The sequence below is a fragment of the Camellia sinensis genome, chromosome 8 (assembly GCF_055761805.1).
Source record: "Camellia sinensis isolate YWXY chromosome 8, ASM5576180v1, whole genome shotgun sequence".
NCBI lineage: Eukaryota > Viridiplantae > Streptophyta > Magnoliopsida > Ericales > Theaceae > Camellia > Camellia sinensis.
This window is the reverse complement of record NC_138968.1, coordinates 131,747,970-131,820,058: the sequence shown is the minus strand read 5'-3', so window position 1 is coordinate 131,820,058 and position 72,089 is coordinate 131,747,970. Positions and strand designations below refer to the sequence as shown.

The 72,089-nt window shown below is 41.3% G+C and overlaps 3 protein-coding genes and 1 pseudogene across 4 annotated transcripts in view; 1 reads left to right on the top strand and 3 right to left on the bottom strand.

Annotated features, from left to right (window-relative positions):
• Positions 1-29,094: 29,094 nt before the first annotated feature.
• Positions 29,095-32,315, bottom strand: LOC145798053 (uncharacterized). The gene is made up of 6 exons (XM_082885509.1): positions 32,070-32,315; positions 31,822-31,976; positions 31,163-31,273; positions 30,862-30,919; positions 30,328-30,594; positions 29,095-29,718 (listed from the first exon to the last, which is right to left on the bottom strand). The coding sequence occupies exons 1-6, from the start codon at positions 32,313-32,315 to the stop codon at positions 29,095-29,097; spliced, it is 1,461 nt and encodes a 486-aa protein (XP_082741635.1).
• A 1,860-nt stretch (positions 32,316-34,175) lies between these two features.
• LOC114287141 (rust resistance kinase Lr10 pseudogene) lies at positions 34,176-36,623 on the bottom strand (annotated as a pseudogene). Its single transcript, XR_014338220.1, has 3 exons — positions 36,519-36,623; positions 36,132-36,158; positions 34,176-36,054 (listed from the first exon to the last, which is right to left on the bottom strand). The product of XR_014338220.1 is annotated as a rust resistance kinase Lr10 pseudogene (transcript).
• Positions 36,624-43,146: 6,523 nt separating this feature from the next.
• On the top strand, positions 43,147-49,557 carry LOC114287131 (LEAF RUST 10 DISEASE-RESISTANCE LOCUS RECEPTOR-LIKE PROTEIN KINASE-like 2.2). Its single transcript, XM_082883494.1, has 4 exons — positions 43,147-44,077; positions 47,949-47,972; positions 48,055-48,084; positions 48,401-49,557. The coding sequence occupies exons 1-4, from the start codon at positions 43,228-43,230 to the stop codon at positions 49,462-49,464; spliced, it is 1,968 nt and encodes a 655-aa protein (XP_082739620.1). The 5' UTR covers positions 43,147-43,227; the 3' UTR covers positions 49,465-49,557.
• Positions 49,558-68,928: 19,371 nt separating this feature from the next.
• The window catches only part of LOC114287143 (LEAF RUST 10 DISEASE-RESISTANCE LOCUS RECEPTOR-LIKE PROTEIN KINASE-like 2.4), a 5,123-nt gene continuing 1,962 nt past the window's right edge, over positions 68,929-72,089 (bottom strand). Inside the window, exon 2 of the mRNA XM_082885508.1 lies at positions 68,929-69,117. Within this exon, the coding sequence (XP_082741634.1) occupies positions 68,929-69,117 (189 nt within the window). The remainder of the gene's footprint in view (positions 69,118-72,089) is intronic.

Sequence of the window (72,089 nt, the reverse complement as noted above, 5' to 3'; positions counted from 1 at the left end):
CTATCTTCTTCTCCAACTTGGCTTCTCCCCTCTTCTCCTCTTTTCTTCAACTTCAAACCCCCTAAACAAAGTGTTTTGAAGGATTTTCCTCTCTCCTTGCTGAAGAAACTGAACATTTGCCCTGCACACCTCTCAACACCGAGCAAACCATCAGTAGTGCCCAAGTCTTAAGGGCGGTCAAAAATGGGGTGTCTACAGTTGCCCCTCTTTGACAGAACTTGAAAGTCATAACAATGACGGGAGTGAATGTCAAAGCCCAAAGACGACCCATTTTTGACAAGGTCGAAGACTTGGACAAACAAACGAAATACAAATGAATGAATGGTTGTGCCCGCAGGCTGCCTACGTATCCCTTTGCAAGGAATCAAACCAGCGTAGTTCAGGGGCAGGATGCAAATGATATGCAGGAAGACTTTGATAATTGGACTTACATGCTACGCAAAGCCGGTTTTGAAAGTTGGACTTATACGCTACGCGAAGCCGGTTTTGAAAGTTGGACTTATACGCTACGCGAGGCCGATTATCAGTCATGATCATGTAAAGAGAGCTGTAATGAAGCAATTATGTGAAATAAATGTAACATTTTAAGCGAATGCTATGCCAACAAGTAGACATGAACCAAACTACATCTCATGCAGAAAGGATGTAAGAGAATTATGCAATTCTCACGAACATGTGCGTTAGATACACAAAAGTGAACGAAGTGTGATAGATACACTAAGTGGACAAACATGCGTGATAGATACACATAGTGAAGAGAGTGTGATGGACATGCTTACACGAATAAAGTGTGATTGATACACTAAGCAAAGCAAAGTGTGATAGATACACAAAGCGAAACAAGTGTGATGGATACACTGAGCAAATATGTGATAGATACATTAAGCAACCATGTATGGTGGATGCACAAAGGGAGCGTGTGATGGATACACAAAGTGAACGTGTGATAGATACACAAAGTGAGAGTGTGTGATTGATACACAAAGCGAACGTGTGTGATTGATACACAAAGCGAACGTGTGTGATTGATACACAAAGCGAGCATGTGATAGATACACTATATGAAGCAACATGTGATACATACAGTAGTTGAGCGTGTGATAGATACACTAATAGGTGAACACGAAGTGTGATAGATGCACTCAGTGAACAAGAGTGATAGATACACAAAGTGAGAGTGTGTGATTGATACACAAAGCGAACGTGTGTGATTGATACACAAAGCGAGCATGTGATAGATACACTATATGAAGCAACATGTGATACATACAGTAGTTGAGCGTGTGATAGATACACTAAGCGAGTATGGTGAGCATAGTGTGATAGATACACAAAGGGTGAACACAAAGTGTGATAGATGCACTAAGTGAATAAGGTGTGATAGATATACTAAAGGTGAACACAAAGTGTGATAGATGCACTAAGTGAACAAAGTATGATAGATATACTGAGAGCGAACACGAAGTGTGATAGATGCACTTAGTGAGCAAGTATGATAGATATACTGAAAGCGGACACGAAGTGTGATAGATGCACTTAGTGAGCAAGTATGATAGATATACTAAAAGGGAACACAAAGTGTGATAGATGCACTATGTGAGCAAAGTATGATTGATATACTGAAAATGAACACAAAGTGTGATAGATGCACAATGTGAGCAAAGTATGATTGATATACTGAAAATGAACACAAAGTGTGATAGATGCACAATGTGAGCAAAGTATGATTGATATACTGAAAGTGAACACAAAGTGTGATAGATGCACAATGTGAGCAAAGTATGATTGATATACTGAAAGTGAACACAAAGTGTGATAGATGCACAATGTGAGCAAAGTATGATTGATATACTAAATGTGAACACGAAGTGTGATAGATGCACTGTGTGAACAGAGTGTGATTGATACACTAAAAGCGAACACAAAGTGTGATAGATGCACTATGTGAACAAGTATGATTGATATACTAAATCAATGAAGCGTGATTGATACACTGAAAGTGAACACAAAGTGTGATAGATGCACTATGTGAACAAGTATGATTGATATACTAAATCAATGAAGTGTGATCGATACACTGAAAGTGTGATACAGAAAACGAGAATGTGTGTGATAGATACACAAAATGAAAGAAATGTGATTGATACACTAAGTGAAGAGAGTGTGATTGATACAAAAGCGAATATGTGCGTGATAGATACACAAAGCGAGTGAAGTGTGATTGAAGTGTGATTGATACACTAAGGCAAATGAAGTGTGATTGATACACTATATGAATGAGAGCGTAACTGAAGCGTGATTGATACACTAAGCGAATGAAGTGTGATTGATACACTAAAGTGAGTGTGTGTGATTGATACACAAAAGTGAATGACCTTAAAATGGAACTTCTTTGAATGAACCGTGCATACAATATCGTGCATGACTGAGGAATAAACTTGGTAGGTATAATGCATTACAATGCAAGTGAAGTGGATGCATAACAATGTAAGTGGAAGAGTGCATAACCTCGAAGCAGGATTGATCTTGCGCCTGAGGTAGAGGTACACTCATATTTCGGAGCATTGACAAGGCCCTGAAGAGGTATGTCCGGAGTACAATCACGGAATTTTCTGAAGTTGACACAAACTCAGATACCACGATTTTCGCTCTTTTGTCTTTGCTTTGCAGTCTGGAACCATCATAGCTTCAGATAGGTCCTGGTTTCACCGTTCACACTTATCGGGGGTGGACCCTGCAATTTTATGGAAAAAAGAATCTTGTTTTGCACAAACGTGAAGGATGGCACAGCACTCTGAGCACAAAACGATTGATTTTTGAAATTGAGAGATGAGTTTTCGACCAGGTATTGAGCCTACGACTGAACACAGCGAGAAAGACTCAACAACGGAAAACAAAAGGTAAACAACCTAAACACGTCGAGACACGCTCGGAACGACTCAAAGCAAGAATCGAGACAAATAAAACAAAAGACACGACACACAGACGTGCACAGGGAGCCTGTTTCACCGGGTATTATTCCCACCCTTTCTTATTTGTGATTCTCACATCACTCGGCTCTCAAGCTCAGTTTTTCTCTCAAAACCCTTTTCTCGCTTTTTCTCTCAGCGCACATCTCTCTATTCTTCAATCTCTCATTTTCCAATCCCTCCCCTGGGTGGTTGATGGATAAGCTGGAAATTGTGGGCTCTTGCCGTTGGTATTCTACCAGATTCTTGTTCACAACAGTAAGTTTCTCCCATAGAGGGGTTATGCTACAACTGGGTGTGTAGCAAATCTGCAGCTAACATTGGTTGATGATGCCCCTGCTGGGAAGTTCGGACATGATCAGATCTATCCAGATGAGGGAATGGAATATCTCGCCCCATTCCAGTTCGTGCTTCGCACTTGTCTTGATACCTCGTTGCTTGGAGGATGAGAGAGCTTTCAGCCCTTTGTTGTTGACTTCAGTTGTGCCCTTTCTGGCAAGTAGAGTGCCCTTTCTGGCAAATGCATTGACAACAGGGAAAAGACAGGAAGCCTGACTCAACTGTGCCCCTAGTTCATTATTTTGACCATTTTTTGTTTTGGTTTTCTACTAAAACAATTTTGACCAACATGAGAGTTAGATTAACACACTTGTTCGATTTTTGATTTGAAATCATGCAAGTCAGGCTATGAGCACTGAAAATTTTCCTTTTTTGGGTCCAAGAAATGGTCCAGTTTTTGGAAAAGATGGAACAATTTTCGAGACAATTAGTCAACCTCAGTAAAAATTCTCAAAAACTATTTTTGCAAACGGCCGATGCTTAACAAGCGCGGAACCCACTCTTGAGACGCACAACCTCGGATTTGGAGGAAAATTGCCCCCTTGCTCGAAGAGAGCTACATGGCAACGGAAAGTTGCCCCTTGTTTGCACGGCACCGCAGCGCATTGAATGGCAACGGAAAGTTGCCCCTTGTCTGAATGGCACCGTAGTGTATTGTAATCAGTCCTCAGAGCGACGATTGCAACCGAACTCCCGGATACAGAAAAGACAAAGATGACTAGAACCATCGCATGGACACAGTTGAATTTGAAGTGTTTCAGGGCTGGACTTCAGAATGAAGTTGCCTACGTATCCCAAAGATGGGAATCAAGCCTTACGTAGTTCAGGGTTAAGGTACACTCGGGTATTTAACCTCTCCTTTTTAGGCTCTAACTTTTGCCAAGGCGCCCGATGCGGGTTTTCGACCTTGCGAGCTTTGTTCTTCTTTTCTTTTCAAATTTTTTCATTTCTTTTCATTTCATTTCTTTTCATTTCATTTCCTTTTTTTTTATTTTCTTTCTTTTGTCCTTTTCTTTGCATTTTTTCTTTTTTGTATTTTTCTTTTGCTCTAACTTTTGCCTGGGTCGCCCTTCCGAGTTTTCGGCCCAGCGAGCCTCTCAAAGGGTAAAAGCGTAGTTTGGTCCATGCCAGATGGTTGTAGGATTTTGAAGCCATCCGTATCCAGGAGAGTGGCTGTTGATTTGCAAGAGGACTCATCTTCGGCTCTTCGAGCACGTCTGACATCTTTGCCCCTAGTTTGAGGGGGGGCTTCTGATCTAGCTTTACAAGCTTCCTTTGATCTGATCTTCTTGATCTGACTTTGGTGCCTCTTGTCCGAGGGCTGCTTCGAATCTGGCCACACAGGCCTCATATGGCGGTTGACCATTGAACATTCTGAATTTAAGTCCGAGGTTTGAAAACAAATGGACAGAATCTTGAGGCTGAGAGTGATCCTCGGCTGCACAATCTCAAGAGCGATTCCACACAAGTCTTCACAGGACTGCGCAAAACATTTTTCGAAAGTTTTTAAGAAAGCGACAAATCGCTCGCGCTGAAGACAGTGTGGGACCAATCTGGATCAAGCCAGGATCCTTCTCAGTACTCACATTAACAAGCATGATCTCAATCATTAAGGGCTTAGCATGCCTCTCTATCTCTCAAATGATCAAAATTTTGCAAATCCTGAGGAATTCCTTCCTCTTCGTTTTCACCGCGGTGTTCAAAAAAAGTTTTAAAAAAAACTTAGGTCGATACAATGATTTCAAGGCACAGAAAAGGCAGGCGAAGAGCACTGTCATCTCATTCAAACTTCTGGCACAACTGGCACACGGCAAAAGCAAACACAAGAGTGTGAAAATCACTGCTGTTCATTCAAATCTGTTGGCACAACTGGCTCCCTGGCAGAAACAGACTCAAAAGGACAAACACAAAGCAAAATAGTGGTATCCGAAGTAACACCCCCGGAATCACCCGACTTCTGTACAATAGGACTGACTCGATACAATGAGACAGACCCTTAATCAAAAAGACTGACTCAAAACAAAGAGACAGGCTCAAGACAAAACCACAAAACTGACTCAACACCTAAGTCAGAAGCTACAAAAACCAGCATTCGCAAATGCTCAAAACAGTGCGTGCCACACGCCACATCTGGAGTAAACTGAGTGCCGCCCACAGGTGGTTCATCCCCTGATCACATATTCGTACTATCCCCCGACTTCACTGATCCAGTGGTGATAGACTTTACTGAGCTGGTGCGGCAATGACCTTGTTGTCAAACAAATCCTGTACATCATGGCGCAGGCGAAAGCAGCTATCGGTCTCATGACCGGTTTGTTGGTGGTACGCACAGTACTTAGTCTGGTCATGCTTTGCAGGGATAGGATCGGGTAGGGGCCGTTGTTCCAACGGTTTCAGATGTCCTTTCCGGAGTAAGACCTCCAGAGCCTTTGACAAAGGCATATGGAGTGGGGTGAAAATCCTCTTGACTCGAGGTGGATATTTGGTTTTTTGTGAGCTACTTCCAGACGCATCGGTGAATGGGGTGGCTGTTTTTGATGCAGTGGTGGTGACCATGCCCACTTCAGAAGACCTTGCAGCTGCGTCACCGCTGGTGGTCGCATTCGAATTGCGGGAAAATGCCCTCCTGGGCTGCTCCTTATCCTGGTCAAACAGACCTTGCCTCATTGCATCTTCGATTTGTACCCCCATATCGTGTAAATCTGAGAAAGTGGGAAAGGGGATTACAATCATTCTCTGCATTAGCTTAGGCTGGAGATTGCGCACAATCATCCGTATTTGATCCTTATCTGTTGGCCTAATGGTCATCATTGAGGCCTTGGCTCTCCAGCGGGCCACGAATTCTGAGAAGCTCTCCTTAGGCTCCTGCCTCGTCGTCTCAAGATCACGGGTCGTAATCTCGATTTGTGTATTGTATGAATATTGTGCGACGAAGGCCTCAGCCATCTCATCCCAACTTCTCTTGACGCCATCCTCCAATTTGGCATACCATGCGGCCGCTACACCCGACAGGGTCTGGCCAAATAAAGATAGTTTCTGCAGTCTAGTGAGGCCCATTGGCCTTAGGACGTCTGAAAATAGTCGTAGGTGCACCATGGGATCCCCAGACCCGTCAAAACGATCAATTTGTGGCATCTTAAACCGATCTGGCAGCGTCACGGCTGTGTCAGTGTATCCGTCTCCAATGTCCGGAATGGACTTCACACCTTGAGATTTCTTGAACAGCTTTTCAAGCTTGTGCATTTTTAATGCCACGGGCTCCACCTCGGGCTCGAAGGGAGAATCTGATTGGTTGATAGGAGTGGGTGCCTTGGAGAGTTGAGGCAGAATCGGGGGTGGAGCTGGCCCGACTGGAATGTCCGTATCATCCTGGACATGGGTTGCCTCCCCGAGTATGGGAACTCTTGGTGGGGGAGGAGCCTGGTGCGAAGTAGATACTCCAGTTTGCTGCTCCAATCTGGCAATTGTCTCTGCCTGTTGGGTTATGGCCACAGCCTGTTGTTTGGCGAATTCCGCTTGACGGACAGCGTCTTGCTGCATGGCTTTCATACTATCCTGGAGTTGGCGCACCATCTCTTCCAGACTTGACATACTGTTCTAATCTAACTGAGCGACCGGTATATCTGTGTCGGCGATAGGTTCGGAAATCTCAGCCTGACTACTCAAAGATCACTGATCTGGTAGCTGTTGTACTGGTGGTCTGTGCCTGACTAGCCTTCTCTAGCCCTGATTACCCTTGAACTGAATCTCTGACCTGACAAAGTCTATCAGCACAAGTCCGATGAACCTTGGGGGATATTGGAGCCTTCTGAAGCTATGGTTCCAGGACTACCTTGCAAAAGGGAAAACAGACAGCATCTCAGCTCGGATATGATCATAGTGGAATGACTGTGCTCAACACTGATCACTGTTCCCCAAATATCTGTCCCAAAATTGATACCCTCAGGTAAAACTGATTCCCCAAATACTGATGCCCACAGGCCTGATGCCCAAACTTGCAAACTGATATATGCATTCCTATAGAGATACACTCTAAAAGCACATAGCAAGTAAGGAGAGCCAAAACACCCCTATGTTGGGGTAGGGTTTTCCTGTCCTATTTTGTCAGGAGCTAGGGTTTCACTATGTACACAGCGGCTTTCAAACAACCTAACATCGGGTAAGCAGCCTGTCCTAGCTTGGAATGGTCACTATGGATTCCGAATATGCACTAGGTCGAATGGTCAAAAAGGGTGCCCCGGTAAAACCGGGGTTTGTGTTCCCATGCTGTCAGAGCCCATAACCGATCAGCCTTATGGTCATGCCTTGACAAGACAAGCCTCCGGCAAACCGTTCAGGAATGGCAGATGGCAAACACGGTGTCCTAGGCGCACCAATGCACATGCAATGCAAAGAAACACATAAGTGAAATCAAAACAGGATATCACGAGTTCGAGTCAAGCTCTCTAAACTCCCCAGCAGAGTCGCCAGAAACTGTAGACGCGCCCGCGGTGGGCCTCGTGCTACTACAGTTCGGACTCGCGATTTTTGTTGTCGCGGTTCCTAATCTGAACCAAAGAGTCCAAATCCGGCAAATCGTTTTGAGAAACAGATTTTTTGAAAAGAAGTGCCAAACATGGACTGCTTTGCCAGATACAGAGTCGCCACCTAAATATTTTAAAATGGGGAAATTTAGGAAACCCTGACTCGGTGCCGAAGGCCACAAGTCTGTCATCACCGGAGTTGTCTCGGCTCGGGAGCTTGGGTACGATCGGGGAAGGTTAGCTATGAGCACCCCCTTTCGCCCGGTCCGAGGACCGGCCTCTACTAACCGTGATATCCAATTTTGAAAACGTTATGTGTTCTTAATCCGGTTATTAGTCTAGAATTACTATGTTATGCGCACAGCAAACAAGTATAGACCAAATCGCCTAAATTGGAACAAAACATTTCATGTTTGTTTTGAAAATGGTTTGCTACTCGCAAGTAGGCTAAAATGCAGATTTTGCCACCCTCAAGTGGGCTTTTAGAAAAGATGATTTTGCCACTATCTAGTGGGCTTAAAACTCACAGTTTTAATGCATTATTCCAATTTAAGTAATTCAACCTCCATCCACAGGCATTCAAACAATTTATAACACATAAGCATCTAGCCACATGTTAAGCATACTGTCATGGCAACACTCACACGCATGCGGGATGCTAAAGCATAAACACTTACATCGTACTCCGTGCCAAAATAATAAGCTAGTTAGCAAACATGCATGTCCTAGTTCATGTTAGATTGACTAATGCAACACATGCGGGATGCAATTGAAGTAGGCTCGGCTAACCTAAGCATGGCATGTGAGATGCAATCAATTGATGCACGTATTCAATTTTGAAATTAAAGTACAAATGCAGTTAGCATGATGTGTCGAGCCTGATGCATGTCAACAAATGCATGAATGCACACATGCATAGCATAAGGTATGCTAAAATAAATGTGCCCTAATCTACCATCATAAGCAGGTAAATAAAAGGGAAGAAAGAAATGGGGATTGGAAAACATACACACCACCCACACACACTTATTACAGATTTGCCCTCACTCGGAGGGACCAAATAAATATTACAAATTAATTAACTACGCAAGCTAATTAAATATTACAAATTAATTAATTAATTAACAAATTAACTAATCTAGGAAAACAGGTAAACCGCCTCGGGAAATGCGCCGCCATGCATAGGCTGCCTTTGTTTTCTTTCCTCTGCTCCTCTGAAGGCTACCAAAACCTCAGGACTGCCTCCTTGGACACTGAGGAGTGCCACCGGCTGAGTAGAATTGCCACCGGCAGTGTGGTGTAGTCACCGGCACAAGATGAATCCATCGGCTGCTTGTTTACTGCCGGTCGGCAATATATACTGCCGGTCGGCAAGGAATGTCTGCAGAACTTGCAATTGACAGCAACAGAGTGCAAAGCAAAGCATGGCAGCACAATTCAAGGCATATATGCACCATTCATGTCCCTTATCATGGTAATGACTCAAAGGGGCATGTGCCTCGATTCTCGGACCACCAATCGCGCATTTCCATGCATGATGGCCCAAGGAATCAAGTATGCAACTTTCATGTCAAATGAAATGCAAACCAATCAAACAAACTAAAGCCCAACCTCTATCACATGATCAAGAGGCAAGGCAGGCATGCCAATGCAATGCAACCTAGGTATGCAAACAAGAATACAAGCATGCTATGCAACTACATGGCATACACAATGCTAACAACATAACATGCGCAACGCTTTGAAACATGGCATACACAATGCAAGGTGGACTTACACCAATGTGAGTGGACCTCAGCCGCACCCACATCAGTGGCCATAAGATGAAAATGAAGTGCCTCGAAATGCGTGCACATAGGCACGCAATCCGAGGCAATGGCATATGCAATGCAATGGCTAAAATGGCATCTAGAATGCAACATGGACTTATACTAACATGAGAGAGCCTCAGCCACACTCACATAAGAGGCCGATGGATGAAAATGAAGTGCCTCGAAATGCGTGCACACGGGCACGCAAACCGAGGCAATGGCATATGCAATGCAATGGCACGGAAAATGATATGAAAACATGCCAATGGGATTTCAGCACTGAAATGTGGGGGGAAACAGCCCCGAAATGAGGCGAAAACACACCCGATGCACGGAATAGTCCCGAAACATGGACTTTTGGCACCCGAAATGGCTTACAGCTATACAAAGCATGCACAATATGGACATGGAGCATGAAGACAGAAGCAAAACAGCTTCAAAATAAGCATTTTTCTAGTACAAGTCATGGCCAAACAACAAGCAAAGATAGGGCAACAATGGCATGCAAAAATGGCTCCGCAAGGGAGGTAATGAAGCAAGTGGTAGATGAAAAACCCAAACAGAAAAATACCCTTCTACAACACTGAATAGGGACCAAAAATATGATGTTTTTCAGTAGATGACAAGGCTCGAAAACAGATACAAGCATGGCAAACAATTTATGCAAGATTAAGGCCACAAGAGGGCTATAACATGAAGTACACAAAATATTCATCAAAAAGCCAAAGACCCTTTATGAAACATGACAAGGGGGTCAAAATATGGCTGTTTTTAGTTCGGACCAAAGTCCAAAAACAGCAACATCTGGGGCTTCCAAGGCATGCAAAAATGGGACCCAAAAGAGAATATAAAGGCAAGTGTAGCATGGAGGTCCCAAACAGGGTTGAGCCCTTCTTCAATGTTGAAGAAGGGCTCAAAATAAGCCTATTTTCAGTTTACATCAGGCTCTAAAACAGATCACACATGGGCCAAAAATACTATGCAAAAATGATGGCATACAAAGGTGTAAAGAGGCAAGTGCAAGCTACTGTCCTCAAACAGCAAGAGGTCCTCAATAAAACATGAAGAGGACCTCAAAATATGATGATTTACAGTTTGGGTCGGAGCCCAAAGATGCAAGCAACTATGGCTTAGATATGATGCAAGAATAGGCTAGAAAAAGGAAGAAGAGGACTCACCTTTGTAGACCAATGAACCAGCACCTCTTGGACCAAGTTTAGGTGCTCCTAAGCTCTGGAGAACAGCCTCAAGCTGCTGGAATGGGCGTTGGATGCCTTTTGCTATGAGTTGATGAAGAAATGGCCCAAGAACAAGGGTGTTTGATCACTCTAACACACCCAAATGTAGAGAGAGAGGGAGATATATATGTTATATGTATGTATTAGGTCTGGTTTTTTCTGAACCAAAACAATGGAGGAGGATGGCTTCCTTATATAGGCAATCCTAAGCTTCTAAGACAAGCTTCAAAGGGTCAAAGGGGTTTAAAGGGGAGGTCAAGGCTTATTGGAGAAGCTTGGACAGCTGGTTGGCTTCTTGAGGAAGCCAAGATAAGGGGTCAAGGCTTCCTCAAGAAGCCTTGAGAAAAGGGTGCAAGAAAAGGGGCCAAAGGGTGTGCAAAGGTTCAAAATAGTAACATATATGCACGGGGGAGTGTGCTGGTGCATTCCAACTGGCACAGCTGGGATGCACCAGGCTTGCACGGGGGAGTGTGCTGGTTCATTCCAACTAGCATCGCCAGTGGGTATGAAAATTGAAGCCCCGGAAGTTAGCTTTCCAATGGCGCAAACCTTGCATCAAAATTCCTCCTGTGCAAAAAGTTATGCCCTTTTTCGTGAAGCCGCGCAGATTCGATCCAACCGGGATGATGCCCGACTTCAACTGATCATATCTCCCCCACCCGGACTTGGCTCTAGGAGATTCTTGAGTGCAAAATGAAGCCTCGGAAGTAAGATTTCCGATGGTGGTGGCCCCATAGCTAAACTCCAAGTGTACAGACAGATAAGCCCGATTCAGCGAGGGCTGCTCGACTCGCTTCTAGCAATTCTTGCCTATCTTCTTCTCCAACTTGGCTTCTCCCCTCTTCTCCTCTTTTCTTCAACTTCAAACCCCCTAAACAAAGTGTTTTGAAGGATTTGCCTCTCTCCTTGCCGAAGAAACTGAACATTTGCCCTGCACACCTCTCAACACCGAGCAAACCATCAGTAGTGCCCAAGTCTTAAGGGCGGTCAAAAATGGGGTGTCTACAAGTATGATGCGCCGAGCCCGGTGCATGCAAAACAGATGAATGAATGCAAACATGCTATCATACTGTATGCTAATTGAAATATGCCCTAATCTTACCATCATAAGCTGGTAAATAAAAGGGAGAAAGACGGGGGGTTGGAAGACATACATCACACTCACGCACACTTATTACAACATTGCCCTCGCGCAGAGGGTCCGAATAAATAATATACTGTCCCAAATAAATAATTACAAAATCTTAATTAATTAGCACATTAATCTAGGAAAGCAGTAGACTAGCATGCAAGCTAGGGACTGCCTTGACTCCGCTCCGGATGATGAATGATGCGTGCTCGGGTTGCCTTGCGCGGAAAAAAAAGGGGGGGAAATGGAATTCAAATTTCTTCCCAAAAGTTGGCCTCCCCGGATACAAAATCTGGGGGGAAACAGAGGGCATTTTTGTAAAGTACATGGAGAGAGGATCTTGGCCGGCCGGTTTCCTAGGGTTTAGGTGGCCGTTCGGCCTTCCCCATGGCCGGTCGGCCAAGGGTCAAAAGGGTCAATGAAGATTAATGGCCGGCCATGCCAAAAAGAGGGCCTCTCATGTGTGCACAACACAACCATGTGGTCAAAAACTGGAGAGAATGAACCAGGAAAGAGAAAAGGCCACTTTTAGGAGGGGTTCAAAAGGGTCACACACAATTACTGGCCGGCCATATGATATTTGTGGCCTCCCAGGTGTTTACAACACAAATATGTGGTTTGGGGCAAGAAAAAGTGGCCTTAGGGTGGTCAACATTGGCTTTCAAGTGAGAAAAACGGGCAACGGGGGGCGATGGAGGAATAAAACTGGTTGTCAAAACAATTACTAGCCTCTCACCCTTCTACGACCTTTCTAACAATGAAATAGAGGTCCCTTCCAAAAATGAACTCAAACCGATGCAAAATGAAGATTCGAGGGCCAAAACATGCAGCCCGAGGCCCCGAAAACTAACTGTTAGGTACCGGAAGTGGCGTATGACCACGAAGTCGGTGTCTCGAGCCTCAGTGTCCCTCAAAAGGGAGTAAATAAGATGCATGCCAAAAATCGGAGCAAACGGAGGTGGTTAAGTGGTCCCGAACCGAGGCACACGACCAACAGCTCCGAAAACCGAGAACCGGGCTCCAATCGGGAAACATGGCCTACGACCACGAAACGTAGCCTACGGCCACTGAGAGATGATCTACGAGACCTCTCTCTCCCTTCTGGAAGAGAAAACGGAGAAAACGGGACCTTATTTGTAAACCGAGGCAAAGCACAAAAGTGTCCGGAAGTCCGGAGACAAGGCTTGCAGCCGGGACTCTGAAACTTCTGAACGAGCACAATATGCAATATCACCGAGCGCTCAATCGGTGACATCTGAGTCTCAAGGTCTGTCAAAAATGGAGAAAGAAGGGGGGTTGGAAGACATACATCACACTCACGCACACTTATTACAACATTGCCCTCGCGCAGAGGGTCCGAATAAATAATATACAGTCCCAAATAAATAATTACAGTCCCGAATAAATAATTAGAAAATCCTAATTAATTAGCACATTAATCTAGGAAAGCAGTAAACTAGCATGCAAGCTAGGGACTGCCTTGACGCCGCTCCGGATGATGAATGATGCATGCTCGGGTTGCCCTGCGCGGAAATCCACGGCGATGCCCCGATTAGCCTCTGTTGCCAATTTATTCTTGGAATGCGTGCCAAGCTCTGGAAGGCTGCTGATTCTTGATTTGCTGCAACAGAGAGCAAGAAAGGGGCATGGTAATGTATTTTTACACATGTATGCATGCCTTGATCCTCGTGCCACCAATCGCGCATCTCGATGCATGATGGCCGAGGAATCGATTTGCACGACTCGATATGAAATGAATGCACATATAAACATAACAAGACCGAGACTCCATCATGGATAATCCGGAGTGTCGGCGACCAGGAATTGAGACACGTTCCGTCACTTGGAGTACGAAACGTACCTCGTTTCCCGTGCTTGGGCTAACTCCTATCCCAAACACGATGCAATATGCATGATATGCATGAAATGCAACTAAGATACAACCTAACATACACAATGCTATGAAATGGCATGCACGATGTAACATGGCATACACGATGCTCTAATATACAACCTACCATACGCAATGCTATGAATTGAAATGGTACACACAATGCACAATGGACTTACACCAACATGAGTGGACCTCAGCCACACTCACATAAGAGGCTATTAGATGAAAAATGAGACTCTCGAGATGCGTGCATGCATGCACTCAAACCGAGGACCGATCCTAAGGCACGAATGCCACTCTACCAAAGCATGGCAAGGCACGAAACATGGTATGCAAACATGCAAATTTCAGTGCTGAAATATGATACAAAACAACCCCGAAACATGGAAACATGGCACCCGATACATGGGATGAGACCCGAAACATGAAATTAGGTACATGGAATGACCTATGGCTATGCAAAGCATGCATTATTTTAACATGGAGTGTGAATACAGAATCAAGACAGTCCCAAAACAAGCATATTTACAGTTTTAAGCAAGGCCAAACAATGAACACAAATAGGACTAAGCTAGCATGCAAAAAATGGCCCCGTAAGAGAGGTAATGAAGCAAGTAGCATCTGCTGGCCCTAAATGGCCAAGAGCCCTTCAACAAAGTTGAAGAGGGACTCAAAATAAATCACTTTACAGTTTACAACAAGCCACGAATCTAAACACAAAAAGGCCTAAAACATTGTGCAAGAAATGAGCCAAAAGGGAGACAAAGAGGCAAGTGATGGTTGCTGGCCTCAGACATAGGAGGGCCCTTCAACAAAGTTGAAGAGATACCCAAAACATGGTATTTTGCAGTTAGTGACCAAACCCAAAACAGTACATATGCAAGCTTAAAATACTATGCAAAATAAGGCCTAAAAAGAGGTTTAAACACAAAGAGCAAAAAGGGAACTTCAAACAGCAAAGGTCCCTTGATCAAACATGAAGAGGGGGTCAAAATAAGGCTATTTACGGTTCGGACCAGAGCCCAAAAATACAAGTACAAGGGGCTAACAAAGCATGCAAAAATATAGCCAAAAGAGAGATAAAGAGGCAAGTGACAAAAGGAAGCCTCAAAAAGTGAAGAGCCCTTCAACAATGTTGAATAAGGGCTCAAAATAAGCCACTTTTCAGTTAGGGTCGGAGCCCAAAACAGTTTACAAATAGGCCTAAAATACTATGCAAGAAAGAGGCATACAAGAGAGGTAAAGAAGTAAGTGTAAAAATGAAGCCTCAAACAGGGAGAGGCCCTCAAACAAACATGAAAAAGAGCTCAAAATAATGCTATTTTTATGAGGGTCGGAGCCCAAATATGCAAGCAAGTATGGCTAATATATTGAGCAAAATAAAGCACAAAAGAGGAAAAATAGAGACTCACCCTTGTAGACTAATGAATCAGCAACTCTTGGCCTGAGAAGTAGTGCTCCTAGCCTCTGGAAAGAACCTCCAAGCTGCTGGAATGAAGTGTGGATTGGTTGGCTTGGAGATGGAGTAGAATGGGTGTAGGATTTCAGAGGTTTTGAGGGTTGGAGTGTAGAGAGAGAGAGAGATGCAATATAGGAGACTCAAACCAAATTTTCTAACCTTCCAAAACACAGCTGGGGTGCTGGTTATATAGGCAAAAGAGGGGGAAAAAAGGGGGGGAAATGGAATTCAAATTTCTCTCCAAAAGTTGGCCCCCCCGGATACACAATCTGGGGGGAAACAAAATACATATTTGTAATGTACCTGGAGAGAGGATCATGGCCGGCCAATTTCCTAGGGTTTAGGTGGCCGGTCAGCCTTCCCCATGGCCGGTCGGCCAAGGGTCAAAAGGGTCAATGAAGATTAATGGCCGGCCATGCCAAAAAGAGGGCCTCCCATGTGTGCATAACACAACCATGTGGTCAAAACCTGGAGAGAATGAACCAGGAGAGAGAAAAGGCCACTTTTAGGAGGAGTTCAAAAGGGTCACACACAATTACTGGCCGGCCATATGATATTTGTGGCCTCCCAGGTGTCTACAACACAAATATGTGGTTTGGGGCTAGAAAAAGTGGCCTTAGGGTGGTCAACATTGGCTTTCAAGTGAGAAAAATGAGCGACGGAGGACGATGGAGGAATAAAACTGGTTGTCAAAACAATTACTGGCCTCCCACCCTTCTACGACCTTTCTAACAATGAAACAGAGGTCCCTGCCAAAAATGAACTCAAACCGATGCAAAATGAAGGTTCGGGGGCCGAAACGCGCAGCCCGAGGCCCCGAAAACTGACTGTTAGGCACCGGAAGTGGCGTATGACCACGAAGTCGGTGTCTCGAGCCTCAGTGTCCCTCAAAAGGGAGTAAATAAGATGCATGCCAAAAAACAGAGCAAACGGAGGTGGTTAACCGGTCCCGAACCGAGGCACACGGCCAACGGCTCCGAAAATCCGAAAACCGGACTCCAAACGGGCGAAATGGCCTACGACCACAAAACGTAACCTACGGCCACTGAGAGATGGTCTACGAGACCTCTCTCTCCCTTCTAGAAGAGAAACAGAGAAAATCAAGCCTGGTTTGCGAACTGAGGCAAAGCACGCAAGAGCCCCGAAGTCTGGAGGCAAGGCCCGCAGCCGAAACTTTGAAACTTCAGAACGAGCACAATATGCAACATCACCAAGTGCTCAATCGGTGACGTCTGAGTCTCAAGGTCGGCCAAAAATGGGGTGTCTACAGTTACCCCTCTTTGACAGAACTCGGAAGTCATGAGTGACGGGAGTGAATGTCAAAGCCCAGAGACGACCCATTTTTGACAAGGCCGAAGACTTAGACAAACATTCAAAATAACAAAGATGTGCCCGCAGGCATGCCCGCAGGCAGGGGCAAAATGCAAAATGATATGCACAATGCCGAATGTAGCTCATGATCATACAAATGCAGCATGCTGTAATGAGGCAAGTATTCACAAATAGATACAACAGTTTTAAGCAAGAATGCAAAGCAACAAGTAAACTCGAGCCAAACTACACCTCGTGCAAAAAGGATGTAAGAAAATTATGGAATTCTCACTGCGAATAGAGTGTGCATGTGTGATAGATACACAGAGCGAACATGTGATTAATACACAAAAAGGTGAGCACAAAGTGTGATAGATGCACTAAGTGAACAAGTATGATAGATAGACAAAGCGAGAGTGTGTGATTGATACACAGTGCGAACACGTGTGATTGATACACAAAAAGGTGAGCACAAAGTGTGATAGATGCACTAAGTGAACAAGTATGATAGATACACAAAGCGGGAGTGTGTGATTGATACACAGAGCGAACGCGTGTGATTGATACACAAAGTAGGCATAGTGCGAGCGTGTGTGATTGATACACAAAGTGGGCAAAGCGAGTATGTGATAGATACACTATTTGAGCAAAGTGTAATTGATATACAAAGGGTGAAGTGAGCAAAGTGTGATGGATACACTAATGGTGAACACAAAGTGTGACGGATGCACTTAGTGAACAAAGTATGATTGATATACTAAATGTGAACACGAAGTGTGATAGATGCACTTAGTGAACAAGTATGATGGATATACTAAAAGGGAACACAAAGTGTGATAGATGCACTATGTGAACAGAGTGTGATTGATACACTAAAAGTGAACACAAAGTGTGATAGATGCACTTAGTGAACAAGTATGATGGATATACTAAAAGCGAACACAAAGTGTGATAGATGCACTATGTGAACAGAGTGTGATTGATACACTAAAAGCGAATACAAAGTGTGATAGATGCACTATGTGAACAGAGTGTGATTGATACACTAAAAGCGAATACAAAGTGTGATAGATGCACTATGTGAACAGAGTGTGATTGATACACTAAAAGCGAACACAAAGTGTGATAGATGCACAATGTGAACAGAGTGTGATTGATACACTAAAAGCGAACACAAAGTGTGATAGATGCACTATGTGAACAGAGTGTGATTGATACACCAAAAACGAACACAAAGTGTGATAGATGCACTATGTGAACAGAGTGTGATTGATACACTAAAAGTGAACACAAAGTGTCATAGATGCACTATGTGAACAGAGTGTGATTGATACACTAAAAGTGAACACAAAGTGTGATAGATGCACTTAGATGAATGAAGTGTGATTGACACACTAAATAAATGATCTTAAAACGGAACTTCTTTGAATGAACCGTACATACAATATCGTGCGTGATTAAGGAAGAAACTTGATAGGTATAATGCATTACAATGCATGATGCTTAAGGAAAGCAATAAATGGACAAAGCGGCGCTTTAGAAAGCACCTCATGAGGTGAGTGGCGATGAACCGCTCTACTCTGACGGGGATCTCCCCTCGTGCTCTTCGAACACTTACCTTCAACTTACAATACAAAGGCTCTGAAATGCTAACAAGGGTCCTTCACGTAGAACACTTGGGATGCCACTTTTCTTCCTGACCACATTCACAACTTTCCCTATTCTCCAACGGGGTGACAGACTAGGTTGGTTCAGTATCCAGAATTGAGGTGCATACACGCTATCTCAACCTATGGGGTTTCCATATAGATTTCAAGCTGGGGATACACCCCTAGGTATTTAAACCAGACTTTAGTCTCAGAAATCCTGAACCTTTGTGTTCTAGGCATGAGCCATTCGAATTCTAGTTTCCACCGTCACAGCTGGTCTCTTAGGAACTCATTGCAAACACGGCCAAGATGTCCCTGACACGTAACGGTCCTCAAGGAGAGCACTTCTGCTTGCCTATTTTGGCTTGAAGCAGACTTGATCTTGAGCTTGAGGTAAAGGTACATTCATACTTCGAAGCATTGGCAAGACATGAAGAGGTACACACAGAATGTAGTCCTGGAACTTACTGAAGTTGAAACAAACTCAGATACCTGGCATTTTCCTCTTTTGCTTTTGCTTTGTAGTCTGGAACCATATATAGCTTCAGATAGGTCCTAGTTCTACTGTTCTCACATGACCTGGGTTGAATCCTGCAATCTTATGAAAGAACAAATTCTGTTTTGTGCAAATGTGGAGAACGGCACGGCACTCGGAGCACAAAACGATTTTATTTTTGAAATTGAGAGATGAGTTTTCGACCAAGTATTCAGCCTACGACTGAACACAGCAAAACGACTCAACAAGGAAATAAAAGGCACACAACCTAGACACATCGAGTAACACTCGAAACGACTCAAAACAAGAATCGAGATAAAACAAAAAGACACGACACTCAGACGTGCACAGGGAGCCTGTTTCACCGGGTAGTGTTTCCCACCCTTTCTCATTTGTGGTTCTCACATCACTCGGCCCTCAAGCTCTGTTTTTCTGAAAAAGCCCTCTTCTCACTTTTCCTCTCATCGCACATCTCTCTATTCTTCAATCTCTCATTTTTCATCCCTCCCCTGGGTGGTTGATGGATAAATAGCAAATTGTGGGCTCGTGCCCCTAGCATTCTGCTAGATTCTCTTTCTTCCACTAATAGCTAGTGAATTCCTCCCACGGAAAGGTTGCGCTACAACAGGGTGTGTAGCAAATCTGCAGCTAACATCAGTTGATGATGCTTTGCTGGGGAGTTTGGACGTGATAAGATCTGTCCAGATGATGAAGTGGAATATCTTGCCCCATTCTAGTTCGTGCTTCGCACTTTGCTTGATACCTTGTTGCTTGGAGGATGTGAGAGCTTTCTGCCCTTTGTTATGCCCTTTTCTGGCAAATACGGTGCCCTTTCCGACAAGTAGAGTGCCTTTTCTGGCAAGTATTTTGACAAAGGGGAAAAGACAGAACACCTGACTCAACTGTGCCCCTAGTTCATCATTTTGACCATTTTTTGTTTTTGCTTTCTACTAAAACAGTTTTGACCAACATGAGAGTTAGATTAACGCGCTTGTTCGATTTTCTGATTTAAAATCATGCAAGTTAGGCTATGAGCACTGAGAGTTTTCCTTTTTTGGGTCCAAGAAATGGTCCAATTTTTGAAAAATGGAGTACTTTTCGAGAAGATTAGTCAACCTCAGTAAAAATTCTCAAAAACTATTTTTGCAAACGACCACTGCTCAACGAGCACGGAACCTACCCTTGAGATGCACAACCTCGGACCCATAGCAATGGAAAATTGCCCCTTGTCTGAAGGACACTGCATGGCAACGGAAAGTTGCCCCTTGTTTGAAATGACGCTGCGGCGTTTTGAATGGCAACGGAAAGTTGCCCCTTGTTTGGATAGCACCGCAGCGCATTGTAGTCAGTCCTCAGAGCGACGAACACAACCAGACTCTCAGATACAGAGAAGATAAAGATGACCGAAACCATCGCATGGACACAATCGAATTTGAAGTGTTTTACGGCTGGACTTCAGAATGAAGTTGCATACGTATCCCAAAGATGGGAATCAAGCCTCACGTAGTTCGGGGTTAAGGTACACTCGGGTATTTAACCTTCACTTTTTAGGCTCTAACTTTTGCCAAGGCGCCCGTTGCGGGTTTTCGACCTTGCGAGCTTTGTTCTTCTTTTTTCTTTTTCTCAATTTTTTTTTCTTTTTTTTTTGATATTCTTTTTTCATTCTTTTCTTTTGTATATTTTTTTGCATTTTTTTTGTATATATATATATATATATATATTTTTGCCTGGGTCGCCCTTCTGGGTTTTCGACCTAGTGAGCCTCTCAAAGGGTAAAAGTATAACAAGTCCATGCCAAATGGTTTTGAGATCCCGAAATTATCTGAATCCAGGAGAATGGCTGTTGTTCTAGCTTCGCAGGCTTCTTCTGATGAGATCTAATCTTCTTGACCTGACTTTGGGTGCCTCTTGTTCGAGGGCTGCTTTAAATCTGGCCACACAGGCCTTACATGGCGGTTGACCGTTGAACGTTCTGAATGGGTCCAAGGTTCGAAAACAAATGGATTGAATCTTGAGGCTGAGAGCGATCCTAGGCTGCACAATCTCAAGAGCGATTCCACACAAGTCTTCACAGTGCTGCGCAAAACATTTTGTTTTTGAAAGTTTTTAAGAAAGCGACAAATCGCTCGCGCCGAAGATAGTGTGGAACCAATCTGGATCAAAGCTAGGGTCCTTCTCAGTACTCACACTAACAAGCATGATTTCATTCATTAAGGGCTTAGCACGCCTCTCTTTCTCTCAGTTTGATCAAAGTTTTGCAAATCCCGAGGAATTCCTCCCTCTTTGTTTTCATCGCAACGTTCAAAAAGTTTTGAAAAACTCAGGTCATTACAATGACTTCAAGGCACAGAAAGGCAGAGTTCTTAGTCAAATACTGCCATCTCATTCAGAACTTCCGGCATAACTGGCACAAGGCAGAAGCAAATACGAGAGCGTGAAAATCACTGCTGTTTCATTGAAAATCTGTCGGCACAACTAGTTCCCTAGCAGAAACAGACTCAAAACAAAACGAAAAGATAAACACAAAACAATATTGCGACGCCTGAGGTAACACCCCCCGGAATCACCCGACTCCTATACAACAGGACTGACTCGATACAACAAGACAAACCCAAAACAAAAAGAGACAGACTCAAAATAAAAAGACAGACTCAAAACAAAACAACAAGACTGACCTAATACCCAAGTCAGAAAGCACAAAAGCTAGCATTGGCAAATGCTCAAAACAGTGCATGCCATACACCATATCTGAAATAAACTGAACGCTGCCCGCAAGTGGTTCATCCCTCGATCACATCACATTATCCCCCACAGGTTCACTGGTCGAGTGCCGATAGACTTTGCTGGACTGGCGCGGGGATGACCCTGTTGTCAAACAGATCTTGTACATCATGGCGCAGACGAAAGCAACTGTCAGTGTCATGACCGGTTTGTTGATGGTACGCACAGTACCTAGTATGGTCATGCTTTGGAGGGAGAGGATCAGGTAAAGGCCGTTGTTCCAATGGTTTCAGATGTCTTTTTTGGATTAAGGCCTCTAGAGCCTTTGACAAAGGCATATAAAGTGGGGTGAAAACCCTCTTGACTCGGGGTTGATATTTGGCCGTCTGTGAGCTACTTCCGGACGCACCGGTGAATGGGGTAGCTTTTTTTGATGTGGTGGTGGTGACCACGCCCACTTCAGAAGATCTTGCAGCTGCATCACCACTGGTGGTCGCATTCGAACTTCGGGTAAACGCCCTCCTGGGCTGCTCCTTCTCCTGGTCAATGAGGCCCTGCTTCATAGCATCCTCGATCTGTACACCCATCTCATGCAAATCTGAAAAGGTAGGAAAGGGGAGCACGATCATTTTCTGCATTAGTTTGGGCTGGAGGTTGCGCACAACCATCCGTATTTGATCCTTATCCGTTGGCCTAATGGTCATCATTGAGGCTTTGGCCCTCCAGCGGGCCACGAATTCTGAGAAGCTCTCCTTAGGCTCCTGTCTCGTCGTCTCAAGATCACGGGTCGTAATCTCGATTTGGGTATTGTATGAATATTGTGCGATGAAGGCCTCGGCCATCTCCTCCCAGCTTCGTTTCACTGAATCCTCTAATTTGGCGTACCAGATGGCCGCGATACCCAACAGGGTCCTGCCAAAAAGGGAAAGCTTCTATAATCTTGTCAAGCCAATCGGGCGCAGAACATCTGAAAACAAACTCAGGTGGACCATGGGATCTTCTGACCTTTCAAAACGGTCGATGTGAGGCATCTTGAACCTGTCCGGCAGTGTCACAGCTGCGTCGGTGTACCCGTCCTCAATGTCCAGGATGGACTTTACCCCCTGGGATTTCTTGAACAAGTTTTCAAGCTTGCTCAATTTCAACGCTGTATGGTCTACCTCGAACTCAAAGGGAGAGTCTGATGGGTTGATTGGTGCTTTAGACAGCTGGGGTAAGATTGGGGGCGGAGCCGGCCCTGTTGGAATGTTCGTACCTTCTTGGACATTTGGCGTCTCCCCGGGTACTGGATCTACTGGTGGAGGGGGGAGCTTGATGCGAAGCAGATGCTCTGTTTTGCTGTTGCAATCTGGTGATTAGCTCTGCCTGTTGGGCCATGACCGCAGCCTGCTGTTTGGAAAATTCAGCTTGGTGGACAGCATCTTGCTGCATGAGTTTCATATTTTCTTGCATCTGGCGCATCATTGCCTCCATCCCTGATGTGTTCTGCTGATCCATCTAACTGACCGGTATCTATCCCTGCAGTAGAAACTGAGACCTCAGCCTGACTGTTCACTGGTAGGGTAGATAAGGGCCACTGATCTGGTAACTGCTGAACTGGTGATTTGTGCCTGACTGGCCCTTTTACCCTGCCTCTGGCAAAGGAACACTGATTGCCCTTGAACTGAATCTTTGACTTGACAAAGTCTATCAGCACAAGTTCGATGAACCTCGGGGGATATCGGAGCCTTCTGAAGCTATGGTTCCTAGACTACCTAGCAAAATAGAAAACATGCAGCATCTCAGCCTAACTTCACCAAAACAGATACGAGCATAGTAGGATGACTGCGCCCTCTATTGAATTCTGCCCCAAATCTCTGCCCCTGCAAGCTGATACCCTCAGGTAAACTGAATCCCAAAATGCTGAACTGGTGCCCGCAGGCCTGATGCCCAAACTTGTAAACTGATACATGCATTCGTATAGAGGCGCACTCTAAAAGCACATAACAAATAAGTGAGAGCCAAAACACCCCTATGTTGGGGTAGGGTTTCCCTGTCCTATTTTGTCAGGAGCTAGGGTTTCACTATGCACGTAGTGGTTTCAAACAACCTAAATCGGGTAAGCAACCTGTCCTAGCTTGGAATGGTCACTATGGATTCCGAATATGCACTAGGTCGAATGGTCAAAAGGGTGCCCCGGTAAAACCGGGGTTTGTGTTCCCATGCTGGCAGAGCCCACAACCGGTCAGCCTTATGGTCATGCCTTGACAAGACAAGTCTCCGGCAAACCGTTCAGGAATAGCAGATGGCAAACACGGTGTCCTAGGCGTACCAATGCAAATGCAATGCAAAGAAACACACAAGTGTAGTCAAAACAAGATATCATGAGTTCGAGTCAAGTTCTCTAAATCCCCAGCAGAGTCGCCAGAAACTGTAGACGTCCCCCGAACGCCCCGGGAGGACGGGACCCCCGTTCCGTTCATTTGGGCTCACTACAGTTCAGACTCAAAATTGTCACGGTTCTTAATCGGAACCAAAGAGTCCAAATTCGGCAAATCGTTTTGAGAAACAGATTTTTGAAAAGAAGTGTCAAACATGGACTGCTTTGCCAGATACAGAGTCGCCACCTAAATGTTTTATTTTGGAAAAATTTAGGAAACCCTGACTCGTTTGCCTAAGGCCACGTGTCCGTCATCACCAAAGTTGCCTCGGCTCGGGAACTTGGGTACGATTGGGGAAGGTCACTTCGTGAGCACCCCCGCTCGCCCGATCAAAGATCGGCCTCTACTAACCATGATATCTATTTTTGAAAACATTATGTGTTCTTATTCTGGTTATTAGCCTAGATTTACTATGTGATGCGCACAGCATACAAGTATAGACTGGGTCGCCTGAATTGGAACAAAACATTTCATGTTTGTTTGTTTGAAAATGGTTTGATGGTGCTACCCGCAAGTAGGTTAAGACGTGGATTTGCCACCCTCAGGTGGGCTTGGAAAACATGATTTTGCCACTATCTAGTGGGCTTAAAACACACATTTGATGAATTGTTCCAATTCAAATAACCCAACCTTCACCCACAGGCATTCAGGCAGTTATATCACATAAGCAATTAGCCTCATGGTAAGCATGCTATCATGGCAGTCACTCACACACATGCAACGATGCTAAAGCGTAAAACGTACCGAGTACTCCAAGCCAAAACAGAAGCTAATTAGAAATCCATGCATGATCCTAAATATGCTGGAATGCCTAATGCAACACATGCAAAAATGCAACTATAGCAGGCTCGGCTATTCTAAACATAGCATATGTAATACTACAGCTAACAAGTATTTAACTTGGAATTGAAAATACAATGCAGTTAGTATGATGCGCCAAGCCCGTTGTATGCAAAACAGATGAATGAATACAAACATACTATCATACTGTATGCTAATTGAAATATGCCCTAATCTAACCATCATAAGCTGGTAAATAAAAGGGAGAAAGACGGGGGGTTGGAAGACATACATCACACTCACGCACACTTATTACAACATTGCCCTCGCGTAGAGGGTCCGAATAAATAATGTACAGTCCCAAATAAATAATTACAGTCCCGAATAAATAATTAGAAAATCCTAATTAATTAGCACATTAATCTAGGAAAGCAGTAAACTAGCATGCAAGCTAGGGACTGCCTTGACTCCACTCCGGATGATGAATGATGCATGCTCGGGTTGCCCTGCGCGGAAATCCACGACGATGCCCCGATTAGCCTCTGTTGGCAATTTATTCTTGGAATGCATGCCAAGCTCTGGAAGGCTGCTGATTCTTGATTTGCTGCAACAGAGAGCAAGAAAGGGGCATGGTAATGTATTTTTACACATGTATGCATGCCTTGATCCTCGTGCCACCAATCGCGCATCTCGATGCATGATGGCCAAGGAATCGATTTGCACGACTCGATATGAAATGAATGCATATATAAACATAACAAGACCGAGACTCCATCATGGATAATCCAGAGTGTCGGCGACCAGGAATTGAGACACGTTCCGTCACTCGGAGTACGAAACGTACCTCGTTTCCCGTGCTTGGGCTAACTCCTATCCCAAACACGATGCAATATGCATGATATGCATGAAATGCAACTAAGATACAACCTAACATACACAATGCTATGAAATGGCATGCACGATGTAACATGGCATACACGATGCTCTAATATACAACCTATCATACGCAATGCTATGAATTGAAATGGCATACACAATGCACAATGGACTTACACCAACATGAGTGGACCTCAGCCACACTCACATAAGAGGCCATTAGATGAAAAATGAGACTCTCGAGATGCGTGCACGCATGCACTCAAACCGAGGACCGATCCTAAGGCACGAATGCCACTCTACCAAAGCATGGCAAGGAATGAAACATGGTATGCAAACATGCAAATTTCAGTGCTGAAATATGATACAAAACAGCCCTGAAACATGGAAACATGGCACCCGATACATGGGATGAGACCCGAAACATGAAATTAGGTACATGGAATGACCTATGGCTATGCAAAGCATGCATTATTTTAACATAGAGTGTGAAGACAGAATCAAGACAGTCCCAAAACAAGCATATTTACAGTTTTAAGCAAGGCCAAACAATGAACACAAATAGGACTAAGCTAGCATGCAAAAAATGGCCCCGTAAGAGAGGTAATGAAGCAAGTAGCATCTGCTGGCCCTAAATAGCAAAGAGCCCTTCAACAAAGTTGAAGAGGGGCTCAAAATGAAGCACTTTACAGTTTACAACAAGCCACGGATCTAAACACAAAATGGCCTAAAACATTGTGCAAGAAATGAGCCAAAAGGAAGACAAAGAGGCAAGTGATGGTTGCTGGCCTCAGACATAGGAGGGCCCTTCAACAAAGTTGAAGAGACACCCAAAACATGGTATTTTGCAGTTAGTGACCAAACCCAAAACAGTACATATGCAAGCTTAAAATACTATGCAAAATAAGGCCTAAAAAGAGGTTTAAACACAAAGAGCAAAATGGAAGCTTCAAACAGCAAAGGTCCCTTGATCAAACATGAAGAGGGGGTCAAAATAAGGCTATTTATAGTTCGGACCAGAGCCCAAAAATACAAGCACAAGGGGCTAACAAAGCATGCAAAAATATGGCCAAAAGAGAGATAAAGAGGCAAGTGACAAAAGGAAGCCTCAAAAAGTGAAGAGCCCTTCAACAATGTTGAATACGGGCTCAAAATAAGCCAGTTTTCAGTTAGGGTCGGAGCCCAAAACAGTTTACAAATAGGCCTAAAATACTATGCAAGAAAGAGGCATACAAGAGAGGTAAAGAAGCAAGTGTAAAAAGGAAGCCTCAAACAAGGAGAGGCCCTTAAACAAACATGAAAAAGAGCTCAAAATAATACTATTTCCAGTTAGGGTCGGAGCCCAAATATGCAAGCAAGTATGGCTAATATATTGAGCAAAATAAAGCACAAAAGAGGGAAAATAGAGACTCACCCTTGTAGACTAATGAATCAGTAACTCTTGGCCTGAGAAGTAGTGCTCCTAGCCTCTGGAAAGAACCTCCAAGCTGCTGGAATGAAGTGTGGATTGGTTGGCTTGGAGATGGAGTAGAATGGGTGTAGGATTTGAGAGGTTTTGAGGGTTGGAGTGTAGAGAGAGAGAGATGCAATATAGGAGACTCAAACCAAATTTTCTAACCTTCCAAAACACAGCTGGGGTGCTGGTTATATAGGCAAAAGAGGGGGAAAAAAAGGGGGGAAATGGAATTCAAATTTCCCCCCAAAAGTTGGCTTCCCCGGATACACAATCTGGGGGGAAACAGAATACATATTTGTAATGTACCTGGAGAGAGGATCATGGCCGGCCGGTTTCCTAGGGTTTAGGTGGCCGGTCGGCCTTCTCCATGGCCGGTCGGCCAAGGGTCAAAAGGGTCAATGAAGATTAATGGCCGGCCATGCCAAAAAGAGGGCCTCCCATGTGTGCACAACACAACCATGTGGTCAAAACCTGGAGAGAATGAACCAGGAGAGAGAAAAGGCCACTTTTAGGAGGAGTTCAAAAGGGTCACACACAATTACTGGCCGGCCATATGATATTTTTGGCCTCTCAGGTGTCTACAACACAAATATGTGGTTTGGGGCTAGAAAAAGTGGTCTTAGGGTGGTCAACATTGGCTTCCAAGTGAGAAAAACGGGCGACGGAGGGCAATGGAGGAATAAAACTGGTTGTCAAAACAATTACTGGCCTCCAACCCTTCTACGACCTTTCTAACAATGAAACAGAGGTCCTTGCCAAAAATGAACTCAAACCGATGCAAAATGAAGGTTCGGGGACCGAAACGCGCAGCCCGAGGCCCCGAAAACTTACTGTTAGGCACCGGAAGTGGCGTATGACCACGAAGTCGGTGTCTCGAGCCTCAATGTCCCTCAAAAGGGAGTAAAGAAGATGCATGCCAAAAAATGGAGCAAACAGAGGTGGTTAACTGGTCCCGAACCGAGGCACACGGCCAACAGCTCCGAAAAATCGAAAACCAGACTCGAAACGGGCGAAATGGCCTACGACCACGAAACGTAGCCTACGGCTACTGAGAGATGGTCTACGAGACCTCTCTCTCCTTTCTGGAAGAGAAACAGAGAAAACTGAGCCTGATTCGCGAACCGAGGCAAAGCACGCAAGAGCCCCAAAGTCTGGAGGCAAGGCCCGCAGCCGAAACTTTGAAACTTCAGAACGAGCACAATATTCAACATCACCAAGCGCTCAATCGGTGACGTCTGAGGCTCAAGGTCGGTCAAAAATGGGGTGTCTACGCCACCTCAATCTCACAAACCTAATAAAATATTACACCGCATAAACAATTATTATGTGCACCCATCTTTCTCTTCTTGTAACAACAATAGAATAAATTAACCCAATCGCCTAATAGGAACTCCCACAATTTAGCATCAAAACAAAGCCATCACGGCTTCAGAAATTCTCAACCCATATTATTCTATTGTTGTTTATGTACATGTAAAAATTTGTAATTGCTTGTAGTCAATCTTGTATCCCACAAACTTACCACCATTAAACCTAACCTATCACATATTAATCTCAAAATATGAACCACCCAAACGGGATGCAAAATACACTCTAAAATTGAGCAAAATCGAGAACCCCAACATAGACTACATCAATATATCTATTTAATCATATATGCCCATAAAATCATCTATTGATATATTAACACCAAAATCATAGCTAAGAATACAATAAAATAAATCTTACCTAAGTGATGAATAAAGCAAAACCACCACTCTTATGAATCCTCCCTCTTCCTTTTGGTTTTGGTCTCTCTTTTTCTTTTTTCTTTTTTTTTCTTTTTTTTCTTATACTCTTCAAACCGTTGAGTAGCAACAACCTCTAAATACCCAGCAACACTTTCACAAGGCTCCCTTTTCTTTCCTTTTTTCTTTCTTTTTTTAGAAGGGTTGAAAACCTAAATCTTAAGATTACTAAAATACCCATACAATTTATTTTAATTATTAATCTATCCAAAATAATTCTATAAATAACTTGGGTTTTACATGCTCCCCCCCTTAAAAGAAATTTCGTCCTCGAAATTTGAACCTTCCCAAGTAGCTTCTCTCTCAAAGTGATTGCTCCATTGAACCTTAACGTAGTGGATGACTTGACGCCTCAAAACCTGCTCCTTCTTATCAAAAATTCTTACAAGGTGTTCCTTATAGGTCAAATCCTCCTTAAACTGCAACGGTGCATGATCAATCACATGATTGGGATTCGGTATATACTTCCTCAACATCAAAACATGGAAGGCATTTTGAACTCCAACTAGTGAAGGTGGTAGGGCAAGTCTGTAAGTTACCTCTCCAATTCGATCTAAAACCTCAAATGGTTCAACAAATCTAGGACTTAATTTACCACGAACACCAAACCTCATTACTCTTTTCATAGGAGACACCTTAAGGAACACATGGTCTCTAACCCCAAACACCAAATCGCGTCTCCTGCTATTTGCATAACTTTTCTGTCTACTCTGTGCAGTGCGAAGTCGCTCTCTAAAAAGATTGATCTTGTCCACTGTTTGTTGCACAATCTTAGGCCCTGACAACTTCCTTTCACCCACATCATCCCAACAAATAGGTGATCTACACTTTCGTCCATGTAAAGCCTCATATGGTGCCATCTGAATGCTCTCATAATAACTGTTATTATAAGAGAATTCCACTAAGGCCAAATGCTCATTCCAAGAACCTCCAAGATCAATAACACAAGCCCTCAACATGTCTTCCAAGGTTTGAATAGTTCTCTCTAACTGTCCATCAGTTTGAGGATGAAAGGCAGTGCTAAAATTCAAACTAGTACCCAAAGCTGTATGCAAACTCCTCCAAAGCGTAGATACAAATCTGCTATCTCTATCAGACACTATGGTCACCAGAATACCATGCATCTTCACAATCTCCTTGATATACAAATTTGCAAACTTCTCTAAGGAGAATCCTACCTTAAAAGCTAGAAAGTGAGCGGATTTGGTCAATCGATCAACGATAACCCAAATAGCATTGTTACCACCTTGGGTCCTAGGCAACCCTATCACAAAATCCATGGTAATATGTTCCCACTTCCACTCGGGAATAGGAAGAGGTTGTAACTTACCTGCAGGTCTCTGATGTTCAACTTTCACTTGTTGACATACCAAACATTGAGGAATATACTGAGCAATTTCCCTCTTCATATTATTCCACTAAAAGTTCATCTTCAAGTCTTTATACATTTTAGTGCTCCCTGGATGTACAGTATATCCAGAACTGTGAGCTTCTCTTAGGATATCTCTCTTGAGCTCTAAATCATTAGGCACACACAACCTCTCTCCAAATCTTAAGGTTCCATCTTTATGCATGCAAAAGTCCATCGGTAGCCCTATTTCCATTTCAGCCTTTAGTTTTTGCAACTGAGGATCTCTTCCCTGAGCATCTTTAATTCTATCAATCAATGTGGGTTGAACTCTAAGGTTTGCCAACTGCACTCCATGGCTATGCCATCTAATCTCAATATTCAACCTCTGCAAGTCCTCCAAGATATTCTTTTAGTCAGTGATCAAGGTAGCCAAATTACTCGGGGTCTTTCTACTCAAGGCATCCTCCACTACATTGGCTTTTCCTGGATGATAATTAATAGTCAAATCATAGTCCTTTAATAGCTCCAGCCATCGCCTTTGCCTCATATTCAATTCTTTTTGAGTGAAAATATACTTCAAACTTTTATGATCAGTGAATATCTCACATTTCACCCCATACAGGTAGTGCCTCTAGATTTTCAATGCAAATACCACGGCAGCCAACTCCAAATCATGCGTAGGATAATTCTGCTCATATGGCTTCAATTGCCTAGACGCATATGCCACTACCTTATCATTCTGCATCAGGACACAACCCAAGCCCATCTTCGATGCATCACTATAGATGGTAAAACCTTCATCTCCGGACGGAACTATAAGTACTAGAGCAGACACCAGTCGACTCTTTAGATCCTAGAAATTCTTCTCACAATCATCAGACCATTCAAATTTAACCCCTTTTTGTGTTAAACGAGTCAAAGGCATAGAAATTCAAAAAAATCTCTCAACAAACCTTCTACAATAACTTGCTAAACCCAAGAAGCTACGAATTTCAATGACACTAGTAGGCCTATTCCACTCTACCACCGCCTCCACTTTCTTGGGGTCAACAGACAACCCATCTCTAGATATCACATGACCCAAAAATAATACACTCTCCAGCCAAAATTCACACTTCTTTAATTTAGCAAATAATTTCTTCTCCTTTAATATCTACAACATTATTCTTAGATGTTCTTCATGCTGCTCTTTACTCTTTGAGTACACAAGAATGTCATTAATAAAAACTACCACAAACTGATCTAAGAAGGGTTTAACACTCTATTCATTAAATCCATAAAAGTTGTAGGCGCATTGGTCAACCCAAACGGTATCACTAAAAATTTGTAATGCCTATACCTAGTTTGGAAGGCTATCTTAGGTATATCTTCCGCCTTGACCTTCAACTGATGATATCCAGAACGAAGGTCAATCTTAAAAAAGACTTGTGCTCCTTGCAACTGATCAAATAGGTCATTTATCCTAGGCAAATGATATTTATTTCGAATTGTCACGTTGTTTAACTCTCGATAATCAATGTAAAGGCGAAAACTACCATCCTTCTTTTTCACAAATAAAACGGGCGCACCCCAAGGAGAAACACTAGGCCTAATAAAGCCCTTATCTAGTAACTCTTGTAATTGTTCCTTCAACTCTTTCAACTCTGCTAGGGTTGTCCAATCGGGTATCAATTCGATGGCAAACTCAATCTCTCTATCTGGTGGCAACCCCGGTAAGTCGTCAGGAAAAACATCGGGAAATTCATTTACAACTAGAATATCCTCTAACTTCAATTCAGTCTCACGAATATCTCTCATAGAAGCTAAATAACCCTCGCGACCATTCCTCAAAAATCATCTAGCTTGCACAGCTGAGATTACCAAAGGAGGAGTGTTAACTCCACTACCCACAAAACAAAATTCTGGTTGATTAGGAATCTGAAATACTACCATTTTGCCTCGGCAATCAATAGAAGCATAATTGGTTGCCAACCAATCCATTCCAAGAATTATGTCAGAGTCCCGCATATCTAAAACAGTCAAGTCTACAAGCAATCTCCTGCCATCTATACTAACCACACGAGATTTGCCAATGTCTCCCCATGTTCCATTGCAACCTATATGCATTAATAATAAAACCTCATCTTATTCTATTCTCAAGTCCCTATAACATGTAAATAAAATTAACATTATACCAAATTATAAGCGTTCCCAATCCAACATCTACCCAATCTCACCACTATTCCATACTAGCTTTTAAAATTACAACCTGGCTTTGATACCACAAAATTGTCACGCCCCAAGCTCCGTGACAACGCCGCACACTCATATAAGTGAGCATGCAAGGCTAATAATCCAATCACATAGCCCACAATGCAAAATACTCAGATTAAATCCTTAATTGTCATAATGCCAAATGACTCGTAAAAATAAATAGTTCTTATATGAAAATGTCCACCAAGTCCACTAATTTAATCCACTAACAAAACAATAATCCAAGTACTTAAATCATGGTCCTACTCTCGGCACTCCCACATGTAAAAAAATCCCGCGCAGCTTTACTCTTCAGAATCTGAAAAAAAATAAGAGTAAGTTAGATAGCCTAGTAAATAACCAACCATCACTGCTAGCTGGATCAAGTATACAATAAATAAATAAATAAATCAATAAGCAATAAATATAAATTTTTCTACAGTTCAATAAATGAACAATTATTTGTAAGATGGTTTCATAGCTAAAAATAAACAATGTACAATACATTTTAAATTAAAAGCCAACAAGATAATTCAAAGTAATTCGTTATTCAAATCGATGGTTCGATATTCAGATGGTTCAATGATTTGATTCACAAAACCCAAGTCTTAATGACTACGGTCACTTAGCCTGTGACAAGGCCCAGAACCACACATGCCCCAAAAGAAACTAGTTTCTGTGCCAATAAATAACCCCTATTGGCTAGGGTCCGAATCATAGTCAGACTAGAGTGATATTCAAAATTTAAACAATACACAACTTTCAAATAAAATATTCGATATTTTCAGAATAGACATTTGGTACAATTTTCAGAATAGTTTCACAAAATATTCAAATAAATTTCATAATAATATTCGATGTTGTTTTATACTTGACCCATATTTTATTTTAAGAGAACATGAAGGTTATAAATAAATATTTATAATTTTAAACGATTCAGTAGGAATAAAAATGAACAAACAGTGATAGAGGGTTACTTACCTCACACAGCTACAATAATATTTCCCAAGCTAATCTCAAATTACCAAGATCCACCTCAATCTCACAAACCTAATAAAATATTACACCGCATAAACAATTATTATGTGCACCCATCTTTCTCTTCTTGTAACAACAATAGAATAAATTAACCCAATCGCCTAATAGGAACTCCCACAATTTAGCATCAAAACAAAGCCATCACGGCTTCGGAAATTCTCAACCCATATTATTCTATTGTTGTTTATTGAGAGGGTAATTTATATATATAAATTAGGCCGAGCTGGGTAATGGGCCGTTGTGAGCCACAGTAAGAAGGGCGGAGTAAAAAGGGCCTTGGCGTTAGCCCAGTCCCCAAAAGGCCTTGTTATTATCTCGGTCCAAGAGAGTGTTACAGACAGCCCAGTCACCGCACTCAGAGTTAGCCTGGTCTTGGCATGTTGCGGTTAGCCCGGTCAAAACCTTGCTATTTCTTAGCTTGGTCTAAACACACCATAGTTTGTAAAGGAGAAGCCGGGGTAAGATTAGTGAATGAAAGAAACCGAACTGGCTTTAGTTCAGTCTACTCAGCGGCTTAGCATAGCCATGCTTACCTCGGTTATATTGGGATCCGACCATGGTAAAAACCATCTCACTTGATTTAAGTAGTGAGGGGGGTGTTGAAGGATAAGCATTATCTTTCAGGAATGTGATTCCTAGGAGGACTCTACAGGAAGGAGTAAGAGTCCTACTAGAATTGTGCCACACGGAACCTATAAAAGCTCACAACATCACCTATGGAGAGGTAACACAACTTTGATTCTCGAATACACAGAGCTTTTCTCTATTTGTCTATTTTGCTGACTTAGGCATCGGAGAGGTATCCGGCGCGCACTCGCCGGCTAGCTCACGTTTGTGTTTTCAGGAATAAAGCGACGTCGTACGGAGGAGCGCAGACTTGATCAACAGGATTATACGAGAAGGTTTATTTCTTTCCCGTACATTTATATACATGTAAAAATTTGTAATTGCTTGTAGTCAATCTTGTATCCCACAAACTCACCACCATTAAACCTAACCTATCACATATTAATCTCAAAATATGAACCACCCAAACGGGATGCAAAATACACTCTAAAATTGAGCAAAATCGAGAACCCCAACATAGACTACATCAATATATCTATTTAATCATATATGTCCATAAAATCATCCATTGATATATTAACACCAAAATCATAGATAAGAATACAATAAAATAAATCTTACCGAAGTGATGAATAAAGCAAAACCACCACTCTTATGAATCCTCCCTCTTTCTTTTGGTTTTGGTCTCTTTTTTTTTTTTTTTTTTCTTATACTCTTCAAACCGTTGAGCAGCAACAGCCTCCAAATACCCAGCAGCACTTTCACAAGGCTCCCTTTTCTTTTCTTTTTTCTTTCTTTTTTTAAAATGGTTGAAAACCTAAATCTTAAGATTACTAAAATACCCATACAATTTATTTTAATTATTAATCTATCCAAAATAATTCTATAAAAAACTTGGGTTTTACAATCTCACTCAGATTCAGAAATGACTTCTAACTTGCTGTCAAAAGACTTTCCACCTGCAGCAGTTCTGGGATTTGTGGTGGTAAATGGATTGGGGGGCATGACAAGAGTGTCTTCATCTCCTTCTAGCATTTGAACCACAACTGTCATCGAAGGCCGGTCTCCTGGGTACCACTGAATGCACCAAAGTCCCACAATTGTTATTCTCTTCACAATCTTAGCATCTCCATCTTCCTCAACCACAATCCCCTGTTCATGATTTAAACGGTCATAGATCCATTTAGGGAAGTAAACTTCGCTGGTATTCTGTGTTGTAACATAGGTATTCTTCCTCCCTCCAACCATTTCAAGCAACAACATTCCAAAACTGTAGACATCTGATTTGTATGATACATTCCCGAAGTTCCTTGAGAACACTTCAGGTGCAATATAGCCTACGGTGCCCCTAGCAGCAGTCATGGATACAGCACTTTGTTCTTTCGAACACAACTTGGCTGACCAAAATCAGAAATCTTAGGATTGAAGTTGTGGTCCAACAAGATGTTATGAGGTTTAATATCGAAATGAAGGATTCGTTGATCACACCCTTGATGAAGATATTCAATACCTTTGGCTATCCCAAGAGCAATACCTTGCAGTCTCTCCCAACCAAGTGAACATTTTTCCTGATTGGATGATATAAACTTCTCTAGCGAATCATTTGGCAAGTACTCGTAAACGAGAGCTCTTTTAAATCCATCAGCACAGTATCCGACCAAGCGAACCACATTGACGTGGTGAATTCTGCCTATTGTTCCAACTTCGTTGATGAAGTTGTCCCCATTCCCCTTGACATTGTTGAGGATCTTGGCTGCAATGTGAACATCATTGGCAAACTTTCCCTTGTACACTGTTCCATAACCTCCTTGGCCTAGTTTTTCCTTAAAATTATCAGTAATTTTCTTAATCTCTGCATAAGTGTATCTTGTAGGCTTGAGAGCTCTGTAATCCTCCAAAAATCTTTCAATTTTCATTTGATCCTCTTTCTTTAATTTATGTAATCTGTGGAGAAGATATACTGTTACCATGATTACAAGAAGAAGAAACAAGCCGGAAGGGATCACACCTGCAAATTTAAACAACCAAATTAGGAGGGAAGACTCCTCTAGAAAAATCAAGGGAAGAGGCATATAGAAAATTCACCTTTAAGAACTTGGCTCTTTGTTTCACCTGTAAAAGACAGACAAGATCAAACAGTTTGTCATTCATAAAATTATATAATTTATTTGCTATAGGTTTTCAAGATGAAAGCTCTTTCATTTGTCAGCAGTGTCATAGTTTGTGGAGAGCTGATGGTTACTCCAATGAGTCACATGACAGCGAAAATCACCTAATTAATTTGTAGGCCTATGTGACTCCTAGGACTCTGTTTGGATCATGATTTTGGAAATGGAAATGAGAAGGGTGAGGAAGATGTGAATGAAAAATAACCTAAATTTTTTTATTTTTCTTTTTCAAATCTCTATCCAAAATCCTTGATACTGAAAGTAAAACAAGGGGGAAACTAGTAGTGGAGGGACGAAGGAGTACCTGTAGCTTGTTTGCCAATTGAACATTCAGTTTCATCATGTTTTCTGCTGCTGCTGTTATTCCTCCTCCTCGTCAATCTACAATACTTGCCTATTTCTTCACAACTCCCACATATGGGCTTGGACCAACTCAATCGAAGGTCATTAGTATAGAAATCAGGAGAACCATATCGAGGGGAATCTATTGATGTTATGGTATATAACTTTCTGCAAGATAATAGGAACTGCTGGATTAAAAAATCATCAGGTACCGCATAGACCACGTGACCTTGGCTGCTGTTATGGCAATTATTTGTGATTCGAAACGGTGAATTTCTATAATATGCATATTCTCTATCATACCATTCCACAGGGTAGGTTTGCTTTGTTGAGGAGGGACAACTGAAAAGGCTAAACTTGGGTAGGTTAACTGGTGAAAATTTGAAAGGAGAGGCCGATAAATTGTTGTTTAGATTTAGGAGAAGTTGTTTGAGAAAGCAACCGCTGGGGTCATTTATATATAACGATTGGTCTATGTGTTGGGTATACCTCCTTATTGGAGTGTGGGACCCAATTGATTTATTAAAAGAGTTTTAATTTGGCTTGGTTTAGTATAATATATTTTTATATATTATATTTGAAGAGACCCAATCCAATTTGATAACAATTAGGATTTGATAATAAACTCTAGATCCACAATATAATTTTGATGTGTATTGTTTTTCATGAGAAGTACGGCAGCACCTTTGTTTCGGCAATGCTCAGTGCATAACTCAACTTGTTGGTTTTTTTTAATTAGTATTGATTGTTGCTTTGGGTTTTGACTTGGTCAATCAAGAGTTGATGCCTTGGTTTGGTGCTCTACTTTGAAGCGGCTGATTCGTTTTCGGTGTTGATTTGGTTCGTTATTTTGAATCTTCTTCAACTTTGGTTCAGAAGATTTTGGTTCATCTATTTGGTGAGGTCTTTCCTCTTTGTTTATTTGTGATTATTTGGAATTCACCTAAGGGTGTTTTGTGAGACCATTAGTGTCTCGTTTGTAATCGTTTGGAATTATTTGGTTGATAGTGGAATCGGATTTCGATCCCGTGGACGTACCTCACATTGAGGGAACCACGTAAAAATTCTTGTGTTGCCTTTGATTTAATTTTTCCGCATTAATTTTTATTCCCATTGATTGATTTACTTGTGGGGAATCATCGATTTTCCCTAACATCTGGTATCAGAGCTTACGGTTTATTTGGGTCTATTTATTTGTGTAAATCAATGGAGGGGAATGTGGGTCGTATGTCTAGCTTCAATGGAAGCAATTGGGTAACTTGGAAAACTAAAATGGAGGACCTATTATTTTGTAAAGATTTATATGGACCCATTGAGGGTGATTCTGGCAAACCCGAGGGTATGAAAGATGATGAATGGAATAGGCTTAATCGAAAAGCCGTTGGTGTTATCCGTCAATGGATTGATGACAGTGTGTTTCATCATGTTGCTACTGAAACTTCAGCACATGATTTATGGAAAAAATTAGAAGGCCTTTATGATAGGAAATCAGCCACAAATAAAGCTTTTCTGTTTCGTAAGTTGGTTAATTTAAAATATAAAGAGGGCAGCCCTATTCCGGAACATCTGAATGAAATAAAGAGTATTGTTAACCAACTTGCTTCTATGAAAATTGTTTTTGATGATGAGTTGCAGGCTTTGATGCTACTTAGTTCTTTACCCGAAAGTTGGGAGACTTTGGTTGTGACCGTCAGTAATTCGGCGCCCGATGGAGTTGTCACAATGGGCCAAGTCACTAGTAGCCTGTTGAATGAAGAAACTAGAAGAAAATCAGCGGGTTCCTCTCATTCAGAAGCATTTGTTGTGAGAGGCCGAAGCAAATCAAGGGGGAGGAGTAAGACTCCTCATGGTCGTGATCAAAGCCGTGACAAGTCAAGAGATGGCTCTTTTTCAAAGAAAGACGTTGAGTGTTATTATTGCCATGAGAAAGGGCACATGAAGCGAGAATGCCGAAAGCTCAAGAATAAGGAGAAAAGGCGTGACAAAAGTGTGGACAAGAAGCAAGAAGACACAACGGCAGTTACTACCAATGGTGATCTCATGGTCGTTTGTGAAGATGATTGTATCAATTTTGTGGGCCAAGAGAGCAATTGGGTGATTGATTCCGGTGCTTCTTTTCATGTGACTTCTCGAGTTGATTTCTTCACTACCTACACTGCAGGAGATTATGGTTTTGTTCGAATGGGTAATGAAGGTTTGTCCAAGATTATAGGTATGGGTGATGTTTGCTTGGAAACAAATTTAGGCTGCAAGTTATTGCTTAAAGACGTGAGGCATGTTCCCGACATTCGCCTCAATTTGATCTCTACTGGGAAGCTAGATGATGAAGGCTTCAACAACAAATTTGGTGATGGAATATGGAAGCTCACAAAGGGTTCCTTGGTGGTGGCTAAGTGTAAGAAGACTCATACACTTTATTCGATGCAAGGAAAAATTTGTAAAGGTGTTGTCAATGCACTTGAAGAAGATACTTCTACTGAATTATGGCACAAGCGGCTTGGCCATATGAGTGAAAAGGGGCTGCAAGTATTGTTCAAGAAAGAGCTTCTACCCGGTTTGAAAGGTACACATCTTAAAACTTGTGTTCATTGTTTGACGGGTAAACAACATAGAGTTTCTTTTCATAAAAATGTTGCTTCTAGAAAAGAAAATGTTTTGGAGTTGATTCACTCGGATGTTTGTGGTCCTTTAAAAGTTAGAACACATGGTGGTGCACTTTATTTTGTTACTTTCATTGATGATTATTCAAGGAAAGTTTGGGCTTTTTTACTAAAAACTAAAGATCAAGTTCTAGAAGTATTTAAGCATTTTCAGGCCATGGTTGAAAGAGAAACAGGGCAGAAATTGAAGTGCATCCGATCAGACAATGGTGGTGAATACATTGGGCCATTTGATGAGTATTGTCGCAGCCAAGGTATTCGACACCAAAAGACAGTTAAGAAGACTCCTCAACAAAATGGCGTTGCCGAGAGGATGAACCGCACAATTGTGGAAAGAACAAGGTGTTTGCTTTCACAAGCTAAATTGCCAAGATCCTTTTGGGGTGAGGCGTTGAAGACAGCGGTTGACGTGATCAATTTGTCTCCTTCCTATCCTTTGAATGGTGATGTTCCAGAAAGAGTTTGGACCCGCAAAGATGTGTCTTATGAGCACTTGAGAGTGTTTGGTTGCCGAGCCTTTGTTCACATTCCAAAAGATGAAAGGTCCAAGCTTGATAGCAAGTCAAAACAATGTATTTTTCTTGGCTATGGGCGTGATGAATTTGGTTATAGATTGTGGGATCCGGTCGACAAGAAAGTCATTCGAAGCCGTGATGTTGTGTTTCTTGAAGACCAAACAATTGAAGACTTTGGCAAAGGTGATCAACCGGAGCCAAAAACTAGCGATCTCATTGACATGGATCCATCTCCTTCATCTTCAGTTGATGATGAAAACAGGGGAGATGTGCAGCCACCTATTGAAAATGTAGAGGATGATGCTAATTCTAATGAAGTTGAGCCAGAAATTGAGGAAGAGCATCCAACTCAAGAACTACCACCACAACTTGAGTTGAGGAAATCTACAAGGGACCGACAACCTTCAAGAAAGTATCCTCCCAATGAATTTGTGTTGATTTCTGATCAAGGGGAGCCGGAGAGCTACCAAGAAGCAATTGAGCATGCAAAGAAAGGTGATTGGAAAAAGGCCATGGAAGAGGAGATGAATTCCTTAGTTGAAAATCACACTTATGATTTAGTGAAGTTGCCTAAGGGGAGGAAAATTCTGAAAAATAAGTGGGTTTTCAAATTGAAGAATGATGGCAAGAATCTGAGGTACAAGGCACGTCTTGTTGTGAAAGGCTTTGGGCAAAAGAAAGGTATTGACTTTGACGAGATTTTCTCACCGGTTGTAAAAATGTCTTCTATTCGGGTTGTACTTGGCATGGCTGCAAGTATGAACCTTGAAGTTGAGCAACTTGATGTGAAGACCGCATTTCTGCATGGTGATCTTGAAGAAGAAATTTACATGGAGCAACCGGAAGGCTTTGTGGAAAAAGGGAAAGAGAAATTTGTTTGCAAATTGAAAAAAAGTTTGTATGGTCTCAAGCAAGCCCCGCGGCAATGGTACAAAAAATTTGACTCTTTCATGATGAATAATGGTTTTTCTAAAACCACTTCGGACCATTGTGTGTTTGTGAAAAATTTCCCGGATGGTAAATTTATTATTCCTTTGCTTTATGTTGATGACATGTTAATTGTGGGTCAAGATTCTACCATGATAAACAGGTTGAAATTGGAGTTGAGCAAGTCTTTTGCTATGAAAGATTTGGGACCGGCAAAGCAAATTCTTGGCATGAAAATTGTTCGTGATCGCAAAGAGGGGCTGATTTGGTTATCTCAAGAAAGCTACATTGAGAAAATTCTTGAGAGGTTCAACATGGATAAAGCAAAGCCGGTTGGTTGTCCACTTGCGGGTCACTTCAAACTTAGTTCGAATCAATGTCCTACAAGTGAGAAAGATAAGGAAGAGATGCTGAAAGTTCCTTATGCTTCAGCAGTTGGTTCTTTGATGTACGTCATGGTTTGTACAAGGCCGGATATTGCTTACGCCGTTGGTGTGGTGAGTCGTTTTCTCTCTAATCCGGGTAAAGAACATTGGGCAGCGGTAAAATGGATTCTAAGGTATCTTCGAGGGACTTCGAAGGTATGTTTGTGTTTTGGGGATGGTAAACCGATGCTTGATGGGTTCACAGATTCTGACATGGCCGGTGATGTTGATTCTCGGAAATCTACTTCGGGGTATTTGATGACTTTTGCAGGGGGAGCTGTGGCATGGCAATCTAAATTACAAAAATGTGTTGCTCTCTCAACTACCGAAGCTGAATTTATTGCTATTACAGAAGCTTGCAAAGAAGAGTTATGGTTAAAGAAATTTTTGCAAGAGTTGGGTTTGAAGCAAGAAAAGTATGTGCTTTATTGTGATAGTCAAAGTGCTATTCACTTGAGTAAAAATTCTACTTTTCATTCGAGATCGAAACACATTGATGTGAGATACCATTGGATTCGTGATGTGTTAGATTCAAAATTGTTACAACTCGAAAAGGTTCACACAGATGATAATATTTCAGACATGTTGACAAAGATTTTGCCGAGGGACAAACATTTGAAGTGTAGAACTTTGGCGGGTATGGTTGATATCTCCACCTAAGTCGGTAGGGGGAGAATTGTTGGGTATACCTCCTTATTGGAGTGTGGGACCCAATTGATTTATTAAAAGAGTTTTAATTTGGCTTGGTTTAGTATAATATATTTTTATATATTATATTTGAAGAGACCCAATCCAATTTGATAACAATTAGGATTTGATAATAAACTCTAGATCCACAATATAATTTTGATGTGTATTGTTTTTCATGAGAAGTACGGCAGCACCTTTGTTTCGGCAATGCTCAGTGCATAACTCAACTTGTTGGTTTTTTTTAATTAGTATTGATTGTTGCTTTGGGTTTTGACTTGGTCAATCAAGAGTTGATGCCTTGGTTTGGTGCTCTACTTTGAAGCGGCTGATTCGTTTTCGGTGTTGATTTGGTTCGTTATTTTGAATCTTCTTCAACTTTGGTTCAGAAGATTTTGGTTCATCTATTTGGTGAGGTCTTTCCTCTTTGTTTATTTGTGATTATTTGGAATTCACCTAAGGGTGTTTTGTGAGACCATTAGTGTCTCGTTTGTAATCGTTTGGAATTATTTGGTTGATAGTGGAATCGGATTTCGATCCCGTGGACGTACCTCACATTGAGGGAACCACGTAAAAATTCTTGTGTTGCCTTTGATTTAATTTTTCCGCATTAATTTTTATTCCCATTGATTGATTTACTTGTGGGGAATCATCGATTTTCCCTAACACTATGTAATCGATATGTTCGACGAATACCTTGACAGTCCCAGAAAATGGGATCTCAAGCAGGGTATCATTGGTTGGGGAGCAGGATAGTTGAAATCCAGGATACCCACAGTGATTTGGCTGATGGTCCCTTAGCCAGAATGGGAACCGGATGTCTGGGCCGTAGTCCCCACAACTCCATGTCACCGCGCATTCATCTGAATCTCGTGGTCATGCTCGTGGTTTTGGTTGTGGTGCTCCTCCAACTCCAAGAAATCCTGCGGCCAATACTACTGCTTGGAGTTGGAACAACAACAAGAGAAAGACAGAGAACAAGAGGAAGAAGAAGAACATCATGGCCATTTCCAATTTTAATTTCCTTTGTGGAGTTCCAAATTCAATGCCTCGTCCTCATCCTCATCCTGTCTTTCTATATTGATGCTAATTGCTCGCTTGACTTCAAGTCCTCATCTTCATCCTCTGTCTCTCTCTCTCTCTGTCTCTCTCTCTCTCTCTATTGATACTAACTGCTTGCTTGACTTCAAGTCAAACACGGTAAAGCGATGTGACGAAAAAAAAGAATCAAACAAAACCGTGTAGTTTTGAAGTTTAACCCACTTCGTTGCAATTACTTGGTTAGTATCTATAGTTTTCAATGAAAGACTTGGACCTTTCAGGCAACGACTTACTTTACTAGCCCAAATCACATTCCAGTGATAATATTATAATGTGGACCTTGAACTTATTATTATCCACAGCAATGGGACTTGGGCATATCTGATACCATCGCCTTTCCCTTCCATCATCCATCAATGTCTTGGCTTCTTTCCTCCATTCTTCTTCTTCTTCTTCTTCTTCTTCATGTCCTGTTTTATGTAAATTGCGATGCTTTAAGAAGTGATGGGAACTGTGATTCTTCTTGTGGGAACATTCAAAACATCAGATACCCATTTCGATTTGAAGGTGATCCAGAAAATTGCGGAAAAAAGATATATGAACTGGCCTGCCACAACAATCGTCCACTGCTTAACTTATCATCCGCGGGTGATACTAAATACTACTACGTGAAGGCAATCAACTACAACAACTACACAATCCGACTCGTGGATGTGGGCATTCAAAACGGAAAGTGCTCCTCCCTCCCTCTTTATTCTTTATCCTCCGGAGACATTTCTAGTCCATATTATTATAATTCATATTATTATTATTCATCTAGTCCATATGAGCTCCAACGGGAGTTTACCCTTGACGCTGTAGCAGTGTTGATGGAATGTGAAAATCCAGTGAATTCTCCACTATACATGAACACCAGTAGCAGTGCCTACACTAGTTGTATTAATAAAACAGTCAAGTCTTCTTCTTCGCAAACCCATTATTATTATTCTTACTTTCTGTTCGGGAACTTGAGAGCGTCGGATGTGGCAGACCTGTGCAGAATAGATGAGATAGTTGCAACTACCTTTTGGTCTCCAACAACAGCAGCAAGTTGCAACTTTTCCAGTAAATTCATGGAGTTCCACGCACAGTTGGCGTATGGATTTGAGCTTTCATGGACCAACATTCTCTGTGAAAATTGCAGAGGAGGCACTTGCGTCATTGATCCAACTACCAATTACACCGTCACTTGTTCCAACTACTGCCATTCCCCATTCAAGTGGACCTGTAAGATTTTCTGCACTTTTTTTTTTTCAATTAAATCTACTTAACACAGAACCATGTGGTTAAAATTGTTTTATGTGTTTCCTTGTGTATTGATTTTGTGTCCATAATCTTCGTTAGCCAAATTACATTTTGGAACTTATGTCACTTTAATCCTTCACTTTCAATTGTAGTACATTTTATCTTGAATTTTGAATTTCGTTTCAAATAAGAACAATTGAAGATATTGTTACTCCATTTGAAGGACAAAATCGTCATACAACTTATTTTGTGTTGGTTAACTTATATATTATTTGAAATATAATGGCATTTATTTTAATGAACAATGTTGAAACTTTTTTGGCTATAAAGTTCTGTTTAGTTTGATTTTTGGAATCTATTTTCAGAATTTTTTTCTAAGAAACTAAAAATTAAATTGGTGGAAAAAAAATATAAAATACATCATTTTTATATAATTTTATCTTTTGGGAATATAGAAATAATTTTTTTAAATAATTTTTTTTATATTTATTTTTATTAAATTAGTTTTTATTTTTTCAAAAGTCAAAATGGTGATAACTTTGATATCATTATTAATCCAATCCATTAAATCAAAAAATCCAAAACTAAAAACATTTATGTATTAAACATATCAATTATACATTAAAAGCTTGATAACCATTCATTACATGATAACTATCCAAAAATATCTATAAACAATAAATACAACCATATATTACAAGGTAACCAAAAAAAAAAATATCAACAAAACGTCCACTCATTACATGATCATCATCCAAACACATACTAAAATTAATTTGGTAAAAAAATTAAAATGTAAAAGATTTATCATTTTTATATACTTTGGTGAGTAGAAACAATTTTTAAAATTTTAAAAATAATTTTTTGACATTTATTTTTGTCAAATTAGTTTATATTTCATCAAATTGACGACTTTGCCCTTTAAATGGAGCAATAATATTTTTAATTGTCCTTATTAGAAATGAGATTTAAAACTTAAAGTCAAATGTATCGCAATTGAAAGGTCAAGAACCAAAGTTACACAAGTCTCAAACTACGTGGACTGTTAGTGTAATTCGCCCTTATATTATTTGATCTCTACATTTTTAATTAGCTTAATTTTGACTCTTAATTTTACATTATGTGTTAATGTAGTCTAATTAATAACATCCTAGCAATGATGGACCTAGAGGGGGCGATCGCCCCTTATGATTTCAAAAATATCATTTGTTGTAATAGTATTAATTATAATTATCTTCAAATTATAGAGGCTCGTTCCCTAAGTATTCGTTTTACAAATTTTAAATGGTCATCTTGTCTAGATTTTTTTAAAAATTTTAGTGGTTGCTCCTTTGTATCTATAAAACATTGGATCAAAGTACAAGATTAGAACCACCCGAGTTGGTGGCCTGGCGGAGGATGTGGCACATTCCCTAGCCGAGAGTCAGGGTCGATTTCTGGGAGGGTCGTTTGACATCACTCCCTGTGAACACGCTCATACTCCCCTCGAACCCTGTCCTCTGCTGCGGCGTGTGGATGCCCTCCATTGGTGCCCTGGTAGTGGGTCCTTCACTTGGTAGGGGTTAATTCCTAACTGGCAACTGATTACCCCGGGGTTAGGGCCCAACGGGGCCGTGATGACACCACAGAGCCCTTTTTTCCAGTTCAAAAAAAAAAAAAAAAAAAGTATAAGATTAGACAAAATATAATAAAAAAAAATTAGTTTCATATAACTACCATTGATTACAAGTCCTACTTCTAGATAATAAAATAAGGAATTAGTTAGTTATTGATCACATTCATTGATGAAGACATTATGCAAGATTTTAAAGTCGATTCTATCATAGATGTTTTTAATGATATGAAAAAGTATCAAACAAAACTCAATATAGTTCAATAGATTATTTTTTATAGTTGCCTTTTGTAACTCAATGTGGATAAAAAGAATGGAAACACTATGAGGGTCTGTATCATATGTACCTTATAACTATAAAATAATAATAATAATAATAATAATAATAATAATAATAATAAATTAGCATGATTTTAATTTTTTGAGTCATAACTAAATATAAAAAAAAAAATTGTCATAACTAAACACAACATAAGATATAACTAAAAAAGAAAATTAATCATAACTAAATGTGCATATAGTGCACTTTTTTTAAAGGGGTATATATTAGAATTTTTCTAAAAATAAATGCTTATTATATATGTTTTCATCTTATTTTTGTTTTTTATATATCAGTAAAAAATTGTTATTTATAATTCATATTTTCTATTTGAAATTTTTGTTAGTATTTATATGTTTGCCCCCTATATGAAAATTTTGGGTCTGTTCGTGGCCATTAGTGTTTTTGACGGAAAATGATCATTGATTTGGTAGAGAGGAAATCACTAAATTGAACAAATTTATACTTTTGCCTCTAAAAACATGATACTTGTTACTTATGTGCACATTTTTCATTAAAAAAAATACTAACCATTGTAATTAGTTGGATTAAATTAAGACAAAATTATAAATTTATTATCAAAATCGAGTTAATTGAACTTACAACGACTAAAATGACAAAATAACCAAAATACAAAATATTTTGCCCATCTTTTTTTGGTAACAGTAAGGAAAGAAAAATAGGAGTTTGCGCTTTGGTTTTTTATTTTCACAAATTGTTAGGTGTGTATGAATCAGTTTGATTCGAGTTAACACTAAACTCATAACCAACCAATTAGAATCAATTCAAAATTTTGAAATCTATGACTAAACCAATCTTTCATTAAATTCAAACCAAACTAACAAACAAACTCAATAAAACTTGAGTTAATTTGGATTGGAACGCGATTCCACTTTACTAAAAATAAGTGAATAATTTATTTTTAAAAAAGTAGCCTCCATTTCAATCTTCCTTCATTATAAGCCATATATTTTTGTAAGTAAATAAATAATCAACAATAAAAGTTTACGATAAACAAGTCTGGGTCATTTTAACATAATTCAAATGAAAGCACAGCATTATTTCAAGTTTTAATAAACATTCACCGTAATTCCAATACAAATATACGATGGTAAAAAAAAAGTCTGATTTGTTTGTTTGTTTGTTTTTTTTTCTTCTCTTACATGGCATGATTCGATATAGCAATATCTACCTTAGTATTTACTTCATACTAATTATTTGAAAACAACTTAGCATAAATATACTTTTATTAGTAATATATTTAAGTTTGGGACTTGGGGTGGGTCAATTTAAACATGTCCTAAATCAAGAACCAAATCAATTCTATTGAATCCATGATTTTAAGACATAGAACCAAACAAAAATATCGGGGGGAAAAAAACCAACCAATGGATAGAAGTTAGTTTTCCAAGTTTTTTTTGTATACTTCTAATTACTACTCAAATTCAAAATTCTGCTGAATGTTAGTCCAGAACTTAGCTGTCTTCAAACAAGATTTTTTACAAAAGAGAGATTTATAAATATTTGTTGTAAGAGGAATACTAGGTGCACAGAAATAAAGCACAAAAATAATTGTTTACAGGCAAATTCTATGTGTGAACCCACCACAGCAAAACAAACTCTGATCCACACAGAGTTTGTGTACAATTTTTTTTTTTTGGCTTATTTCTGCGCATTGATTTTTTCTGTTTCCATAATTTAACAGGCACCTAAACTGATGTTTAAAGCCCAAAAAATGTAAGGCTGCCATGCAACATATTGTGTCTGGGGATTAGCCTCAAAGATTTAATTTTATTTTTGAGAGAGAGAGAGAGAGATGCCTTAAACTATCTCCTCAGTTTTTGTTTTTGTTTTTAATAGTTTTTAGGATTAATGACTTTAGTTTGCTAACATAATTTGTTTGTCCAAAAAAAAAAATGCAGGTTGGTTGAAGATGATTGCCTACTGTAAGCACTCTTTAGTTTACTTACTTTTTTTTTTAACTGCCTTGGTCACTTCACTGAATCTTTGGTACATTTTTTCTTTCAGACTTTGTCTTTCCTTCACTACAAATCACAGGTAACATTTCTTCTTTTTACTATAAAGCTCGAAAATCTGAAGTTAAGGCTGCCTTTGTTTTATGAATTTGGGGAGAGATTTGAAAAGGAAAAAGAAAAGGTATAGGTAAAATATGAATGAAATATTATTTCACCTATGTTTCTTTACCCTGTCCCTTTCCAAATCCCTCCCAAAATCTATGAATCAAGCACAACCTTAAAGACATAAAGAACCAAAATCCAATAACAAAAGATAGAAGAATTCGACGTACAATTCTATTGGTAGAGAAAAACGATTTCTTCTTCTTATTTGTTCATGCTTTGATCTCCCTGGGCAGGACTTATTCTTGGAGCTAGAACATTTTGTGGGATGCTATGCTTATTCGCATTTTTAATCTATAAGTTTCGGACAAGGCATTTATCAATGTTTGATACCATTGAAGGTTTCTTACAAAGTCAGAATAACCTCATGCCTATTAGGTACTCTTATTGGAACATTAAGATGATGACCAAAGGTTTCAAGGACAAGTTGGGGGAAGGAGGCTTTGGTTGTGTATACAAAGGAAAACTTCGGAGTGATCATATTGTGGCAATAAAGATATTAAATAAGCACAAAGCTAATGGCCAAGATTTCATCAATGAAGTTGCTACCATTGGAAGAATTCATCATGTCAATGTGGTACAACTAATCGGATTTTGTGCTGACGGATCTAAGCGTGCTCTGGTCTATGACTTCATGCCTAATGGGTCTCTTGAAAAGTACATTTTTTCCCAAGAAGCAAATATGTCCTTGAGTTGCAAGCAAATGTATGAGATTTCTCTTGGCGTGGCCCGTGGGATTGAATATTTGCATCGGGGTTGTGATATGCAAATTTTACATTTCGACATCAAGCCTCACAACATTCTTTTAGACGAGAATTTCACTCCCAAAGTTTCCGACTTTGGGCTTGCGAAATTGTATCCAACAGATAATAGCATTGTGTATGTGACTGCAGCAAGAGGAACAATGGGCTACATGGCTCCAGAATTGTTCTACAAAAACATTGGACGTGTTTCCTACAAAGTTGATGTTTATAGTTTCGGAATGTTGTTGATGGAAATGGCAGGTAGAAGGAGGAACTTGAATGCATTTGCTGATCATACCAGCCAAATTTACTTCCCTTCTTGGGTTTGTGACCAATTTAGAGAAGGGAAGGACGTGGAAATGGGAGAGAGCACAGAGGAAGAAAGACAGATGATAAGAAAAATGATAATAACAGCGTTATGGTGCATACAAATGAAGCCTGATGATCGTCCTGCGATGAATAAAGTTGTAGAAATGCTTGAAGGAAATATTGAACTTGTGCAAATGCCTCCGAAGCCTTTCCTAACTCCTCAAGAGATGCCAACTGAAGATAACTGAATGAACCCCTTTCCTAACTCCAATAATTTGGAATGATAAATGTTGCACTATTGCAATAGTACAATAATAAATAAGGCAGTAAATCTTCTTCCATGCATGATTGTTTCATAAATTTATATCCTTCTTATAAAATAGTAAAATTTTAATAAATTTATTTTGCAATGTAATGAAATCTAACTTGGTTTGGCACTATTTAGCAGAAAAATGCTCAAACAATGTTCAGGAGAAATGTTCAAGCAAAATATATAAATTTACATATTTATTATGTATAATTTTATAATATAACATTTATTTCAAAAGTTTGAATGTAGATTAATGCTTATAAATCTGTATTAGTTTTATTTTATTATAGATTAATTTGTCCAAACTTGTAAAGTGTATTGGAGTCTAAAAAAAAATCTAAAAACAAATAACACATTTGGACACATGTCTGACAAGTATTGGGAAGCATGAGTGTCGATGTTCACCTGTCCGACACACACATTTAGTAGCAGTCCTGTGTTTTTTACGTCCTAAGCAAAATCTTTAAAAGGTGCATATCGGTGATGAGAGAGTATGGTGTGGCTGGCCTTTTAGACTAAACAACCAGATATTGACAGCGAAGAAGAAGAAGGAGAAATGGAAAGCAAATAAGAAGCAAGAACAGGCAATATATACTTTCTTATCTCTCTCCCTATCTCTCTCTCTCTCTCTTTTCTTTCTTTTTTTTTCTCTTCTGGTGCCGCTTTTGTATCTGCTATTCTCAAATTGTGTCACTGTTAAAGGCATTGTATTGACATGAGGCTGCGTATGTTGTAGCCCTACCTGGCTTTGAAGCCTTCGTTTCTGCTATTCTCAAATTTATTTTTTTCTACAGATGAACAAAGTTAATCAGGGTTATGAGTTCAATTTTGGAGTAGATTTTAGACATTAATTTTAGTGCCTAATGTGAGAGGGTTGTGGCTGGACTGCAGGATCAAATTGAGGAAGCAAAGAAAGTTTGACATGGTGAACCTCTTTAATCTTCTGACACACACACACACACAAAAAAAAAAAAAACACTCTTGATTCTTTAATCTAGCTACTAGTTTAGTTAAGGTTTGTGTGTAGGATATACATGTTATTAACCCTTTCTTTAACGGGATTTATGAAACTAAGATTTACTTTAAGGGGCATTTGATGCTTATATCTTCATCAATCATATAGACCTTGAGCATAATTTGTGTGGTTGTCATATTTTACCACTGTTACACTGAAGACTGTAATCCTTTATTGCCTTTAATGGAATATATAATGTGCCATGGTAATGACTTGGTGTTTTCAGAAACATTGTCTATAACCATAGAAGCAAAGTCCCGCCTTTTTATTTCGAGACATTTGAAGGAAAATCAAGGAGAATGATATCTTCAATCTTGTGCAATTACCTGTTTTAATTTCTCAAAAAATTATATCAAAAATTTGAAGTTTTTTTTTATTTTTTTATATGGCTTGTTGAACTATAGTATACAAGAGTTTTATCTAATTATCATCCTAACAATCTCTGTTTACTTTTATAGGATATAATTTCTTATTTTCCATGTAATTTAAAAAAATTGAGGCATGTTTCTTTGATGGCATATGGATCTTTACAAAGACAGTGACTGTAAATCGGTTTCACTGTTTCATTCTATGTTTTTAGATGGCGTAAGACTATTCTTGTTCAAAGATTATAATGGTTAGTTATGGTCTGAGATGAGTGTAGACGTCCCCGAACGCCCCGAGAGGGATGGGTCCCGTTCTGTTCATTTGTGGTTACTACAGCTCGGACTCTCAAATTGTCACGGTTCTAAGTCTGAACCAAAGAGTCCAAATCCGGCAAATCGTTTTGAGAAAACAGATTTTTTTGAAAGAAGTGCCAAACATGGACTGCTTTGCCAGATACAGAGTCGCCACCTAAATATTTTATTTTTGGGGAATTTAGGAAACCCTGACTCGTTGCCTAAGGCCACGTGTCCGTCATCACCAAAGTTGCCTCGGCTCGGGAACTTGGGTACGATTGGGGAAGGTCACTTCGTGAGCACCCCCGCTCGCCCGATCAAAGATCGGCTTCTACTAACCATGATATCTATTTTTGAAAACATTATGCGTTCTTATTCCGGTTATTAGCCGAGATTTACTATGTGATGCGCACAGCATACAAGTATAGACTGGATCGCCTGAATTGGAACAAAACATTTCATGTTTGTTTGTTTGAAAATGGTTTGATAGTGCTACCCGCAAGTAGGCTAAGACGTGGATTTGCCACCCTCAGGTGGGCTTAGAAAACATGATTTTGCCACTATCTAGTGGGCTTAAAACTCACAATTGATGAATTGCTCCAATTCAAATAACCCAACCTTCACCCACAGGCATTCTGACAGTTATATCACATAAGCATATAGCCTCATGGTAAGCATGCTATTCATGGCAGTCACTCACACGCATGCAAGGATGCTAAAGCATGAAAACTTACCGAGTACTCCAAGCCAAAACAGAAGCTAATTAGAAATCCATGCATGATCCTAATTATACAAAAATGCCTAATGCAACACATGCAAAATGCAACTAAGATAGGCTCGGCTATTCTAAACATGGCATATGAGGTACAACAGCTAACAAGTATTCAATCTTGGAATTGAAATACAAATGCAGTTAGTATGATGCGCCGAGCCCGGTGCATGCAAAACAGATGAATGAATGCAACATGCTATCGTACTGTATGCTAATTGAAACATGCCCTAATCTAACCATCATAAGCTGGTAAATAAAAGGGAGAAAGACGTGGGGTTGGAAGACATGCATCACACACATGCGCACTTATTATAATTATGCCCTCGCACAGAGGGTCCGAATAAAATAATATACAGTCCCAAATAATACAATCCGAATAAATAATACAGTCCAAATATGTTCAAAAAATCCTAATTAATTACCAAATTAACTAAGAAAACAATAAACTGGCATACAAGCCAGGGACCGCCTTGACTCTTCTTCAGATGATGAATAATGCATATCCGGGTTGCCTTTGTACGGAAATCCACTATGATGTCCCAATTAGCCTCTGTTTGCGATTGATGCCCGAATGTTGTGCAAGGCTTTTGAAAGGCTACTGATTCTTGATTTGCTGCAACAGAGAGCAGGAAAAGGGCATGGCAATGTATTTTCACAAATGTATGCATGCCTCGATCCTCGTGCCACCAATCATGCATCTCGATGCATGATGGCCGAGGAGTCGAATTGTGCAACTCAATATAGAATGAATGCATATGAAAACACAACAAGACCTAACTCCATCATGGGCAATCCAGAGTGTCGGTGACAGGGAATTGAGACACGTTCCGTCACTCGAAGTACGAAACGTCCCTCGTTTCTCGTGCTCGGGCTAACTCCTATCCCAAGTACGATGCAATATGCATGATATGCAACTAAGATACAACCTAACATACACAATGCTATGAAATGGCATACACGATGCCCGAGATAACATGGCATACACAATGCGCTAACATACAACCTAGCATACGCAATGCTATGAAATGAAATGGCATACACAATGCATCATGGACTTACACCAACATGAGTGGACCTCAGCCACACTCACATAAGAGGCCATTGGGATGAAAATGAGACTCTCGAGGTGCGTGCACGCATACACGCAAACCGAGGACTGAACCTAAGGCACGTATGCCACTCTAACAAGGCATGGCAAGGCATGGAACATGATATGCAAACATTAAAATTTCAGTAGCAAAATATGATGCAAAATAGCCCCGAATCATTGAAACATGGCACCCGATGCATGAGACGAACCCCGAAACTCAAAACTAGGCATGCGCAATGACCTATGGCTATGCAAAACATGCATTATTTGAATATGAAGGATAAATACAGAATCAAGGCAGTCCAAAACAAGCATATTTATAGTTTTGATCAAGGCCAAACAATGAACACAAATAGGACTAAGCTAGCATGCGAAAATGGCCCCGAAAGAGGGATAATGAAGCAAGTAGCAGCTGCTGGCCCTAAATGGCCAAGAGCCCTTCAACAAAGTTGAAGAGGGGCTCAAAACATGCTATTTTACAGTTTATGATCAAACCCAAAATAGTGCATAAGCAAGCTTAAAATACCATACAAAATAGGGCCTAAAAGAGAGCTTCAACACAAAGAGCAAAAAGGAAGCCTCAAACAGTGAAAGACCCTTGATAAAACATGAATAGTGGGTCAAAATAAGGATATTTACAGTTCGGACCAGAGCCCAAAAATATAAGCACAAGGTGCTAACAAAACATGCAAAAACAAGGCCAAAAGGGGGATAAAGAGGCAAGTGACAAAAGGAAACCTCAAACAGTGAAGATCCCTTCAACAATATTCAAGAAGGGATCAAAATAAGCCACTTTTCAGTTTATGACAGAGCTCAAAACAGTTTACATATAGGCCTAAAATACTATGCAAGAAAGAGGCATACAAGAGAGGTAAAAAAGCAAGTGTAAAAAGGAAGCCTCAAACAGGAAAATACCCTTAAACAAACATGAAAAAGAGCTCAAAATAATGCTATTTTCAGTTAGGGTCGGAGCCCAAAAATATGAGCAAGAATGACTTAGAAAGCATACAAAATAAGCTCAAAAAGAGGGAAAAAGTGGCTCACCCTTGAAGACCAAACTTTAGCAACCTCTTGGCCTGAGAAAAGGTGCCTCCTAAGCTCTGAGAAGATCCTCCAAGCTGCTGGAATGGAGTGGTGGTATGGTGCTATGTGATGGTGTAGAAATGGGTGTAGGATTTAAGAGGTTTGGAGGGTTGAAGTGTAGTGAGAGAGAGATACAACCCAAGAGGCTTAAACAAAATTTTCTAACCTTTCAAATGAGAGCTGGAGGGCCTGATATATAGGCAAAAGTGTGGGAAAAAGAGGGGGAAAAAAGGGGGCGAAATGAATTCAAGTTTCCCCCCAAAAGTGCAGCCCCCCGGATACACAATCTGGGGGGAAACAAAATACATATTTGTAATGTACCTGGAGAGAGGATCAAAGCCGGCCTGGTATCTAAGTTGCAGGTGGCCGGTCGGCTACTTCCCATGGCCGGTCGGCTAGGGATCAAAAGGGTCAAGAACAATTAGTGGCCGGCCATACCAAAAAAGTGGCCTCCCATGTGTGCACCACACAACCATGTGATCAAAAACTGGGGAAGGTGAAACAGGAGAGAGAAAGGCCCACTTTTAGGAGGGGTTCAAAAGGGTCATACACAATTACTGGCCGGACATATGATATTGGTGGCCTCCCAGGTGTGTACAACACAAATATGTGGTTTGGGACAAGAAAATGTGGCCTTAGGGTGGTCAACATTGGCTTTCAAGTGAGAAAAACGGGCGACGGAGGGCGATGGAGGAATAAAACTGGTTGTCAAAACAATTACTGGCCTCCCACCCTTCTACGACCTTTCTAACAATGAAATAGAGGTCCCTGCCAAAAATGAACTCGAACCGATGCAAAATGAAGGTTCGGGGGCCGAAACGTGCAGCCCGAGGCCCCGAAAACTGACTGTTAGGCACCAGAAGTGGTGTTCAACCACGAAGTTGGTTTCTCGAGCCACAGTGTCCCTCAAAAGGGAGCAAATAAGATGCATGCCAAAAACTGGAGTAAACGGAGGTGGTTAAGCGGTCCCGAACCGAGGCACACGGCCAACGGCTCCGAAAAACCGGAAACCGGACTCCAAACGGGCAAAATGGCCTACGACCATGAAATGTAGCCTACGGCCACTGAGAGATGATCTACGAGACCTCTCCCTCCCTTCGGGAAGAGAAAACAGAGAAAATGGAGCCTGGTTCGCAAACCGAGACAAGACACGAAAGAGCTCGAAAGTCCGGAGGCAAGGCTCGCAGCCGAGACTCTAAAACTTCTGAACGAGCACAAAATGCACCATCACCAAGCGCTCAATCGGTAACGTCTGAGTCTTAAGGTCGGTCAAAAATGGGGTGTCTACAGTTGCCCCTATTTGACAGAACTCGAAAGTCACATGTGACGGGAGTGAATGTCAAAGCCGAGAGACGACCCATTTTTGACAAGGCCGAAGACTTAGACAAACAGGCAAGATAAACAGAGATGTGCCCGCAGGCATGCCCGTAGGCAGGGGCAAAATGCAAAATGATAGGCACAAAGCTGAATGTAGCTCATGATCATGCAAATGCAGCAAGCTGTAATGAGGCAAGTATTCGCAAATAGATGCAACAGTTTTAAGAAAGAATGCAAAGCAACAAGTAAACTCGAGCCAAACTACACCTCGTGTAGAAAGGATGTAAGAAAATTATGGAATTCTCACTGCGAACACAGTGTGCATGTGTGATAGATACACAGAGCGAACATGTGATTGATACACAAAAAGGTGAGCACAAAGTGTGATAGATGCACTAAGTGAACAAGTATGATAGATACACAAAGCGGGAGTGTGTGATTGATACACAGTGCGAACGCGTGTGATTGATACACAAAAAGGTGAGCACAAAGTGTGATAGATGCACTAAGTGAACAAGTATGATAGATACACAAAGCGGGAGTGTGTGATTGATACATAGAGCGAACGTGTGTGATTGATACATAGAGCGAACGTGGTGTGAGCGTGTGTGATTGATACACAAAGTGGGCAAAGCGAGTGTGTGATAGATACACTATTTGAGCAAAGTGTAATTGATATACAAAGGGTGAAGTGAGCAAAGTGTGATGGATACACTAAAGGTGAACACAAAGTATGACAGATGCACTTAGTGAACAAAGTATGATTGATATACTAAATGTGAACACGAAGTGTGATAGATGCACTTAGTGAACAAGTATGATGGATATACTAAAAGGGAACACAAAGTGTGATAGATGCACTTAGTGAACAAGTATGATGGATATACTAAAAGCGAACACAAAGTGTGATAGATGCACTATGTGAACAGAATGTGATTGATACACTAAAAGCGAACACAAAGTGTGATAGATGCACTTAGTGAACAAGTATGATGGATATACTAAAAGCGAACACAAAGTGTGATAGATGCACTATGTGAACAGAGTGTGATTGATACACTAAAAGTGAACACAAAGTGTGATAGATGCACTTAGTGAACAAGTATAATGGATATACTAAAAGCGAACACAAAGTGTGATAGATGCACTATGTGAACAGAGTGTGATTGATACACTAAAAGCGAACACAAAGTGTGATAGATGCACTATGTGAACAGAGTGTGATTGATACACTAAAAGCGAACACAAAGTGTGATAGATGCACTATGTGAACAGAGTGTGATTGATACACTAAAAGCGAACACAAAGTGTGATAGATGCACTATGTGAACAGAATGTGATTGATACACTAAAAGTGAAAAGTGTGATTGATACACTAGATGAATGAAGTGTGATTGATACACTAAATAAATGAAGTGTGATTGATACACTAAAAGCGAACACAAAGTGTGATAGATGCACTATGTGAACAGAATGTGATTGATACACTAAAAGTGAAAAGTGTGATTGATACACTAGATGAATGAAGTGTGATCGATACACTAAATAAATGAAGTGTGGTTGATACACTAAAAGCGAACACAAAGTGTGATAGATGCACCATGTGAACAGAGTGTGATTGATATACTAAAAGTGAAAAGTGTGATTGATACACTAGATGAATGAAGTGTGATTGATACACTAAATAAATGAAGTGTGGTTGATACACTAAAAGCGAACACAAAGTGTGATAGGTGCACTATGTGAACAGAGTGTGATTGATACACTAAATAAATGAAGTGTGGTTGATACACTAAATAAATGATCTTAAAACGAAACTTCTTTGAATGAACCATACATACAATATCGTGCGTGATTGAGGAAGAAACTTGATAGGTACAATGCATTACAATGCATGATGCTTAAGGAAAGCAATAAATGGACAAAGCGGCGCTTGAGAAAGCACCTCATGAGGTGAGTGGCGATGAACCGCTCTACTCTGACGGGGATCTCCCCTCGTGCTCTTCGAACACTTACCTTCAACTTACAGTACAAAGGCTCTGAAATGCTAACAAGGGTCCTTCACGTAGAACACTGGGATGCCACTTTTCTTCCTGACCACATTCACAACTTTGCCTATTCTCCAACGGGGTGACAGACTAGGTTGGTTCAATATCCAGAATTGAGGTGCATACACGCTATCTCAACCTATGGGGCTTCCATACAGAATTCAAGCCGGGGATACACCCCTGGGTATTTAAACCAGACTTTAGTCCCGGAAATCCCGAACCTTTATGTTTTAGGCATCAGCCATTCGAACTCTAGTTTCCACCATCGCAGCTGGTCTCTTAGGAACTCGTTGCAAACACAGCCAAGATGTCCCTGGCACGAAACGGTCCTCAAGGAGAGCACTTCTGATTGCCTATTCTGGCTTGAAGCAGACTTGATCTTGAGCTTGAGGTAAAGGTACATTCATACTTCGGAGCATTGGCAAGACCTGAAGAGGTACACACGGAATGTAGTCCTGGAACTTACTGAAGTTGAAACAAACTCAGATACCCGACATTTTCCTCTTTTGCTTTTGCTTTGCAGTCCGGAACCATATATAGCTTCAAATAGGTCCTGGTTCTACTGTTCTCACATGACCTGGGTTGAATCTTGCGATTTTATGAAAGAACAAATTCTGTTTTGTACAAATGTGGAGAACGGCACGGCACTCGGAGCACAAAACGATTTTATTTTTGAAATTAAGAGATGAGTTTTCGACCAAGTATTGAGCCTACGACTGAACACAGCAAAACGACTCAACAAGGAAATAAAAGGCACACAACCTAGACACATCGAGTAACACTTGAAATGACTCAAAACAAGAATCGAGACAAAACAAAAAGACACGACACTCAGACGTGCACAGGGAGCCTGTTTCACCGGGTAGTGTTTCCCACCCTTTCTCATTTGTGGTTCTCACATCACTCGGCCCTCAAGCTCTGTTTTTCTTAAAAAGCCTTCTTCTCACTTTTCCTCTCATCGCACATCTCTCTATTCTTCAATCTCTCATTTTTCATCCCTCCCCTGGGTAGTTGATGGATAAACAGCAAATTGTGGGTTCGTGCCCCTAGCGTTCTGCTAGATTCTCTTTCTTCCGCTCACAGCTAGTGAATTCCTCCCACGGAAAGGTTGCGCTACAACTGGGTGTGTAGCAAATCTGCAGCTAACATTAGTTGATGATGTTTTGCTGGGGAGTTTGGACGTGATAAGATCTGTCTAGATGATGGAGTGGAATATCTTGCCCCATTCTAGTTCGTGCTTCGCACTTTGCTTGATATCTCGTTGCTTGGAAGATGTGAGAGCTTTCTGCCCTTTGTTGTGCCCTTTTCTGGCGAATACGGTGCCCTTTCCGACAAGTAGAGTGCCCTTTCTGGCAAGTATTTTGACAAAGGGGAAAAGACAGAACACCTGACTCAACTGTGCCCCTAGTTCATCATTTTGACCATTTTTTGTTTTTGCTTTCTACTAAAACAATTTTGACCAACATGAGAGTTAGATTAACGTGCTTGTTCGATTTTCTGATTTAAAATTATGCAAGTTAGGCTATGAGCACTGAGAGTTTTCCTTTTTTGGGTCCAAGAAATGGTCCAGCTTTGAAAAATGGAGTACTTTTCGAGAAGATTAGTCAACCTCAGTAAAAATTCTCAAAACCTATTTTTGCAAACGACCACTGTTCAACGAGCACGGAACCTACTCTTGAGATGCACAACCTCGGACCCATAGCAATGGAAAATTGCCCCTTGTCTGAAGGACACTGCATGGCAACAGAAAGTTGCCCCTTGTTTGAAATGACACTGCGACGTTTTGAATGGCAACGGAAAGTTGCCCCTTGTTTGGATAGCACCGCAACGCATTGTAGTCAGTCCTCAGAGCGACGAACACAACCAGACTCTCAGATACAGAGAAGACAAAGATGACCAAAACCATCGCATGGACACAATCGAATTTGAAGTGTTTTACGGCTGGACTTCAGAATGAAGTTGCCTACGTATCCTAAAGATGGGAATCAAGCCTCACGTAGTTCGGGGTTAAGGTACACTCAGGTATTTAACCTTCACTTTTTAGGCTCTAACTTTTGCCAAGGCGCCCGTTGCGGGTTTTCGACCTTGTGAGCTTTGTTCTTCTTTTTTCTTTTTCTCAATTTTTTTCTTTCTTTTTGATATTCTTTTTTCATTCTTTTCTTTTGTATTTTTTTGCATTTTTTTTGTATATATATATATATATATATATTGCCTGGGTCGCCCTTCTGGGTTTTCGGCCCAGCGAGCCTCTCAAAGGGTAAAAGTATAACAAGTCCATGCCAAATGGTTTTGAGATCCCGAAATTATCTGAATCCAGGAGAATGGCTGCTGTTCTAACTTCGCAAGCTTCTTCTGATGGGATCTAATCTTCTTGACCTGACTTTGGGTGCCTCTTGTTCGAGGGCTGCTTCAAATCTGGCCACACAGGCCTTACATGGCGGTTGACCGTTGAACGTTCTGAATGGGTCCAAGGTTCGAAAACAAATGGATTGAATCTTGAGGCTGAGAGCGATCCTAGGCTGCACAATCTCAAGAGCGATTCCACACAAGTCTTCACAGGACTGCGCAAAACATTTTGTTTTTGAAAGTTTTTAAGAAAGCCACAAATCGCTCGCGCCGAAGATAGTGTGGAACCAATCTGGATCAAAGCTAGGGTCCTTCTCAGTACTCACACTAACAAGCATGATTTCGTTCATTAAGGGCTTAGCACGCCTCTCTTTCTCTCAGTTTGATCAAAGTTTTGCAAATCCCGAGGAATTCCTCCCTCTTTGTTTTCATCGCAACGTTCAAAAAGTTTTGAAAAACTCAGGTCATTACAATGACTTCAAGGCACAGAAAAGGCAGAGTTCTTAGTCAAATACTGCCATCTCATTCAGAACTTCCGGTATAACTGGCACAAGGCAGAAGCAAATATGAGAGCGCGAAAATCACTGCTGTTTCATTCAAAATCTGTCGGCATAACTGGTTCCCTGGCAGAAACAGACTCAAAACAAAACAAAAAGATAAACACAAAACAAAATGGTGACGCCCAAGGTAACACCTCCCGGAATCACCCGACTCCTGTACAACAGGACTGACTCGATACAACAAGACAGACCCAAAACAAAAAGAGACTGACTCAAAACAAAAAGACAGACTCAAAACAAAACAACAAGACTGACCCAATACCCAAGTCAGAAAGCACAAAAGCTAGCATTGGCAAATGCTCAAAACAGTGCATGCCATACACCATATCTGAAATAAACTGAACACCACCCGCAGGTGGTTCATCCCTCGATCACATCACATTATCCCCCACAGGTTCACTGGTCGAGTGCCGATAGACTTTGCTGGACTGGCGCGGGGATGACCCTGTTGTCAAACAGATCTTGTACATCATGGCGCAGACGAAAGCAACTGTCAGTGTCATGACCAGTTTGTTGATGGTACACACAGTACCTAGTATGGTCATGCTTTGGAGGGAGAGGATCAGGTAAAGGTCGTTGTTCCAATGGTTTCAGATGTCCTTTCCGGATTAAGGCCCCTAGAGCCTTTGACAAAGGCATATAAAGTGGGGTGAAAACCCTCTTGACTCGGGGTGGATATTTGGCCGTCTGTGAACTACTTCCGGACGCACCGGTGAATGGGGTAGCTTTCTTTGATGTGGTGGTGGTGACCATGCCCACTTCAGATGATCTTGCAGCTGCATCACCACTGGTGGTCGCATTCGAACTACGGGTAAACGTCCTCCTGGGCTGCTCCTTCTCCTGGTCAATGAGGCCCTGCTTCATAGCATCCTCGATCTGTACTCCCATCTCATGCAAATCTGAAAAAGGTAGGGAAGGGGAGCACAATCATTTTCTGCATTAGTTTGGGCTGGAGGTTGCACACAACCATCCGTATTTGATCCTTATCCGTTGGCCTAATGGTCATCATTGAGGCTTTGGCCCTCCAGCGGGCCACGAATTCTGAGAAGCTCTCCTTAGGCTCCTGTCTCGTCGTCTCAAGATCACGGATCACAATCTCGATTTGGGTATTGTATGAATATTGTGCGACGAAGGCCTCGGCCATCTCCTCCCAGCTTCGTTTCACTGAATCCTCCAATTTGGCGTACCAGATGGCCGCAATACCCAACAGGGTCCTGCCAAAAAGGGAAAGCTTCTGTAATCTTGTCAAGCCCATCGGGCGCAGAACATCTGAAAACAAACTCAGGTGGACCATGGGATCTCCTGACCCGTCAAAACGGTCGATGTGAGGCATCTTGAACCTGTCCGGCAGTGTCACAGCTGCGTCGGTGTACCCGTTCTCAATGTCCGGGATGGACTTTACCCCCTGGGATTTCTTGAACAACTTTTCAAGCTTGCTCAACTTCAACGCTGTATGGTCTACCTCGAACTCAAAGGGAGAGTCTGATGGGTTGATTGGTGCTTTATACAGCTGGGGTAAGATTGGGGGCGGAGCCGGCCCTGTCGGAATGTCCGTACCTTCTTGGACATTTGGCGTCTCCCCGGGTATTGGATCTACTGGTGGGGGGGAGCTTGATGCGAAGCAGATGCTCCGTTTTGCTGTTGCAATCTAGTGATTAGCTCTGCCTGTTGGGCCATGACCGCAGCCTGCTGTTTGGCGAATTCAGCTTGGCGGACAGCATCTTGCTGCATGAGTTTCATACTTTCTTGCATCTGGCACATCATCGCCTCCATCCCTGATGTGTTCTGCTGATCCATCTAACTGAATGGTATCTATCCCTGCAGTAGGAACTGAGACCTCAGCCTGACTGTTCACTGGTGGGGTGGATAAGGGCCACTGATCTGGTAACTGCTGAACTGGTGATTTGTGCCTGACTGGCTCTTTTACCCTGCCTCTGGCAAAGGAACACTGATTGCCCTTGAACTGAATCTCTGACCTGACAAAGTCTATCAGCACAAGTTCGATGAATCTCGGGAGATATCGGAGCCTTCTAAAGCTATGGTTCCCAGACTACCTAGCAAAAGAGAAAACATGCAGCATCTCAGCCTAACTTCACCAAAATAGATACGAGCATAGTAAGATGACTGTGCCCTCTACTGAATTCTGCCCCCAAAATTCTGCCTCAAATTTGATACCCTCGGGTAAAACTGATTCTTCAGATTCTGATGCCCGCAGACCTGATACCTAGACTTGCAAACTGATATATGCATTCCTGTAGAGACGCACTCTAAAAGCACATAACAAGCAAGTGAGAGCCAAAACAACCCTATGTTGGGGTAGGGGTTTCCCTGTCCTATTTTGTCAGGAGCTAGGGTTTCACTACACACGCAGCGGTTTCAAACAACCTAAAATCGGGTAAGCAACCTGTCCTAATTTGGAATGGTCACTATGGATTCCGAATATGCACTAGGTCGAATGGTCAAAAAGGGTGCCCCGGTAAAACCGGGGTTTGTGCTCCCATACTGGCAGAGCCCACAACCGGTCAGCCTTATGGTCATGCCTTGACAAGACAAGCCTCCGGCAAACCGTTCAGGAATAGCAGATGGCAAACACGATGCCCTAGGCGCACCAATGCAAATGTAATGCAAAGAAACACACAAGTGTAGTCAAAACAGGATATCATGAGTTCGAGTCAAGTTCTCTAAGTCCCCAGCAGAGTCGCCAGAAATTGTAGACGTCCCCGAACGCCCCAGGAGGGATGGGTCCCATTCTGTTCATTTGTGGTTACTACAGCTCGGACTCTCAAATTGTCACGGTTCTAAGTCTGAACCAAAGAGTCCAAATCCGGCAAATCGTTTTGAGAAAATAGATTTTTTTGAAAGAAGTGTCAAACATGGACTGCTTGCCAGATACAGAGTCGCCACCTAAATATTTTATTTGTGGAGAATTTAGGAAACCCTGACTCGTTGCCTAAGGCCACGTGTCCGTCATCACCAAAGTTGCCTCGGCTCGGGAACTTGGGTACAATTGGAGAAAGTCACTTCGTGAGCACCCCCACTCGCCCGATCAAAGATCGGCCTCTACTAACCATGATATCTATTTTTGAAAACATTATGCGTTCTTATTCCGGTTATTAGCCTAGATTTACTATGTGATGCGCACAACATACAAGTATAGACTGGATCGCCTGAATTGGAACAAAACATTTCATGTTTGTTTGTTTGAAAATGGTTTGATGGTGCTACCTGCAAGTAGGCTAAGACATGGATTTGCCACCCTCAGGTGGGCTTAGAAAACATGATTTTGCCACTATCTAGTGGGCTTAAAACTCACAATTGATGAATTGCTCCAATTCAAATAACCCAACCTTCACCCGCAGGCATTCAGGCAGTTATATCACATAAGCATATAGCCTCATGGTAAGCATGCTATTCATGGCAGTCACTCGCACGCATGCAAGGATGCTAAACCATAAAAACTTACCGAGTACTCCAAGCCAAAACAGAAGCTAATTAGAAATCCATGCATGATCCTAATTATACAAAAATGCCTAATGCAACACATGCAAAATGAATCTAAGATAGGCTCGGCTATTCTAAACATGGCATATGAGGTGCAACAGCTAACAAGTATTCAATCTTGGAATTGAAATACAAATGCAGTTAGTATGATGCGCCGAGCCCGGTGCATGCAAAACAGATGAATGAATGCAACATGCTATCATACTGTATGCTAGTTGAAACGTGCCCTAATCTAACCATCATAAGCTGGTAAATAAAAGGGAGAAAGACGTTGGGTTGGAAGACATGCATCACACACACGCACACTTATTACAATTATGTCCTCGCACAGAGGGTCCGAATAAAATAATATACAGTCCCAAATAATACAATCCGAATAAATAATACAGTCCAAATATGTACAAAAAATCCTAATTAATTACCAAATTAACTAAGAAAGCAATAAACTGGCATACGAGCCAGGGACCGCCTTGACTCTTCTTCAGATGATGAATAATGCATATCCGGGTTGCCTTTGTACGGAAATCCACTGTGATGTCCCAATTAGCCTCTGTTTGCGATTGATGCTGGAATGCTGTGCAAGGCTTTTGAAAGGCTACTGATTCTTGATTTGCTGCAATAGAGAGCAGGAAAAGGGCATGGCAATGTATTTTCACAAATGTATGCATGCCTCGATCCTCGTGCCACCAATCACTCATCTCGATGCATGATGGTCGAGGAGTCGAATTGTGCAACTCAATATAGAATGAATGCATATGAAAACACAACAAGACCTAACTCCATCATGGGCAATCCAGAGTGTCGGTGACAGGGAATTGAGACACGTTCCGTCACTCGAAGTACGAAACGTCCCTCGTTTCCCGTGCTCGGGCTAACTCCTATCCCAAGTACGATGCAATATGCATGATATGCAACTAAGATACAACCTAACATACACAATGCTATGAAATGGCATACACGATGCCCGAGATAACATGGCATACACAATGCGCTAACATACAACCTAGCATACGCAATGCTATGAAATGAAATGGCATACACAATGCATAATGGACTTACACCAACATGAGTGGACCTCAGCCACACTCACATAAGAGGCCATTGGGATGAAAATGAGACTCTCGAGGTGCGTGCACGCATGCACGCAAACCGAGGACCGAACCTAAGGCACGTATGCCACTCTAACAAGGCATGGCAAGGCATGGAACATGATATGCAAACATGCAAATTTCAGTAGCAAAATATGATGCAAAACAGCCCCGAATCATTGAAACATGGCACCTGATGCATGAGACGAACCCCGAAACTCAAAACTAGGCATGCGCAATGACCTATGGCTATGCAAAACATGCATTATTTGAATATGAAGCATAAAGAAAGAATCAAGGTAGTCCCAAAACAATCATATTTATAGTTTTGAGCAAGGCCAAACAATGAACACAAATAGGACTAAGCTAGCATGCGAAAATGGCCCCAAAAGAGGGATAATGAAGCAAGTAGCATCTGCTGGCCCTAAATGGCCAAGAGCCCTTCAAAAAAGTTGAATAGGGGCTCAAAACATGCTATTTTACAGTTTATGATCAAACCCAAAATAGTGCATAAGCAAGCTTAAAATACTATACAAAATAGGGCCTAAAAGAGAGCTTCAACACAAAGAGCAAAAAGGAAGCCTCAAAAAGTGAAAGACCCTTGATCAAACATGAACAGTGGGTCAAAATAAGGCTATTTACAGTTCGGACCAGAGCCCAGAAATATAAGCACAAGGTGCTAACAAAACATGCAAAAACAAGGCCAAAAAGGGGATAAAGAGGCAAGTGCCAAAAGGAAACCTCAAACAGTGAAGATCCCTTCAACAATATTCAATAAGAGCTCAAAATAAGCCACTTTTAAGTTTATGACAGAGCTCAAAACAGTTTACATATAGGCCTAAAATACTATGCAAGAAAGAGGCATACAAGAGAGGTAAAAAAGCAAGTGCAAAAAGGAAGCCTCAAACAGGAAAATATCCTTAAACAAACATGAAAAGGAGCTCAAAATAATTCTATTTTCAGTTAGGGTCGGAGCCCAAAAATATGAGCAAGAATGACTTAGAAAGCATACAAAATAAGCTCAAAAAGAGGAAAAAAGTGGCTCACCCTTGAAGACCAAACTTTAGCAACCTCTTGGCCTGAGAAAAGGTTCATCCTAAGCTCTGAGAAGATCCTCCAAGCTGCTGGAATGGAGTGGTGGTATGGTGCTATGTGATGGTGTAGAAATGGGTGTAGGATTTAAGAGGTTTGAAGGATTGAAGTGTAGAGAGAGAGAGATACAACCCAAGAGGCTTAAACAAAATTTTCTAACCCTTCAAATGAGAGCTGGAGGGCCTGATATATAGGCAAAAGTGTGGGAAAAAGAGGGGGAAAAAAGGGGGCGAAATGAATTCAAGTTTCCCCCCAAAAGTGCAGCCCCCCGGATACACAATCTGGGGGAAACAAAATACATATTTGCAATGTACCTGGAGAGAGGATCAAGGCCGGCCTGGTATCTAAGTTGCAGGTGCCTGGTCGGCTACTTCCCATGGCCAGTCGGCTAGGGGTCAAAAGGGTCAAGAACAATTAGTGGCCGGCCATACCAAAAAGGTGGCCTCCCATGTGTGCACAACACAACCATGTGATCAAAAACTAGGGAAGGTGAAATAGGAGAGAGAAAGGACCACTTTTAGGAGGGGTTCAAAAGGGTCACACACAATTACTGGCCGGCCATATGATATTGGTGGCCTCCCAGGTGTGTACAACACAAATATGTGGTTTGGGACAAGAAAATGTGGCCTTATGGTGGTCAACATTGGCTTTCAAGTGAGAAAAACGGGCGACAAAGGGCAATGGAGGAATAAAACTGGTTGTCAAAACAATTACTGGCCTCCCACCCTTCTACGACCTTTCTAACAATGAAACAGAGGTCCCTACCAAAAATGAACTCGAACCGATGCAAAATGAAGGTTCGGGGGCCGAAACGCGCAGCCCGAGGCCCCGAAAACTGACTGTTAGGCACCGGGAGTGGTGTTCAACCACGAAGTTGGTTTCTCGAGTCACAGTGTCCCTCAAAAGGGAGCAAATAAGATGCATGCCAAAAACCGGAGCAAACGGAGGTGGTTAAGCGGTCCCGAACTGAGGCACACGGCTAACGGCTCCGAAAAACCGAAAACCGGACTCCAAACGGGCAAAATGGCCTACGACCACGAAACGTAGCCTACGGCCACTGAGAGATGATCTACGAGACCTCTCCCTCCCTTCGGGAAGATAAAACAGAGAAAACGAAGCCTGGTTCGCAAACCGAGGCAAGACACGAAAGAGCCCGAAAGTCCGGAGGCAAGGCTCGCAGCCGAGACTCTGAAACTTCTGAACGAGCACAAAATGCGCCATCACCGAGCGCTTAATCAGTGACGTCTGAGTCTTAAGGTCGGTCAAAAATGGGGTGTCTACAATGAGCAGCTAAGAATGGTCAGAGCATATTTGGGAAAGAAAAAGGCAACATCCAGTTTCTCCTGCTTGCTTCCAGTCAAGAGGAGAACTAGTCGTTGGACCACACACCACTCCTTTTATAATTTATTGAGTCTCCTCATCAAGCAGACTAGGAATTCATTTAATAATAGGTTTTTTTATTCTTTAGCACAACTCGATGAATTTAGTAAAACCTTTTAAGATAACAATACGAGGAAAGTTCCCACCAGGTAACAACGACTCTACTTAATCCTACTTAAGCATATTCATATTATGTCACTGAGGCCCCGTTTGTTTGGGATTATGGGGAGGGGATTGTGATTATTAATCTCTTGGTATTACTGAGGACTTGGTGTGAAGCCTTGAAGCGCTTCTCATTGGTAAACCTCAGGTTCCTTGGGTCATTGCAATTTTAAAATGTTTCACATTTTACTATTTTAATAGTTGAATAAAGTACCTGAAGCTGATGAGAACATTCATAAATGTAATATATCTTGAATTACTAAGAGCATCTCTATTGGTGTAGTGTTTTTTGTGTTATTTTCAACAAAAGTGCATTTTATATAGATTGTTATAAGTTGCTCTACTAGTGTGTAGTATTTACTGTACTAAAATAGCACATATACTCCAATGTAAATTTGTGTGTGCGCGCCCATTTTTTCCCACTACCTACCAATCACAAACTTAAGTCAAAGTTACAAAATAAATAAAAATTGCATTAAACAAATTAGAACACAATACATAATCATTTAAAATTATAAAATAAAATAAAAAAGGATTTCTATCAAAATCAGAGTTTGTTGAGAATATTATTGCCCTCACAAAGCAAAACCTCGAATCGTATGCTATTTCTTTCTATGCAATTCCTTTTTCACCTCTCTGACATTAAGCCTTTTAGTTCTTGCAGAATCAATACCACAGTCAATTGGATCTTGATTGGAATCTAGATAAATAGGTGAAAAAGAATCTTGGTGAGGATTCAATGGATTGGTGAAGATTTCAATGCTTAATTTATGTGATTAATAATGAAATAGTAATAAATTAGTGATAAATTAAACTCCAATTATATTGATATAGTTGTAATTTTATTTTTTGAAAACAATCAAATAGTCCAAGGTGTAGTATAAAATAGCATTGTGCTATATATGGTGTGTCAAATTTGGCATAGGAAATAGGACTATAATATTTTAAGACAACATATACAACACTGCTTGAGTGAATGTTTTAGTTACAGTATCAACTTTCTTAGGTGCTGTTAAGAATGTTGTAATTCATTTGTGGGACAAGTCCTTGCCAATAGCCTTCTGCTGCCAAGGCCTTTCTAACTAATAACACTGATTAGATATGTAATTTTAGTTTCTTTCCAATGCATAGTACAATAATAGCAAATGAAAACAAAACTATTTCAAAGCCTGTATACCAGATGTATTATTTTCATACAATTGTTCCTATTCTGATTGATAGAAACAAGATTTCTACCAGATATACAAACCGATAAAAAGTCCAACACAAACAACACTAATTTGATTCTCTCACTCAGATTCAGTTTCAGTTTTAGATTCAGAAATGACTTCTAACTTGCTGTCAAAAGACTTTCGATCCCTAGCAGTCATTGGATTTGTGGTGGTAAATGGATTGGGTGGCGTAGTCAGAGTGTCTCCATCATCTCCTTCCCACATTTGAACCACAACTTTCATTGAAGGCCGGTCTCCTAGGTACCACTGAATGCACCAAAGTCCCACATGTAAACATCCCATTTTTGACCGCCCTTAAGATTTGGACGCGACTGATGGTTTACATGGTGAAGAAAGGTGTGCAGGGCAAAAGTTCAGTTTCTTTGGCAAGGAGAGAGTCAAATCTCAACTTCATACCCCTTTTTGAACCAAAACAACATTGATCAAAAGATTTTAGACCTTAAAACCCTCTCTTTCAAAACGATTTTGAAATAAAATTTTTACGATGTTCTAAGGCTCGCATTTTGTTAAATGTTGCGCTTTTCGGTAAATCGAGCAAGGACAAAGTGGAAATGAATGAAAGAGAGATGAAATCTTTGAAAAATCTTTCAAAACACCATACTTAGGGGTTTGGAGTTGAAGAAAAGAAGAGACGAGGGAAGAAACCCAGTTAGGGGAGAAAATGGGCATGAATCACTAAGACAAAGTCGAGCGGTCCTCGCTAAATCAGGCTTATCGGTCCATAAACTTGGATTTAAGCTATGAGGCTGCCACCGTTGGAAAGAAGACTTCCGGGGCTTCATTTTTCACTCAAGAATATCCTAAAGCCAATTCCGGATGGGGGAGATATGGTTGGTTGAAGTAGGGCATCACTCCGGTTGGACCGAATCTGCGCGGTTTCACCAAAACAGACATAACTTTTTTCATAGGAGGGATTTTAATGCAAGGTTTGTGCCATTGGAAAGCTAACTTCCGGGGATTCAATTTGGACACCTGGCCGACCACCTTTGGACTTCCCAATCACTGGCCGGCCACCTTTCTTTCCGGAAGACCCATTTTTTGTCCTAAAAACCAGAAAAAGTGGCAGGCCGACCAGAAATGGTGGCAGGCCGACCACCTGAACCTTTTGACCTGGTTGGGCGACCAGAGGAGGTGGTCGGCTGACCACCCTAACCCTTTTGAATTGGTCAGCTAGTTTTGTCTCTCTGAGTGTGTTCCAGCTGTGCCAGCTGGGAGGCATTTGCTGCATCCTCCATACACGTGTATGGAGGATCTTTGAAGTTATTTTTTTAGCTTCCAAGAGAAGCTTTAGACCTCTTTGTCTATATAGGGGGTCCTCTCCCTCCTTTGTGCTGGTTCTGAAATTGCTGGGGCTAAACAATATATCTCTCTTTATATCTCTCTCTTTTGAGATCAAAAATTGCTTGGTTCTTGGCCCCTTTGCACCACCTCTCATAGCCTAACACTTCCATCATCAATCTAAGGTCCTTGGAAGGTATTTTCAGAGGTTCAAGGTTGGGTTTTTGGGTCCAGGGGCTGCTGGTTTCTGCTGGTCTTCAAGGGTAACCATTTTTCCCCTTTTTGAGCATTATTTTGATCCATCCCTTAGCTCCATTTTAAAGCATTTTAGAGCCTTGTTGTAAACTAAAAATAGTCTTATTTTGAGCTCCTCTTCATGTTTTTTTAAGAGTACGTTTCTGTTTGAGGTCTTCTACCCCCTTGTATGCTTCATCTCTCTTTTAGGGCTTATTTTGTTTCATTCTTTAGCCTTATTTGAAAGCATTTCTGGGTTTTGACATAAACTTTAAAGTGTCATATTTTGAGCTTCTCTTGAATATTGTATAAGGACACTTTGCTGTTTGAAGTCATATACTTCCTTGTTTGTTCAATCTCTCTTTTAGGGCTATTTTTGCATCATGTTTTAGCCTTACTTGTGAACATTTTAGAGATTTTCTATAAACTGGAAAAATTCTTATTTTGATCTCCTATTCAAGTTTGGTTAAGGTCTCTTTTCTGTTTGGGGTCATCTTCCCCCGATGCATGCTTCATCTCTCCATGATTAGGGCTATACATTAGAACACTTGCATTGGCCATGGTTTGGCCTCTTAGACACTGAAATTTAGTGGATTTTCAGTGGCTTAGGTGTATTTTTGAGGTCCAAAATTAGAGGGGGGTGGCCCCCTCTCTCCTTGTCTTGTTTGGTGGTCTTGTTGGCCTTCCAAAGAGACTCTATTTTGCATGCATTGAAGTCATGTTTCAGGCCTTATTCAGAGGGTTTTGAGGTGTACCTTGACTCTATCCAAGGCCTATTTTGCCATATTTTATGTCTATGTTGCATGTGTAGACCAATCCCATCCAAGGCCTTTCAAAGGAGCCTCTCTTTGCATGTTTCCTAGACCTATTTCAGGGTCAATTTGGTGAGCTTTAGGGCTGTCATATTTGATTTCCAAAGTTGGTTTTGCCATGCTAAGTGTCTATCTCGTATGTGCTTAACAACCCCCTTGCATGGCCCTCCAAAGAAGCCCCTCATTTTTGCACATGTTGGCTGCATTTTAGTGATTATATGGGCGTATTTTGGCATGTTTTATTCACTAATTTTGGCTGGTTTGATGATTTTTCATACGCTTCATATACATGCCATACAACTCATGCTTACTAGCCAATCTTGCATGTTGCCTTAGCCCTTCACGTGAGCACCTTTTGGCCATGCTTTGAACTGGAAATATTCATGTTTTAGGACTGCCTTGGCTCTGTCTTTGTGCTTCATAGTCAAATAATGCATGCTTTGCATAGCTATAAGTCAATACATGTGCCTAGTTTTGAGTTTCAGGGCTTATTTCATGCATCGGTTTCCATATTTCCATGCTTCGGGACCATTTAGCATCATGTTTCAGTGCTGAAAATTACGTGTTTGAATGCCATCTTTCATCCTTTGCCATGCCTTGTTAGAGTTGCATGTTGTGCCTTAGGACCGGTCCTCGGTTTGCGTGCATATGTGCACGCATTTCGATTGTCTCATTTTCACCTTATGGCTACTGATGTGAGTGTGGCTGAGGTCCACTCATGTTGGTGTAAGTCCATTATGCATTGTGTATGCCATTTCATAGCATTGTGTATGCTAGGTTGTATGTTAGAGCATTGTGTATGTTATGTTGCATCGTGCATTGTGTATGCCATTTTATAGCATTGCGTATGCTAGGTTGTATGTTAGTCGTATTGTGTATGCCATGTCATTTGCA

Excerpts from the sequence above, each read along its gene's own strand:
- LOC145798053 (XM_082885509.1), bottom strand. The coding sequence starts at position 32,315 with ATGCATATAGGTTGCAATGGAACATGGGGAGACATTGGCAAATCTCGT. Across the intron at positions 30,920-31,162 it reads TTAGCAAGTTATTGTAGAAG|GCAATTGAAGCCATATGAGC; the intron begins GTTTGTTGAGAG and ends ATATGCGTCTAG. Across the intron at positions 29,719-30,327 it reads CTCACAGTTCTGGATATACT|ATGGCACCATATGAGGCTTT; the intron begins GTACATCCAGGG and ends GAGAGCATTCAG.
- LOC114287131 (XM_082883494.1), top strand. The coding sequence starts at position 43,228 with ATGTCTTGGCTTCTTTCCTCCATTCTTCTTCTTCTTCTTCTTCTTCTT. Across the intron at positions 44,078-47,948 it reads TTCCCCATTCAAGTGGACCT|GTTGGTTGAAGATGATTGCC; the intron begins GTAAGATTTTCT and ends AAAAAAATGCAG. Across the intron at positions 48,085-48,400 it reads TCCTTCACTACAAATCACAG|GACTTATTCTTGGAGCTAGA; the intron begins GTAACATTTCTT and ends CTCCCTGGGCAG.